Here is a 72,089-nt window from a genome sequence, read left to right as displayed (position 1 = left end):
GTGCAAACCCCTTTAGGAATTTAGGATTTTCTGCCTTTCCAGATGGGTGGGGGTGGGGGTGGGGCAGGAATTGTGGGTTTCTGACTAGATCACAAGGCCATGACTCAGGCCACCTGGGTCCTATTCCTGACTTTGTCACTGACCTTGTGTGTGGACTTGGGCAAGTCACTTGCCCTCTCTCTGTGCCTCTGTTTCTCCTATAACCGCTTCTCTTTCTTATCTATTTAAACTGCAAGATCAGTAGGGCAGGGACGGTCTGTCTGGAGTCCATTACCAGCTCTGCTAATAACATGGTCAAGTCATTTCTCTTCAGCTTGGTGTGACGGTTCAGGGCAACTGCACCTGGATTTACCCTCATGGTCCAGGGCATCCACTCTACGCCTCCAGCTCCCCAGCAGTCACCTCTCTTGGGTGGAGATATGCAGTTTTAAATCAAGAATTGAGGACTTCAGTAACTCAGCCGGAGGTTATGGGTCTACTACAGGAGGGGAAGGAGGAGGTTCTGAGGCCTGCCATGTGCAAGAGATCAGACTAGATGATCATGATGGTCTCTTATGGCCCTAAAATCGGAGTCAAAAGTTGCTAAAGCAAAACAGGTCGTTAGCCATGTTGAGGGCACTTGAAATTTGGATGGAATCTCAGTGCCTCAGGCATGGACAGAGATTTGCCTCTGTATTGGTAATTCATCAGGAAGTACCACATGCAGGCCCCTGGTCCTGGTAACGCTGAGGCCAATGGGAGCTTGGTCTTTGATCTCAGTGGAGTTAGGGCCCATTGTTTGAGACTAAAATGTCTGTGTAGGTAGTGAAATGCTTCCAAGCATGGTAGAGTCTGAGCACTCCACAACCAATGATAAATGTTACCTCCCATCATTCATGTGGGGTAGGGAGATAGAATTATCCCCATGTTAAAGGGAGGGGAACTGAGGCACAGAAGGCTGGCTCCTCAGATGCTGCAAATCCACCAATCTATATGTTCTAGGTATTTACATAGGCCTCATCCCTGTGGTGTCTGTGCGTCTCACAGTCATGAAGAGATTTTAACATCATAACAGCCTATGAGGGTGAGAAGTGCGATTATCCCAGTTTTACCAATGGGGAAACTGAGGCACGAGGCAGATTAAGTGGTTTACGTAAATCACACAAAGAGTTTGACTTCAATTGAGCTATGGCCCATTGACACCAGCAGGGATTGACTCCAATGGAGCTATGGCCACTTTCTACCAGCTGAAGGTCTGGTCCATGATGTTTAAGACTGAGGTTTTCCTCGCCTGCTTGGGGGGGTTGGCGACACAATTAATTTTGGTTAGTAACTTCAACCTCAGTCACCCTCTCAGTGCCCCATGCAGTGTCAGGGTAAAGCCAGGCTCTGCGCGGAGAGTTCTGGGGGCCAGTCGAGCGCCTCCGTCTCTGTGCAGGAATCACCGGGGGTCGGTGTTTTGCCCTGATGGCGGTCACCAGCCCTGTTCTCCCTCTCCCTGTGTGTGTGTTCCTGCTGCATGGAATGAGTGTTTCAGGGTGCGTGTGTCTGTCTGTTGTTGCCACGTTGGGGGAAGCAGGTTTTGTGTGTGTGTGTGATTCCTGCCCCCTGGTAGAAGAATGAATCCTGCTCAGTGTGTATGTGGATTGTGTTAGTGTGTGTGTGTATGTCTTGTTACCCCCTTCTGGAGGCAATAAGATCTGGGGGGGGGGTGAGTGTGTGTACTCTTACTGCCCCTGTTGGCTGGACTTCAATCTGTGGGGGGGGGGGTGTGCACACGTCCAAAATGAATATCAACGTTTGGTGCAGTGTGGCATCTTTTGGCAGGTGGCATGGGTTGCCGATTGACATAGGTTTGTTGCTCCATGGGCATGTGTAAGTTAAGCATAGTCGGGGCTGTGACAGGTAAAGGCCAATGTACTTTGGTGCCGCTAGGTGGGGTCCAGGATGAGCACAGCAGAGTGCGAGCGTGCGTGTGTGTGTGTGTGTGCGTGTGCGTAGGGGATGGAAAGTGCAAGCTGCTTTGTGATGCATTGAGACAGCTCAGCTCTGTCCCAGGACTGGCCTGGCGGGTCGGAATCAGCCGAAATATCAGAGCTCTGAAGATGTCAGGCCTGGAGTAGCAAGGGCCAGGCTCGGCGCATACAAAGAGGGGTGTGTGGGTGGGCGTGAACTTGACTAGCAGAGGGTCAGGACTGAGGACCATTGTCAGCGGTGTGCGTTTGGGGTCGGACAGCAATGACAGAGGGGTTGTAGGTCATGATTGTGATGTATTGGCCAAGCTGGGGAGCAGTTTGGGGACAGGTATAGTAGGGGTAATATCAGTCAGGACTGAGGCATGTCACCAAAGCAGTGAAGGGAGCCAATTCTGGGATAGCAGAGGGATTGTGGTCAGGAGTAATGGGCTTCAGGGAGGGGAGTCGAAAGCTCGGATAGCAGGGGGTGCAGATCAGGAGTGAGGGGCAATGACAGACCTGTCCATGGGTGGGGGAAGCTCAGGGTGCAGCAGATCAGGATTGAAGCGCATGAGTAGAGTTGTGTCAGGGGGAGCCGAGGGCTGGGATAACAAGGGGCTGCAGCCTGGGATTGAGGTGCATCATCAGAGCTGTGTGTGTGTGAGAGAACCCAGAGACAGAACAACGGAGGGGGCTGTGGTTTAGGATTCAGGGCATCGGCAGAGCTGGGGTTCGTAGGCACAACAGCAATGTCTGTCACAACCCAGGCATGTTGGCTGAGCTCTGTCACTGAGGCCTAGAAACCTGGAACTGCCTTTTCCTCACCACACCTGGGCCGGGCTGTCTTCGCTAACCTAGTGGGAATCTGCAGTTTGTTTACATGTCCGTTTCATTGCAGTCATCCCTCCCCCTTACAGTCCCTCACTACCTGCGGATCTGATGGAATTGATGAAGGAAGGGATCAACCTTCACAGGGGCTGGGAATGAATGGCTTGACCCCTTACACTTTAACCATCAGGGGCTACTTGACACAGGAAAAGACCCGTCCCTTCCTTTGTCTATCTTTAATCAATGCCTCTTACTCTCTTTTCTAATCAGCCGCGATGGGACTGCCACTGAGACCTGCATTTCCCGGCAGCTTTTCCATTCTAATGGTCCTCGATGGGACCCATTAAAGTAAGGAGTAACTTTGTTTCTGCCATTGGCCCATAATTCCTTGAGAGGTTTGTTAAATCCTGGGACAGTGCTCAGCTCTCATCTGGGTTTAACATTCCTCAGAGTGCTTGATTAAGGCAAGTGAAGTTTTAATGACCTGTGTGTCCCCCTGTACATGACTGTAGAGTGAGAAGTGTTGCATGTCTAATTGGAGAGATATCTTTTTAGTCGATGTGTTGCTAACCAGGGTGGTTTTAACAAGCACATAATGAAGTAGGTTTTATTTTTTTTTAATTATTTTTGTCTGAGCAAAGCATCAGTGAAATAAACATGGTCCAAATGAAATTGATCAGGGGTCCTGCAAATGGGGCATCTGTCACTGATCTGTGATCAGACCTATAGAAACAGCTTATGGTCAAGCACTTCATGCGCCATGGACAGGCTGTTCCTTGCCACTTCTCTGATCAGTCACCAGGGACCAACAGAGCACTTGTTAAAGTCTATCCCCTTGCCACTGCTGTCCTTAGCAGAACATTAGTCACACTGCAAAGTTTTGTCAGCTCCAATTCCCACCTGCTTAAGCTGTGAAATTAGCTGCACAGAGTGAGAAGGAATATTCCTTAGTTACCAAAAATCCGGATATAACTTTAAATTGAATTTAGTGCCTTTGACTGTGGCATGTCACCATTCAGCAGCCCTTGCCTACCTAAGTCCACTTTCCATGGGGATGGGTCCATTAGTGATAGATTGGATAATAGACAGGAATGTAAAGACCTCTAGGCGGGTGGACAGAGATAATTAGATGAATGAAAAGCATGCAAGGCAGATTCACAGCAGTGTTGACAGACAATTGGCCAGACCAATGGGTAGATAATTGGATGGACAAATAGCAGAAGGAGGAAAAAATGGACAGGCATCTTGAAACACAGGTAGCAAAAACAGACAGTTAGGTGGATGGACAGATAATGATACAGATGGATGGATGGATTGATAGTTAGATAAAGAGATGATTAGGTCGATCAATAGAGATACATGTGCCCATGCTCTCTCCCACTGTCCTTGCCCCCTTCCCAGTCAGGCAGTATGCTGCATAAGGGCCCCAAGATGATCATTTCTATGGGTCAGAAGCCAGAAGTTTGTCCACACTCCATGTCTATTGTCCCTTCATGTGGCTTGTGAGCCTGCCGGTAAGGAGGCCAGTTGGTGTGGTCCACAGGATTGTGGTTTCCATGTGGCTGCTTGTCCAACTAATGACAAGCGAATGACCAGGGCTGTGAAATTCAGTTCTGCATTCTGAAGCTCACCACATTTATTGGGTGTGTTTGAATCTGAGCTTTTTTTGTCTCACTTCCTGAAGTCTGGAAAGCTTCATTCTGGCCCACTGCTGCTATGAATTAGACTGAGACCACCAAGTGATTCACAGAGAGGCCTGGAGAGAGGTCTAAGGCAGTGGCAATACACAGCTGCTGCCAGTGATGCAGGTGACCCCATGGATGTATTAGGCAGAGGTGCATTTAGCATCAGCCAGTTGCAGTGACTGCACTCCGGAACACAATTGTGCCTGGAGATTAGTGGTACAGGGGAGAAATCAGGAAGACATTGGAACATGGGGCTAGATCGTCACAATCATTTTCACCAGCTAACTTCGTTGTCCTCAATGGAGCTACACTCATTTACACCAGCTGAGGATCTGGCTGAACCTCTCTGTTACACAGCAAATACAACTCACCTGCACAGAACAGTCACACGTGAATACTAATCACACATTCCTTTCCCAACACGCACACACTGATAACATGCAGGCACAGGGGGAGAAACAGAGATACACACACATACGGAAATACACAAAAGCATGCGTGCACACACACACACACACACAATCCACATAAGGAGGTGCGCATATAAGGACCCCCACACAGAGCATCACTCTAACACATGCAAAGGGCCTTCTCTTTCAGTTTTTACCTATTTTTACTGAAAATTTCCCAGATTTTCCAAAAACTATTTATTCTACCATTTTTCACCTGAATTTTGTACCTCTCAAGTACATGACAATACTGATTATGTTAAGAAACTCTAGTGCATTACATTAGGTAGATGTTTATGTTAATAATTAATTAGTTTCTCTAAAATGAAGGCAATGTAGTGGAAGGTACACAGACACACACACACAAACATGCATGTGCATATGTGTATGTACTGTTCATTATATATACGACAGCATTAAACTGCTTTTACTTTCTATACTTCTGTATTTGTTTTTTTCTGTTCTCCCAGCCTCCAATATTAACCTCAGTATTTACCCAGAGACTTTAAGGTTAATTTATTTGCATTGATTTTTCACCTTCTTTCTTTCTTTAAATAATAAACACTGATAAATTTCCAGGAAATGTTTTACAAAATGAAAACAAAGGGCCTTGCCCATACACCACCAAATAAAACAATCCTTCCCTGGCTCACACTCCTCACTTCACCTGTCCTTCCACTGAAACATGAGAGGTCATTTGTTTCCCCACCCATACATTCCCATTAATTCCCATATGTAATCTAAGGATTTAATTACTCTAGAAGACTGTCAAGGGCAAACATATGTGCATCAATGAAATTCCTCCTGATTTATGTCAAGCAGTCCCAGTTCACATATTTTCATTGTATACCACCAGAACTTGAGCAGGTGTAAACCAGAATAAATTAATTCACTTCCCTATCCCTCACCCACTGCTGGCTCTACTGCCCGTTATACAGTATAGCCCCCCTTTTCTCATCCACTAGGACTCACTGTCCCCTTCCACTGCTGAGGTGGTGCCTTTACATGAGAACAGCACCCGTGGTACAAGTATCACATGTCACACAGCTGTGTGAAGGTTTAGGGCCCTCAGGCAGGTAAGTGATATGTTTTCCTGGGCAAAGAAGGGCCACTTGCATTCCTCTCTTATTTCAGGGCACAAGGGTTAGAGCGTGCTGTCATCTGCTAGGCAAGGCTTAGGTGTGGGCTCCACTCTGCTTGTTTATAAAGCCATCGATGTGGGCACTTACCTGAACATCCGACACATGAAAATGGCTTGAGATCAGATACCAATCTATAGGTCTGTCTATTAACTAACCCCTTTACTGTGGTGTCTGAGTCTGTTTCCTTTTTACCTGATATGAGGTAGCCTTTATTCTAAAGTCCAAAGAATGGAGTAGACATCAAGACTGGGATTTTCAAAGAGTCCTGGAGCACACCCCTTCATGGTGTGGCACTGCAGTCAACCTGCCTCAGTTTCCCTCCTGGGGTTTCAATGACTCTCCTGGCTTCAGCACAGTTCAGTTACTGAGGTGACTCGGCCCTCTAGCTAAACCTGCTGCCCCATCCCCTCTGACGCAAACAAAGTCCAAAGGAAAACACCAGTCTTCCATCCTAAATCTGTGATGGGCACACAGCAGCCTTTGGCCCATCTCCTCCTGATCTCAGCTTCGAGCCCTCCTGGGTTCTGGTTAATCCTCTCTTCCTCCCCTTAATATGAGGGGCTGCTGCACCCTCTACGAGGGTGGTAGCATGGGAGAACCCACACCCACAAGTTAGGGGCACCAGCTGGACTCTGTTCAGCTTCTGAAAGCTTAAATGACTCAAGGATCCAGGGCGCACTGGCGGTGGATGGCGGGAAGGGAGTGCCTGGCTGAATCTGCAACACTACCCACTGCCATGGGCCCTGGCCCTGGGAAAGCAACTGTCTCCCTCTGTAGCCACAAGATGACCCAGTTCTCCTCCCCAAGGCCTATTCCTATATTTGCTGCCCTCCATCTGGGTCACTTGGGACAGGACGACCACATCCTTCTGTCCTGGGACTGTGCTTCGCTTCCGGCAGGGTTTGCCGCAGTGTCCAACCTCTCTTGGGACAGGACTCCACAGCCCTCCTTCATGGGCCTGTGCCGTGGTTCTCATTGACTTCCCGAGCTCACCCTCCATCAGCGTTCGGGTTCTGCCCCAGGCAGCCTCCCTTCCAGCTTCCCCGCACTCTAAGCTCCCCTTCACTGAGTTCCACATAGTGTTATGTGGTGAGCTTTGTAGTCACCTGGCTAGAACACCTGAGTGCACATTCTCCGATGTGTTGGGGAACAATTAAATACTTCGGCCTTCACTGAAAAAGCAACCCTTAAACTTCAACCGGCAAGGCTTGCTGAACTTTGAGTAAAGAAGTCAAAAACGGCCTTGGAAACCGAGGTTTGGAAAAGATAAGAATATGCTGCCATTAAGCTCATGTTCTTCCCCATAACATTCCTACTCAAAATATAAAGGTTTATGAATAATTTAGGATGATACATGTGTATTGAGTTATGATATCCAAAGATGAAAAATAGCAGAATGGTAAAAATAAGGGGAACGTTTGTTAGTTTGGCCTTGGTGTCATGTTGAGGGAATGTGAATGATTTAGAATAGCATAGCATGGAGAATGAGAAACAAAATTTGAATGTTTGTGTCGAAGTGTATCTGGAAGAAAGGTGATGAATATGTAACGTAAGATTCATGAGGTTGATTTGATGGACAAATTAACATATAAAAAAACAAGTGAACAAGGTCCATTTTGGAGAATGGAGACCAGAGACTGAGGACCATCATGAAGTGGAGAGCTTCCCAGTACCATGAACTTGGTAACTTGGGCCCATACCTGTTCCATCTTATCTTTTTATTCTGTCCAAAAGATATGATCAGAAAAGAAAATGTCTACATAAAGGCAAAAACTGATTAAGCCTAAATTGGTTGGGCTTGTGTCTGTTTCCCACTTTCCTTGTGGAACCCTTATCCTTAAAGGCCACGTCTTGGCCCAATGTGAGTTGGGAGCCTAACTGTTTTACGTTTCGTTGAAATTCCCAGCCCAAAGGGTTGATCTGAAGACCGCTGGTGGGAAAGGACATCCTTGCACTGAAGGGCAAAAAACTGGCTTGGTACTTAAGGCTGGAAGTCAGTCAATGTGGCTCTATTTGCAGCTCTCTCCTTGAACCTCCCTGTGTCTCAATTGCCTCATCCTCAGAATGGGGCTAATAATAATAATAGTTACCTTCACAGGGAGATCTGAAGCTTAAGCTGGAAGTTTGAAAAGAACTTAAGGGAGTTAGATGCCCAAATCTCACTTAGTCAATAAGAGTTAGGTGTCTAAGGGCCAGATTTTTCAAGGTATTTAGACATCCAAAGATGCAAATAGTGGGATTTCCTCACGAATATCTTCAGGGACTCGGACACTCTGATCTGAACACTTAAGCTGCGATAGAGACTGATGCTTCTCTCGCTTCTCAAATTGTAGATCAGGAGTGACTCCACTGAATGCCACAGGGCTGGCTCTCCAATCACAGCGTTGTAAATCAGGAGTAGCTTAAGTGAAGTTTCACCAGCATTAAACCAGTATAAGTGACCGAACGTTCAGGACTGATCACCACGGAGGCTGATATCCATTTTAATTGTCACTCAGCTTCACCAGTCAGATTTTGCTTTGGCCAAAGGCAAACACCAACCCAAGGAATGTGTGGATCCAGGCTCTGATTTAGCTGAACAATCAAAGGTCTGAGAGGCTGGACTAACATTCCAAACCTGGCCTGTAGTGTAGCCGGTAGAAGCGTATCCAGCCCAACTGTATGGACTTGCTGCAATACTGTGCTGCCCAGGACATCTGGGAGACCACTGAGTGTCCCGTGACCTTGAAAACACATGCTCCAACACTAGGATTTTCTGGCTCTAACCCTCAGTGGTTTCCTCCAACCAGTCATAGGTTCAAATTCAGGAAGGGGATTCTTCTGAGAGAGTCACCAGAAATAAACAGATGGAAGTTCCCTTCACATTACTTTAATGGTTATAAACTCAGTGAGAGACACCCAACAGTTCCCAACTCAGCTAGAGGCAGCTGAGTCCCAGGGTATAAAAGGTGACCAGCTCCTGGTGTAACCATTCTGCACCCTCCTCTTGCCTGCAGACTGTAGCCCTCGGCTCCCTTCTTGAGGCTATCGCTGCCCCTGGCCGCAGCAGGGTGTGTCAAAGTCTGGCTCTTGGGCCCTCCAACTCCAAATCAAAGGATTCTGCTATCCAGACCTCCTTCACAGCCAGCTCTCAGGCTGCTGCAGCTGCTCCAATGCAACCTGCAGGTCCCCTCCCGGCTCAGGATATTACTCCTCCTTTCCTGTGCTGGATGGAGTGTGGATGCTTCACTGGGGGTTAGCACAGTGCCCAATAGTGAGCCAGCAGGGTTTGTTCCAGGTGGGATTTTCAAAGAAGTCAAACAGAGTTTGGCTCCCATATGCCACTGTACTTCAGTGGGAGTTGTGCACCTAACTCCCTTAGGCCCCTTTTTAACATCCAACCCTGCACCTCTCTTTACTCAAGTCCAGTCCCTGTGTGGTGCCATTAAACAGTGCAGGGTGGGATCTAGAGAACCAGTGCAGGTGCCTTGAATTGCCAGACTGGATCAGACCCATGGTCCATCGAGTCCGGTATACTGTCTCTGACAGCAGACAGCCCCGGATGTGCATCCTCAATCAGTCTTGTTTATATTGATTACATCCAAGGTGCTCTATTCTCCACTGGGTGAAATTCACCGATCCATTGGGCCAGCACAAGGTCTAGGCATTACTGCAGTCCCACATCGGACCTGTTTAGAGGTTTTATGGGATATAGATGTCAAATTCCCATGAATGGAAAATGGGTGCCCTGAATCTCTTGGGTGACTTCAAAATCCCACCTCTTTAAATGAACTGCCATTCATGCTATTCTCCCACAAATTCATCGATTCCAAGGCCAGAAGGGATCGTCTAGTCTGACCTCCTGCATGACACAGCCCAGAGAACTGCCCCAAAGTAATTCCTCAAGCAGATATTTTAGAAAAACATCCACTCTTGATTTAAAAATTGTCACTGATGGAGAATCCACCACAACCCTTGGTGAGTTGTTCCAGTGGGCCACTAATGTCTTGAACGTGTTCAGATCCTATGGTGAGTTTTCCACTCAAGCTGAAATTCACACCTGTGAAGAGGGGCAACACAAAATGTATGCACCAAGTAAAATGTGGTGTGGTTGAGATGAAGGGAATTAGTCACTCAGCTACCATCAAATTCCATTGGATGTGGAGGGTTCAACTACATGAATCAGTGTTAATAAGTCATCAGAAGCCTAACCGCAGACTTACATTGTAAATACTCTGGAGCAGGGACCATCTCTTTGTTCTGTGTTTGTACAGTGCCTGTCAGAAGAGGGTCTTGGTGTATGACTGGGGCTCCTGGGGTACGTCTACACAGCGTTCAGCAGCAAGACTCAGAGCCTGGATCGAGAGACTCCGGCTCGCAGGCCTCATGCTGTCGTGCTCAAAATAACCGTACAGACGTTCTGGGTGGGGCTGGAGTGCAAGCTCTGAAGCCCAGCCCCATTGCTAGGCATCAGAGCCCGACCTGCAGCTCGAGCCACAACACCTGCCCACCTATTTTCAGTGCAATAGCGCAAGACTGAGACTGTCAACCTGAGCTCGGAGGCTTACTGCCCCGGGCTGTGTAGAGATACCTCTAGGGGATGCAGCAAGCCAAATAATTAGTACAACTAAGTGCAAACCCCTTTAGGAATTTAGGATTTTCTGCCTTTCCAGATGGGTGGGGGTGGGGGTGGGGCAGGAATTGTGGGTTTCTGACTAGATCACAAGGCCATGACTCAGGCCACCTGGGTCCTATTCCTGACTTTGTCACTGACCTTGTGTGTGGACTTGGGCAAGTCACTTGCCCTCTCTCTGTGCCTCTGTTTCTCCTATAACTGCTTCTCTTTCTTATCTATTTAAACTGCAAGATCAGTAGGGCAGGGACGGTCTGTCTGGAGTCCATTACCAGCTCTGCTAATAACATGGTCAAGTCATTTCTCTTCAGCTTGGTGTGACGGTTCAGGGCAACTGCACCTGGATTTACCCTCATGGTCCAGGGCATCCACTCTACGCCTCCAGCTCCCCAGCAGTCACCTCTCTTGGGTGGAGATATGCAGTTTTAAATCAAGAATTGAGGACTTCAGTAACTCAGCCGGAGGTTATGGGTCTACTACAGGAGGGGAAGGAGGAGGTTCTGAGGCCTGCCATGTGCAAGAGATCAGACTAGATGATCATGATGGTCTCTTATGGCCCTAAAATCGGAGTCAAAAGTTGCTAAAGCAAAACAGATCGTCAGCCATGTTGAGGGCACTTGAAATTTGGATGGAATCTCAGTGCCTCAGGCATGGACAGAGATTTGCCTCTGTATTGGTAATTCATCAGGAAGTACCACATGCAGGCCCCTGGTCCTGGTAACGCTGAGGCCAATGGGAGCTTGGTCTTTGATCTCAGTGGAGTTAGGGCCCATTGTTTGGGACTAAAATGTCTGTCTAGGTAGTGAAATGCTTCCAAGCATGGTAGAGTCTGAGCACTCCACAACCAATGATAAATGTAACCTCCCATCATTCATGTGGGGTAGGGAGATAGAATTATCCCCATGTTAAAGGGAGGGGAACTGAGGCACAGAAGGCTGGCTCCTCAGATGATGCAAATCCGCCTGTCTATATGTTCTAGGTATTTACATAGGCCTCATCCCTGTGGTGTCTGTGCATCTCACAGTCATGAAGAGATTTTAACATCATAACAGCCTATGAGGGTGAGAAGTGCAATTATCCCAGTTTTACCAATGGGGAAACTGAGGCACGGGGCAGATTAAGTGGTTTACGTAAATCACACAAGGAGTTTGACTTCAATTGAGCTATGGCCCATTGACACCAGCGGGGATTGACTCCAATGGAGCTATGGCCACTTTCTACCAGCTGAAGGTCTGGTCCATGATGTTTAAGACTGAGGTTTTCCTCGCTTTCTTGGGGGGGTTGGCGACACAATTAATTTTGGTTAGTAACTTCAACCTCAGTCACCCTCTCAGTGCCCCATGCAGTGTCGGGGCAAAGCCAGGCTCTGCGCGGAGAGTTCTGAGGGCCAGTCGAGCGCCTCCGTCTCTGTGCAGGAATCACCGGGGGTCGGTGTTTTGCCCTGATGGCGGTCACCAGCCCTGTTCTCCCTCTCCCTGTGTGTGTGTTCCTGCTGCATGGAATGAGTGTTTCAGGGTGCGTGTGTCTGTCTGTTGTTGCCACGTTGGGGGTAGCAGGTTTTGTGTGTGTGTGTGATTCCTGCCCCCTGGTGGAAGAATGAATCCTGCTCAGTGTGTATGTGGATTGTGTTAGTGTGTGTGTGTATGTCTTGTTACCCCCTTCTGGAGGCAATAAGATCTGGGGGGGGGGTGGGTGAGTGTGTGTACTCTTACTGCCCCTGTTGGCTGGACTTCAATCTGTGGGGGGGGGGTGCACACGTCCAAAATGAATATCAAAGTTTGGTGCAGTGTGGCATCTTTTGGCAGGTGGCATGGGTTGCCGATTGACATAGGTTTGTTGTTCCATGGGCATGTGTAAGTTAAGCATAGTCGGGGCTGTGACAGGTAAAGGCCAATGTACTTTGGTGCCGCTAGGTGGGGTCCAGGACGAGCACAGCAGAGTGTGAGCGTGCGTGTGTGTGTGTGTGTGCGTGTGCGTAGGGGATGGAAAGTGCAAGCTGCTTTGTGATGCATTGAGACAGCTCAGCTCTGTCCCAGGACTGGCCTGGCGGGTCGGAATCAGCCGAAATATCAGAGCTCTGAAGATGTCAGGCCTGAGCTAGCAAGGGCCAGGCTCGGCGCATACAAAGAGGGGTGTGTGGGTGGGCGTGAACTTAACTAGCAGAGGGTCAGGACTGAGGACCATTGTCAGCAGTGTGCGTTTGGTGTCGGACAGCAATGACAGAGGGGTTGTAGGTCATGATTGTGATGTATTGGCCAAGCTGGGGAGCAGTTTGGGGACAGGTATAGTAGGGGTAATGTCAGTCAGGACTGAGGTATGTCACCAAAGCAGTGAAGGGAGCCAATTCTGGGATAGCAGAGGGATTGTGGTCAGGAGTAATGGGCTTCAGGGAGGGGAGCCCAAAGCTCGGATAGCAGGGGGTGCAGATCAGGAGTGAGGGGCAATGACAGACCTGTCCATGGGTGGGGGAAGCTCAGGGTGCAGCAGATCAGGATTGAAGCGCATGAGTAGAGTTGTGTCAGGGGGAGCCGAGGGCTGGGATAACAAGGGGCTGCAGCCTGGGATTGAGGTGTATCATCAGAGCTGTGTGTGTGTGTGAGAACCCAGAGACGGAACAACGGAGGGGGCTGTGGGTTAGGATTCAGGGCATCGGCAGAGCTGGGGTTCGTGGGCAGAACAGCAATGTCTGTCACAACCCAGGCATGTTGGCTGAGCTCTGTCACTGAGGCCTAGAAACCTGGAACTGCCTTTTCCTCACCACACCTGGGCCGGGCTGTCTTCGCTAACCTAGTGGGAATCTGCAGTTTGTTTACATGTCCGTTTCATTGCAGTCATCCCTCCCCCTTACATTCCCTCACTACCTGAGGGTCTGATGGAATTGATGAAGGAAGGGATCAACCTTCACAGGGGCTGGGAATGAATGGCTAGACCCCTTACACTTTAACCATCAGGGGCTACTTGACACAGGAAAAGACCCGTCCCTTCCTTTGTCTATCTTTAATCAATGCCTCTTACTCTCTTTTCTAATCAGCCGCGATGGGACTGCCACTGAGACCTGCATTTCCCGGCAGCTTTTCCATTCTAATGGCCCTCGATGGGACCCATTAAAGTAAGGAGTAACTTTGTTTCTGCCATTGGCCCATAATTCCTTGAGAGGTTTGTTAAATCCTGGGACAGTGCTCAGCTCTCATCTGGGTTTAACATTCCTCAGAGTGCTTGATTAAGGCAAGTGAAGTTTTAATGACCTGTGTGTCCCCCTGTACATGTCTGTAGAGTGAGAAGTGTTGCATGTCTAATTGGAGAGATATCTTTTTAGTCGATGTGTTGCTAACCAGGGTGGTTTTAACAAGCACATAATGAAGTAGGTTTTATTTTTTTTAATTATTTTTGTCTGAGCAAAGCATCAGTGAAATAAACATGGTCCAAATGAAATTGATCAGGGGTCCTGCAAATGGGGCATCTGTCACTGATCTGTGATCAGACCTATAGAAACAGCTTATGGTCAAGCACTTCATGCGCCATGGACAGGCTGTTCCTTGCCACTTCTCTGATCAGTCACCAGGGACCAACAGAGCACTTGTTAAAGTCTATCCCCTTGCCACTGCTGTCCTTAGCAGAACATTAGTCACACTGCAAAGTTTTGTCAGCTCCAATTCCCACCTGCTTAAGCTGTGAAATTAGCTGCACAGAGTGAGAAGGAATATTCCTTAGTTACCAAAAATCCGGATATAACTTTAAATTGAATTTAGTGCCTTTGACTGTAGCATGTCACCATTCAGCAGCCCTTGCCTACCTAAGTCCACTTTCCATGGGGATGGGTCCATTAGTGATAGATTGGATAATAGACAGGAATGTAAAGACCTCTAGCCGGGTGGACAGAGATAATTAGATGAATGAAAAGCGTGCAAGGCAGATTCACAGCAGTGTTGACAGACAATTGGCCAGACCAATGGGTAGATAATTGGATGGACAAATAGCAGAAGGAGGAAAAAATGGACAGACATCTTGAAACACAGGTAGCAAAAACAGACAGTTAGGTGGATGGACAGATAATGATACAGATGGATGGATGGATTGATAGTTAGATAAAGAGATGATTAGGTCGATCAATAGAGATACATGTGCCCATGCTCTCTCCCACTGTCCTTGCCCCCTTCCCAGTCAGGCAGTATGCTGCATAAGGGCCCCAAGATGATCATTTCTATGGGTCAGAAGCCAGAAGTTTGTCCACACTCCATGTCTATTGTCCCTTCATGTGGCTTGTGAGCCTGCCGGTAAGGAGGCCAGTTGGTGTGGTCCACAGGATTGTGGTTTCCATGTGGCTGCTTGTCCAACTAATGACAAGCGAATGACCAGGGCTGTGAAATTCAGTTCTGCATTCTGAAGCTCACCACATTTATTGGGTGTGTTTGAATCTGAGCTTTTTTTGTCTCACTTCCTGAAGTCTGGGAAGCTTCATTCTGGCCCACTGCTGCTATGAATTAGACTGAGACCACCAAGTGATTCACAGAGAGGCCTGGAGAGAGGTCTAAGACAATGGCAATACACAGCTGCTGCCAGTGATGCAGGTGACCCCATGGATGTATTAGGCAGAGGTGCATTTAGCATCAGCCAGTTGCAGTGACTGCACTCCGGAGCACAATTGTGCCTGGAGATTAGTGGTTCAGGGGAGAAATCAGGAAGACATTGGAACATGGGGCTAGATCGTCACAATCATTTTCACCAGCTAACTTGGTTGTCCTCAGTGGAGCTACACTCATTTACACCAGCTGAGGATCTGGCTGAAGCTCTCTGTTACACAGCAAATCACAACTCACCTGCACAGAACAGTCACACGTGAATACTAATCACACATTCCTTTCCAACACGCACACACTGATAACATGCAGGCACAGGGGGAGAAACAGAGATACACACACATACGGAAATACACAAAAGCATGTGTAACCCTTCTGCCCTTCAGAGTTGGCAGCAACAAGGGCCGGGTTCAATATCTAGGGGTTCCATTCCAATAACACAATGCAAACCGGCTCGAGCCCCCACCCAGTGACCTGGGACAAATATATACCACCCCCGCTGGGCGCCTCCAAGAGGCAATACTTCCCCTCTCGCAAGCACATAGTCTGAGTGTAGCAAAAGTCTTTTAATAACAGAGAGAAACAATGTGGCATTATGTTGGGGAAACACCACCAACCGGATTCATAACACAACCCATGAGCAAAAACAACCCCACCCCAGGCAAATTGGGGCATGCCCTTTTCCCTTTGGTTCTTGAGTCCAGCAACCCCAAAAGTCCAATGCCCCAAAAGTCTCTGTCCCTGGTCAGGGCAGCCCCAGAGTTCGAAAGCTTATCGGCGGAGCTTTACCTCCCAACCTGGGTGGAAATGGGACGGGGGTAAGAGGCACCTTACGTGATCTGAAGCTGACCGCCCCATAGCTCCATAGCGGCGCTCCGCTCCGCTCCGCTCCGCTCCACCAGCCGCCCCACGAACTCCTTCGCTCAGCTGCGCTCCGCTCCGCCAGCCGCCCCACGAACTCCTTCGCTCAGCTCCACGGCCCACAAGCAGCTCCTGCCATCCACACACTGCTCCGTGTGGAACTGCTTCACCAGCCGTCCCGCAAACTGCTCCACAATATATCTTCAGGCTCCCCCACTACTTAACACAGCACTCAGTGATTTCAGCTCTTAGGTGAATTCAGCTTGTAGTAGGGGAGCCCCAGTGCTGATGCACTGTCAGCCCAAAGTGAGCTCAGCAGCCTATAACTAGACTTCTAATGAAATCAAAATTAGCTCTGATATTCCACAGTGGAGAGAGGAGGAAGTGCAATCAGCATGTAAGGCCCTCACCAAGGGGCCCATGCCACCAAGTATTAATACTTGTCCCCAGCCTGTCTCCATTCACACAGTTTTGGAACCCATGACCCTTGCCTAGCGAGTTGTCATAAATATAAAGGGAAGGGTAAACCCCTTTGAAATCCCTCCTGGCCAGGGGAAAGCTCCTCTCACCTGTAAAGGGTTAAGAAGCTAAAGGTAACCTCGCTGGCACCTGACCAAAATGACCAATGAGGAGACAAGATACTTTCAAAAGCTGGGAGGAGGGAGAGAAACAAAGGGTCTGTGTCTGTCTGTAGTCGTCTTGGCCAGGGACAGAACAGGAATGGAGTCTTAGAACTTTTAGTAAGTGATCTAGCTAGGTATGTGTTAGATTATGATTTCTTTAAATGGCTGAGAAAAGAATTGTGCTGAATAGAATAACTATTTCTGTCTGTGTATCTTTTTTGTAACTTAAGGTTTTGCCTAGAGGGGTTCTCTATGTTTTTGAATCTAATTACCCTGTAAGATATATACCATCCTGATTTTACAGGGGGGAATTCTTTATTTCTATTTACTTCTATTTTTTATTAAAAGTCTTCTTGTAAAACACTGAATGCTTTTTCATTGTTCTCAGATCCAAGGGTTTGGGTTTGTGGTCACCTATGCAAATTGGTGAGGCTTTTTATCCAACATTTCCCAGGAAAGGGGGGGTGCAAGTGTTGGGAGGATTGTTCATTGTTCTTAAGATCCAAGGGTCTGGGTCTGTAGTCACCTAGGCAAATTGGTGAGGCTTTTTACCAAACCTTGTCCAGGAAGTGGGGTGCAAGGTTTTGGGAAGTATTTTGGGGGGAAGGACGCGTCCAAACAGCTCTTCCCCAGTAACCAGTATTAGTTTGGTGGTGGTAGCGGCCAGTCTAAGGATAACGGGGGTAATATTTTGTACCTTGGGGAAGTTTTGACCTAAGCTGGTAAAGATAAGCTTAGGAGGTTTTTCATGCAGGTCCCCACATCTGTACCCTAGAGTTCAGAGTGGGGGAGGAACCTTGACACGAGTGCTACTTAGATGATGGTGAATCCCTCCATCGTAACAAAAGGCCACGTACAGTTCCAAGCACAGTTCCCATAATCAGGGTAATAACAATTTATTCTTCCTGCCCCAATAACAGAGACACTGGGGATCCCACAGCAGCCAAAGTGACCATTTGGGCAGCTATGGTCTCATTCTAGGTGTGGTGGGTGTGCCTATGCAAATGAGATCGGCCCCTGAAGTTCTTTTCCACAACTTGCCACACCTCACCACCAGATGTCAGGGTGGAGCTCATCCTGACACTGCTTACACATGTGCACACACACACACACACACACACACACACACACACACACACACACACAATCCACATAAGGAGGTGGGCATATAAGGACCCCCACACAGAGCATCACTCTAACACATGCAAAGGGCCTTCTCTTTCAGTTTTTATCAATTTTTACTGAAAATTTCCCAGATTTTCCAAAAACTATTTATTCTACCATTTTTCACCTGAATTTTGAACCTCTCAAGTACATGACAATACTGATTATGTTAAGAAACTCTAGTGCATTACATTAGGTACATGTTTATGTTAATAATTAATTAGTTTCTCTAAAATGAAGGCAATGTAGTGGAAGGTACACAGACACACACACACAAACATGCATGTGCATATGTGTATGTACTGTTCATTATATATACGACAGCATTAAACTGCTTTTACTTTCTATACTTCTGAATTTGGTTTTTTCTGTTCTCCCAGCCTCCAATATTAACCTCAATATATACCCAGAAACTGTAAGGTTAATTTATTTGCATTGATTTTTCACCATCTTTCTTTCTTTCTTTCTTTAAATAATAAACACTGATAAATTTCCAGGAAATGTTTTACAAAATGAAAACAAAGGGCCTTGCTCACACACCACCAAATAAAACAGTCCTTCCCTGGCTCACACGCTTCACTTCACCTGTGCTTCCACTGAAACATGAGAGGTCATTTGTTTCCCCACCCATACATTCCCATTAATTCCCATATGTAATCTAAGGATTTAATTACTCTAGAAGACTGTCAAGGGCAAACATATGTGCATCAATGAAATTCCTCCTGATTTATGTCAAGCAGTCCCAGTTTACATATTTTCATTGTATACCACCAGAACTTGAGCAGGTGTAAACCAGAATAAATTAATTCACTTCCCTATCCCTCACCCACTGCTGGCTCTACTGCCCGTTATACAGTATAGCCCCCCTTTTCTCATCCACTAGGACTCACTGTCCCCTTCCACTGCTGAGGTGGTGCCTTTACATGAGAGCAGCACTCATGGTACAAGTATCACGTATCACACAGCTGTGTGAAGGTTTAGGGCCCTCAGGCAGGTAAGTGATATGTTTTCTTGGGCAAAGAAGGGCCACTTGCATTCCTCTCTTCTTTCAGGGCACAAGGGTTAGAGCGTGCTGTCATCTGCTAGGCAAGGCTTAGGTGTGGGCTCCACTCTGCTTTTTTATAAAGCCATTGATGTGGACACTTACCTGAACATCCCACACATGACAATGGCTTGAGATCAGATCAAGGCTATAGGTCTGTCTATTTAGCTAACCCCTTTACTGTGGTGTCTGAGTCTGTTTCCTTTTTACCTAATATGAGGTAGCCTTTATTCTGAAGTCCAAAAATAGAGTAGACATGAAGACTGGGATTTTCAGGAGTCCTGGAGCACACCCCTTCATGGTGTGGCACTGCAGTCAACCTGCCTCAGTTTCCTTCCTGGGGTTTCAATGACTCTCCTGGCTTCAGCACAGTTCAGTTACTGAGGTGACTCGGCCCTCTAGCTAAACCTGCTGCCCCATCCCCTCTGACGCAATCAAAGTCCAAAGGAACCAATCTTCCATCCTAAATCTGTGGTGGGCACACAGCAGCCTTTGGCCTATCTCTTCCTTAACTCAGCTTCGATCCCTCCTGGGTTCTGGTAATCCCCTCTTCCTCCCCTTAATATCAGGGGCTGCTGCTCCCTCTACAAGTGTGGTGGCATGGGGGAGCCCACACCCACAAGTTAGGGGCACCAGCTGGACTCTGTTCAGCTTCTGAAAGCTTAAATGACTCAAGGATCCATGGCAGACTGGCGGTGCGTGGCGGGAAGGGAATGCCTGGCTGAATCTGCAACACTACCCACTGCCATGGGCCCTGGCCCTGGGAAAGCAACTGTCTCCCTCTGTAGCCACAAGATGACCCAGTTCTCCTCCCCTAGACCTATTCCTATATTTGCTTCCCTCCATCTGGGTCACTTGGGACAGGACGACCACATCCTTCTGTCCTGGGACTGTGCTTTGCTTCCGGCAGGGTTTGCCGCAGTGCCCAGCCTCCCTTGGGACAGGACTCCACAGCCCTCCTTCATGGGCCTGTGCCGTGGTTCTCATTGACTTCCCGAGCTCACCCTCCATCAGCGTTCGGGTTCTGCCCCAGACAGCCTCCCTTCCAGCTTCCTCTCACTCTAAGCTCCCCTTCACTGAGCTCCACACAGTGTAATGTGGTGAGCTTTGAAGTCACCTGGCTAGAACACCTGAGTGTACATCCTCCGATGTATTGGGGAACAATTAAATACTTCGGCCTTCACTGAAAAAGCAACCCTGAAACTTCAACAGGCAAGGCTTGCTGAACTTTGAGCAAAGAAGTCAAAAATGGCCCTGGAAACCCAAGTTTGGAAAAGATAAGAATATGCTGCCATTAAGCTCATGTTGTTCCCCATAACTTTCCTACTCAAAATATAAAGGTTAATGAATCATTCAGGGTGATACAAGTGTATTGAGTTATGATATCCAAAGATGAAAAATAGCTGAATGGTAAAAATAAGGGGAACGTTTGTTTGTTTGACCTTGGTGTCATGTTGAGGGAATGCAAATGATTTAGAATAACATAGAATGGAGAATGAAAAACAACATATGAATGTTTCTGTCGAAGTGTAACTGTAACAAAGGTGATGAATATGTAATGTAAGATTCATGACGTTGATTTGACGGACAAATTAACATATAAATCATCAAGTGAACAAGGTCCATTTTGGAGAATGGAGACCAGAGACTGAGGACCATCATGAAGTGGAGAGCTTCCCGGTACCCTGAACTTGGTAACTTGGGCCCCTACCTGTTCTATCTTATCTTTTTATTCTGTCCAAAAGATATGATCAGAAACTACAAGTGATAATGATTATCTCAGAAAATGTCTACATAAAGGCAAAAACTGATTAAGCCTAAATTGATTGGGCTTGTGTCTGTTTCCCACTTTCCTTGTGGAACCCCTATCCTTAAAGGCCACGTCTTGGCCCGATGTGAGTTGGGAGCCTAATTGTTTTATGTTTCGTTGAAATTCCCAGCCCAAAGGGTTGATCCGAAGACCAGTGTGGGCAAGGGCATCCTTCCACTGAAGGGCAAAAAACTGGCTTGGTACTTAAGGCTGGAAGTCAGTCAATGTGGCTCTATTCGCAGCTCTCTCATTGAACCTGCCTGTGTCTCAATTGCCTCATCCTCAAAATGGGGTTAATAATAGTTACCTTCGCAGGAAGATCTGAAGCTTAGGCTGGAAGTGTCAAAAGAACTTAAGGGATTTAGGTGCCCAAATCTCACTTAGTCAATAGGAGTTAGGTGTCTAAGGGCCAGATTTTTCAAGGTATTTAGACATCCAAAGATGCAAATAGTGGGATTTCCTCACGAATATCTTCAGGGACTCGGACACTCTGATCTGAACACTTAAGCTGTGATAGAGCCTGATGCCTCTCTCACTTCTCAAGTTGTAGATCAGGAGTGACTCCACTGAATGCCCTAGGGCTGGCTCTCCTCTCACAGCACTGTAAATCAGGAGTGACTCCACTGAATGCCCTAGGGCTAGCTCTCCTCTCACAGTGCTGTAGATCAGGAATAGCTTAAGTGAAGTTTCACCAGCATTAAACCAGTATAAGTGACAGAACATTCAGGACTGATCACCACAGAGGCTGATATCCATTTTAATTGTCACTCAGCTTCACCAGTCGGATTTTGCTTTGGCCAAAAGGAAACACCAGCCCAAGGAATGTGTGGATCCAGGCTCTGATTTAGCTGAACAATCAAAGGTCTGAGAGGCTGGACTAACATTCCAAACCTGGCCTGTAGCGTAGTCGGTAGAACCGTATCCAGCCCAACTGTATGGACTTGCTGCAATACTGTCCTGCCCCAGGGCATCTGGGAGACCACTGAGTGTCCCGTGACCTTGAAAACACATGCTCCAACACTAGGATTTTCTGGCTCTAACCCTCAATGGTTTCCTCCAACCAGTCATAGGTTCAAATTCAGGAAGGGGATTCTTCTGAGAGAGTCACCAGAAATAAACAGATGGAAGTTCCCTTCACATTACTTTAATGGTTATAAACTCAGTGAGAGACACCCAACAGTTCCCAACTCAGCTAGAGGCAGCGGAGTCCCAGGGTATAAAAGGTGACCAGCTCCTGGTGTAACCATTCTGCACCCTCCTCTTGCCTGCAGACTGCAGCCCTCGGCTCCTTTGTTGAGGCTATCGCCGCCCCTGGCAGCAGCAGGGTGTGTCAAAGTCTGGCTCTTGGGCCCTCCAACTCCAACTCAAAGGATCCTACTATCCAGACTTCCTTCGCAGCCAGCTCTCAGGCTGCTGCAGCTGCTCCCATGCAACCTGCAGGTCCCCTCCCGGATCAGGATATTACTCCTCCTTTCCTGTGCTGGATGGAGTGTGGATGCTTCACTGGGGGTTAGCAGAGTGCCCAGTACTGAGCCAGCAGGTTTGTTCCAGGTGGGATTTTCAAAGAAGTCGAACGGAGTTTGGCACCCAAATGCCACTGTACTTCAGTGGGAGTTGTGCACCTAACTCCCTTAGGCCCCTTTTTAACATCCAACCCTACACTTCTCTTTACTCAAGTCCAGTCCCTGTGTGGTGCCATTAAACAGTGCAGGGTGGGATCTAGAGAACCAGTGCAGGTGCCTTGAATTACCAGACTGGATCAGACCCATGGTCCATCGAGTCCGGTATCCTGTCTCTGACAGCAGGCAGCCCCAGATGTGCATCCTCAATGAGTCTTGTTTATATTGATTACATCCAAGTTGGTCTATTCCCCACTGGGTGAAATTCACCGATCGATTGGGCCAGCACAAGGTCTAGGCATTACTGCAGTCCCACATCGGACCTGTTTAGAGGTTTTATGGGATATAGATGTCAAATTCCCATGAATGGAAAATGGGTGCCCTGAATCTCTTGGGTGACTTCAAAATCCCACCTCTTTAAATGCACTGCCATTCATGCTATTCTCCCATAAATTCATCAATTCCAAGGCCAGAAGGGATCGTCTAGTCTGACCTCCTGCATGACACAGCCCAGAGAACTGCCCCAAAGTAATTCTTCAAGCAGATCTTTTAGATAAACATCCACTCTTGATTTAAAAATTGTCAGTGATGGAGAATCCACCACAACCCTTGGTGAAAAGAAAAGGAGTACTTGTGGCACCTTAGAGACTAACCAATTTATTTGAGCATGAGCTTTCGTGAGCTACAGCTCACTTCATCGGATGCATACCATGGAAACTGCAGCAGACTTTATATATACACAGAGAATATGAAACAATACCTCCTCCCACCCCACTGTCCTGCTGGTAATAGCTTATTTAAAGTGATCATCAGGTTGGGCCATTTCCAGCACAAATCCAGGTTTTCTCACCCTCCACCCCCCCACACAAATTTACTCTCCTGCTGGTGATAGCCCATCCAAAGTGACAACTCTTTACACAATGTGCATGATAATCAAGTTGGGCCATTTTCTGCACAAATCCAGGTTCTCTCACCCCCTCACCCCCCTCCCAAAAACCACACACACAAACTCACTATCCTGCTGGTAATAGCTCATCCAAAGTGACCATTCTCCCTACAATGTGCATGATAATTAAGGTGGGCCATTTCTAGCACAAATCCAGGTTTTCTCACATCCCCCCCACCCCCATACACACACAAACTCACTCTCCTGCTGGTAATAGCTCATCCAAACTGACCACTCTCCAAGTTTAAATCCAAGTAAAACCAGAACATCTGGGGGGGGGGTAGGAAAAAACAAGAGGAAATAGGCTACCTTGCACAATGACTTAGCCACTCCCAGTCTCTATTTAAGCCTAAATTAATAGTATCCAATTTGCAAATGAATTCCAATTCAGCAGTTTCTCGCTGGAGTCTGGATTTGAAGTTTTTTTGTTTTAAGATAGCGACCTTCATGTCTGTGATTGCGTGACCAGAGAGATTGAAGTGTTCTCCGACTGGTTTATGAATGTTATAATACTTGACATCTGATTTGTGTCCATTTATTCTTTTACCCTTGGTGAGTTGTTCCAGTGGGCTACTAATGTCTTGAACGTGTTCAGATCCTATGGTGAGTTTTCCACTCAAGCTGAAATTCACACCTGTGAAGAGGGGCAACACAAAATGTATGCACCAAGTAAAATGTGGTGTGGTTGAGATGAAGGGAATTAGTCACTTAGCTACCATCAAATTCCATTGGATGTGGAGGGTCCAACTACATGAATCAGTGTTAATAAGTCATCAGAAGCCTAACCGCAGACTTACATTGTAAATACTCTGGAGCAGGGACCATCTCTTTGTTCTGTGTTTGTACAGTGCCTGTCAGAAGAGGGTCTTGGTGTATGACTGGGGCTCCTGGGGTACGTCTACCCAGCGTGCAGCAGCGAGACTCAGAGCCTGGATCGAAAGACTCCGGCTCGCAGGCCTCATGCTGTTGTGCTCAAAATAACCGTACAGACGTTCTGGGTGGGGCTGGAGTGCAAGCTCTGAAGCCCAGCCCCATTGCTAGGCATCAGAGCCCGACCTGCAGCTCAAGCCACAACACCTGCCCACCTATTTTCAGTGCAGTAGCGCAAGACTGAGACTGTCAACCTGAGCTCGGAGGCTTACTGCCCCGGGCTGTGTAGAGATACCTCTAGGGGATGCAGCAAGCCAAATAATTAGTACAACTAAGTACAAACCCCTTTACGAATTTAGGATTTTCTGCCTTTCCAGATGGGTGGGGGTGGGGGTGGGGCAGGAATTGTGGGTTTCTGACTAGATCACAAGGCCATGACTCAGGCCACCTGGGTCCTATTCCTGACTTTGTCAGTGACCCTCTGTGTGGACCTTGGGCAAGTCATTTGCCCTCTCTCTGTGCCTCTGTTTCTCCTACAACCGCTTCTCTTTCTTATCTATTTAAACTGCAAGATCAGTGGGGCAGGGACAGTCTGTCTGGAGTCCATTCCCAGCTCTGCTAATAACATGGTCAAGTCATTTCTCTTCAGCTTGGTGTGACGGTTCAGGGCAACTGCACCTGGATTTACCCTGCTTCAGTCTCTGCTTGCTGTAGACCCTAGACTTGGGCTTCTGACCCTGGTTTGTCCTTGACTTTGCTATTTGCTTGCTGTCTGTTATCTGGCGCCTGACCCCAACTTCCTGATATCCCGACCTGGCTCAGCCCCAACTCTGCTATTTGCCTGCCGCCTGCAACTTGGTGCCTGGCCCTGACTTCCTGGCATTCTGACCCAGCTCACTCCCAACCCCGCTACTTATCGCCTGTCTGCCACTTAGCAGCTGACTGTACACACAGGCTGTCCGTGTACCAGCCCTGACACAGAGGGGTGAATTAAACCTGGGTCTTCCGCATCCCAGGTAAGTGCCCCCAGCATTGGGCTAAAGGTTGCAAGAAGGGCACTGCTGTTTTCTGAAAGGTGCCTCAGTCTCCTCCCCCAAAATTGTCCAAAACTATTTGGCAAATTTGTGTAAAAATTCATGAATAGCTTGGGTTACATGAAAGTGTTTTTTACTGCAAATAAACTATTCATCCAACAAATTGTATCCAGCACTATTTAGGGGTATCTGGGTGAAGTTTAACAGCCTGTCTTATAGAGGAGGAAGTGAGTCTAGATCAGGGGTTCTCAAACTTTTTTTGCTGGGACCCCCTTTGAAAATATTTCAGGCTGTGGTGACCCCACTACCCTATGCCACCCTTCCTCTGCCTTCGGAGCTGGCTGCCCGGCCAGCAGCCGCTGCTCTTGTGACCCCCCTACAATAGATTTATGACCCCCTTGTGGGTTGGGACCCCCAGTTTGAGAAACACTGGACTAGATGATCTAGTTGTCTTTTCTGGCCTTCAACACTATCAAACTATGAAAGTATAACATTTCCCATCACTCCGCATGTATTTAAATGACTTCATTCAATTAACTTCTCTGGGCCTATTCACTTCTCTGGGCCTTTGTTTCCTTCCCGCCTTTGTCTGTCATGTCTATTTCCATTTTCAGTGAGCTTGCCACCATTTGATTTTTAAATCACTTCGGCCGATAATATTGATGCTTATTTTTAAGGGGTTTTTTTTCTTCAGATTTTACTGATTTTATGTGGTCACAGTTGTGGGAAATTATGTGGGGAAGAAAGACATTGGGCAGTGGAGGGGGGATCAGACAATAATTATAGAACAACAGTAGATGTTGAGATTCAAAAAGTTAAAGCTTTATATCAATTAAAACACTTTATATTAAAGCTTTATATCAATTAAAATTGTCAACAACGCGTGTCAAAATATACAAAGTAAATCACCTTACATCGAACTCTGATAAGTTCTCAAGCAGCATTTTTCTTATTTTGCCTGTCTGCAAATGTTGATTATTATCGATGGAAACATTTTTGTCCATTTGTATGTGTCCGGTCTAACTGACGTTTATTGACATTATCAGTACAAATCTAATCTTTTGAGCCTAATCATAATCTCTTTTGGGCATGGGTTGTTTCTCACTATGTGTTTGTACAGCCCCCGGCACAATGGGGCCTTGGTCTTGACTTGAGCATCTGGGTGTTATAGTAATGCAAGATGATGATGATGATGATGCTATAAACATGCCTGTTAATTTTCATTCCAATACCATAACGTTCAAATGAATTATATTCTAAACTTTTCTATTCTAAGATTTGAAGCAGGAGCCCTGGGTTTTATTCCTGGCTCTGCCACTGACAGGTTGTGTGACCTTGGGCAAGTGACTTCCATCCTCTGTGCCTCAGTTTCCCTTCCATCCCTTTGTCTGCTTTCTCTGTTTAGTCTGTAAGCTGTTTAATGCAGGGACTGTCTAACACTGTTTTGCTCCGCCCAGATCTCAGTTTGGGCCTCTGGGTACGAAAATGATTGAAAATCACTCACTAGACGACTATCAACCGCAGAAAGTGGTCATAACAACAACAATAATAATGTGATTTTAATGTATATTATTCATATTCATCATTGTCATTTCACAGAGGATCTGCCTTTCTGAATTTGTTTTTATAAGATCTGCTCTAGTTCAATCACAACTATTGGATTTGAAGCAGGAATTAATTCACAGAAGTCCTACAGCCTGTGTTAAACAGGAGGTTGAACTAGACAATTACAGTGGTCCCTTCTGGCCTTCAAATCTATGAATTATTGTCTCCTTCCATCCATTTCCTATAATGCTGCTTCCTTCTCATTTCTGACCCTGTGCTGCTCTCTAGCGATCATATAAAGTAAACAGAATCTCTTTGACATGAACCGTACTCTCAGTCTCTTCTTTTTACTTTTCTATCATGATCCTTTTCCAAATGCTTCCTGTCTGTCTGTCGGTCACAACGGCATATGGCCCATCTGTCACTGCTATTAGCAAATAGCTCCAATGGCTGGAGATGGGTCGCTAGATGAAGAGGGCTACAGAGAATTCTTATAGACAGGTGGGTCTCGCCCGCTTTCGCCTTCCTCTGCAGCATGGGGCACAGGTCACTTGCTGATTTGAACGAGAGTAAATGATGGATTCTCTGTAACTTGAAGTTTTAAATCAAGAATTGAGGACTTCAGTAACTCAGCCGGAGGTTATGGGTCTACTACAGGAGGGGAAGGAGGAGGTTCTGAGGCCTGCCATGTGCAAGAGATCAGACTAGATGATCATGATGGTCCCTTATGGCCCTAAAATCGGAGTCAAAGGTTGCTAAACCAAAACAGGTCGTTAGCCATGTTGAGGGCACTTGAAATTTGGATGGAATCACAGTGCCTCAGGCATGGACAGAGATTTGCCTCTGTACTGGTAATTCATCAGGAAGTACCACATGCAGGCCCCAGTCCTGGTAACACTGAGGCCAATGGGAGCTTGGTCTTTGATCTCAGTGGGGTTAGGGCCCATTGTTTGGGACTACAATGTCTATGTAGGTAGCGAAATGCTTCCAAGCATGGTAGAGTCTGAGCACTCCACAACCAATGATAAATGTAACCTCCCATGATTCATGTGGGGTAGGGAGATAGAATTATCCCCATGTTAAAGGGAGGGGAACTGAGGCACAGAAGGCTGGCTCCTCAGATGCTGCAAATCCACCAATCTATATGTTCTAGGTATTTACATAGGCCTCATCCCTGTGGTGTCTGTGCGTCTCACAGTCATGAAGAGATTTTAACATCATAACAGCCTATGAGGGTGAGAAGTGCGATTATCCCAGTTTTACCAATGGGGAAACTGAGGCACGGGGCAGATTAAGTGATTTACGTAAATCACACAAGGAGTTTGACTTCAATTGAGCTATGGCCCATTGCCACCAGCGGGGATTGACTCCAATGGAGCTATGGCCACTTTCTACCAGCTGAAGGTCTGGTCCATGATGTTTAAGACTGAGGTTTTCCTCGCCTGCTTGGGGGGGTTGGCGACACAATTAATTTTGGTTAGTAACTTCAACCTCAGTCACCCTCTCAGTGCCACATGCCGTGTCCGGGGCAAAGCCAGTCTCTGCGCGGAGAGTTCTGCGGGCCAGTCGAGCGCCTCCGTCTCTGTGCAGGAATCACTGGGGGTCGGTGTTTTGCCCTGATGGCGGTCACCAGCCCTGTTCTCCCTCTCCCTGTGTGTGTGTTCCTGCTGCATGGAATGAGTGTTTCAGGGTGCATGTGTCTCTGTCTGTTGTTGACACGTTGGGGGAAGCAGGTTTTGTGTGTGTGTGTGATTCCTGCCCCCTGGTGGAAAAATGAGTCCTGCTCAGTGTGTATGTGGATTGTGTTAGTGTGTGTGTGTATGTCTTGTTACCCCCTTCTGGAGGCAATAAGATCTGGGGGGGGGGTGGGTGAGTGTGTGTACTCTTACTGCCCCTGTTGGCTGGACTTCAATCTTTTGGGGGGGGGGGGTGTACACACGTCCAAAATGAATATCAAAGATTGGTGCAGTGTGGCATCTTTTGGCAGGTGGCATGGGTTGCCGATTGACATAGGTTTGTTGTTCCATGGGCATGTGTAAGTTAAGCATAGTCGGGGCTGTGACAGGTAAAGGCCAATGTACTTTGGTGCCGCTAGGTGGGGTCCAGGACGAGCACAGCACAGTGCGAGAGTGCGTGTGTGTGTGTGTGTGCGTAGGGGATGGAAAGTGCAAGCTGCTTTGTGATGCATTGAGACAGCTCAGCTCTGTCCCAGGACTGGCCTGGCGGGTCGGAATCAGCCGAAATATCAGAGCTCTGAAGATGTCAGGCCTGGGCTAGCAAGGGCCAGGATCAGCGCATTCAAACAGGGGTGTGTGGTGGGCGTGAACTTGACTAGCAGAGGGTCAGGACTGAGGACCATTGTCAGCGGTGTGCGTTTGGGGTCGGACAGCAATGACAGAGGGGTTGTAGGTCATGATTGTGATGTATTGGCCAAGCTGGGGAGCAGTTTTGGGACAGGAATAGTAGGGGTAATGTCAGTCAGGACTGAGGTATGTCACCAAAGCAGTGAAGGGAGCCAATTCTGGGATAGCAGAGGGATTGTGGGTCAGGAGTAATGGGCTTCAGGGAGGGGAGTCGAAAGCTCGGATAGCAGGGGGTGCAGATCAGGAGTGAGGGGCAATGACAGACCTGTCCATGGGTGGGGGAAGCTCAGGGTGCAGCAGATCAGGATTGAAGCGCATGAGTAGAGTTGTGTCAGGGGGAGCCCAGGGCTGGGATAACAAGGGGCTGCAGCCTGGGATTGAGGTGCATCATCAGAGCTGTGTGTGTGTGAGAGAACCCAGAGACGGAACAACGGAGGGGGCTGTGGGTTAGGATTCAGGGCATCGGCAGAGCTGGGGTTCGTAGGCACAACAGCAATGCCTGTCACAACCCAGGCATGTTGGCTGAGCTCTGTCACTGAGGCCTAGAAACCTGGAACTGCCTTTTCCTCACCACACCTGGGCCGGGCTGTCTTCGCTAACCTAGTGGGAATCTGCAGTTTGTTTACATGTCCGTTTCATTGCAGTCATCCCTCCCCCTTACATTCCCTCACTACCTGAGGGTCTGATGGAATTGATGAAGGAAGGGATCAACCTTCACAGGGGCTGGGAATGAATGGCTAGACCCCTTACACTTTAACCATCAGGGGCTACTTGACACAGGAAAAGACCCGTCCCTTCCTTTGTCTAACTTTAATCAATGCGTCTGACTCTCTTTTCTAATCAGCCGCAATGGGACTGCCACTGAGACCTGCATTTCCCGGCAGTTTTTCCATTCCAATGGCCCTCGATGGGACCCATTAAAATAATGAGTAACTTTGTTCCTGCCTTTGGCCCACAATTGCTTGAGAGGTTTGTTAAATCTCTGGACCGTGCCCAGCTGACAGATAATGATACAGATGGATGGATGGATGGATGGATAGTTAGATAAAGAGATGATTAGGTAGATCAATAGAGATACATGTGCACATGCTCTCTCCCACTATCCTTGCCCCCTTCCCAATGAGGCAGTATGCTGCATAAGGGCCCCAAGATGATCATTTTTATGGGTCAGAAGCCAGAAGTTTGTTCACACTCCATGTCTATTGTCCCTTCATGTGGCTTGTGAGCCTGCTGGTAAAGAGGCCTGTTGGTGCGATCCACAGGATTGTGGTTTTCATGTGGCTGCTTGTCCAACTAATGACAAGCGAATGACCAGGGCTGTGAAATTCAGTTCTGGATTCTGAAGCTCACCACATTTATTGGGTGTTTTTGGATCTGAGCTTTTTTTGTCTCACTTCCTGAAATCCAGGAATCTTCATTCAGGCCCACTGCTGCTATGAATTAGACTGAGACCACCAAGTGATTCACAGAGAGGCCTGGAGATAGGTTTAAGGCAGTGGCAATACACAGCTGCTGCCAGTGATGCAGATGACCCCATGGATGTATTAGGCAGAGGTGCATTTAGCATCAGCCAGTTGCAGTGACTGCAAAGCACTATGGTGACTTCTTCTTCTGTGGCATCTCCATTCCTGGAGGCTTGCAACAATGGTCGTCCATTCTGTATGAGCCTCTGCTAATCATTCTGTGGATGAATAGTCCTTTTGATCCACCCAGGAAACCACAGCATCTGTCCAAGATCATCTTTTTCTGCCCCTTCTTCTTTTGTCATCAGCTTTCCCTTCCAGTGCCCGTAAACATGCATCCCCCTCTCAACCTCTGAAAATGTGCCCTGCAAATCAAAGCTGTTTTTTCATATGATCTCTGACTAGTATTTGCTGAGTTCCAATCATCTCCAGTTCTGTTTAGTTGGTTCCAAGGTCTACCCATGATATTTTCAGAATTCCATGTGTAACCCTTCTGCCTGTCAGAGTTGGCAGCAACAAGGGCCGGGTTCAGTATCTAGGGGTTCTGTTTCAATAACACAATGCACAAGCGTCTCAAGCCCCCATCCAGTGACTGGGACAATTACATTCCGCCCCCCTGGGTGCCTTGAAGAGGCAATACTTTTCCTCTCGCAAGCACAGAGTCTGAGTGTAGCAAAAGCCTGTTAATAAAGGAGGGAAACAATGTGGCATTATGTTGGGAAAACACCACAAACAGGTTTCATAACACAAACCATGAGCAAAAGGCCCATGCCAAAGTAAATTTGGCAGTGTCCTTTTCCCCTCAGAATCTTAAGTCCAGCAACCCAAAAATCGCCCCTTCCACAGTTTCTGTCCTTGGTCAGTGCAGCCCCCCGAGTTCAGAAGTTAATTTGCAGAGTTTATCTCCCAGCGTAGGTGGAAGTTGGGAGAGTTACGGGGGGAAGCATCTTACATGCTCCACTGTTCAGGTCAACGGCTAATTGCCATGCCTCTTTGTGGGGTTCTGCTGCAATCTTCACCACCTGCTGCACCTCTCTGACAGCCACCCTGCTAGCCATGCCTCTCTACTAACTGCTCTGCTCCACCAGCTGCCCTGCTAGCTGCTCACCAATATGTCTTCTGCCCCCCTCCCCAACTTAACACAGCTCTCAGTGATTTCAGCTGTTAGTAGGGAAGGGCCCACTGCTAGCACACTCAGAGCCACTAGCCCAAAGTAGGTCTAATGCTTAGACTTAGGAATTAGTAATGTGAGCTCTATAGCATGTAACAAGATTTCTAATAGAATCAAAATTAGCTCTGCTATTATACTCAGGAGAAAGAAAAGATCAAAGTAGTGTTCAAGGTCTTCAGAAGATCACCACACTACTAAATGCATATACTTCTCCCCCAACTCCCTCATTTCATTGGGCTTCTGAACCCATGTCCCTTGCCTAGCAACTGCTACTTAGATGAGGGTGAGTCCCTCCATCATAAAATGCCAAGTACAGTTCTACTGTCCTTGATTCACATAACCAGGATAACAACCCTTTATTACTCCTGCCCCAATAACGAAGAGAACGGGGATTCCACAGGAACCAAAGTGACCATTTGGACAAGCAGTCCCATCATGCTAGGTGGGCTGAGTGGGCCCATGCAAACGAGATCAGCCCCTCAAGTCCTTTTCCACAGCTCACCACCAGATGTCAGGGTAGAGCTCAGTCTGACTCTGCTTACACGTTTCACAGCCATAATTTAACACAGATCAAATGTGAGATTTTTAAGTCATAATTTAGTTCCTGCACTATAGGTGAAATTCACCCCTCTACAGCACAGGACCTAAGGACCAATTATGAGCTATTTTGGCTGGCATTGTCAAAAGACCTTTAAGGGAGTTCATAGATTCCAAGCCAGAAGGGACCACTGTGATCATCTGCTCTGACCTCCTGTATAACACAGGCCAGAGAACTTCCCCCAAATAAGTACTAGATCAGATCTTTTAGAAGAACATCCAATCTTGATTTAAAAATTGTCAGGGATGAAGAATCCACCACGACCCTCAGTAAATTGTTCCAATGGTTAATTAGCCTCACGGTTAAAAATGTATGCCTTATTTCCAGTCTGAGTTTGTCTCGCTTCAGCTTCCCGCCATTGGATCATGTTAGACCTTTCTCTGCTACTAGGGAAGAATCACTGCTTCCCAGTGTATGCCTAAGGCTATGTCTACACTACAGAGATTACAGTGGCACAGCTGTACCGCTGCAGCTGCACCCCTGTATGACCTCTCGTGTAGCCGCTCTGTGATGATGGGAGAGAGCTCTCCTGTCAGCATAACTAAACCACCCCCAATGGGCGGTGGTAGCTATGTTGGCAGGAGAAGCTCTCCCACTGACATAGCACTGTGCACACTGCCACTTACGACGGCGTAACTTATGTCGCTCGGGGGGTGGAATATTCACAACCCTGAGCGACATAAGTTTTGCTGACATAAGTGGTAGTGTAGACATAGCCTAATTCTTTGTTCCTAGATGTATACATTTACATTTAGCTGCATTAAAACCCGTATTGTTTGTTTGCACCCAATTTACCAAGTGATCCTGATCTCTCTGGATCAGGGACCTGTCCTCTTCAATATTTACCACTCCCCCAATTTTTGTGTCATCTGCAAACTTTATCAGTGATGATTTTATGTTTTCTTCCAGGTCATTAATAAATATGTTACATAGCGTAGAGCCAAGAACTGATCCCTGAGGGATCCCACTGGAAACACACGCATCCAGTGATGATTTAGGTGTTAAAATTCCATTGAAAATCAATGGGAACTGGGTACCTAACTGCCTTAGGCTAGAATTCTGAAAGGTGACCAAAGGAGTTAGACATGCAACTCCTATAAGAATGCAATGAGATTTTGGCACCTAATTCCCCTAGTGTCCTATGCAAAATCCCAGCCTTCAAGGACTTAAAATATAAATGTACCTTATCCATCAGCATAGGAGTTAGCAACTCTGCTGTGAGGAACACAGTATGGCCCAATACTATTGTAAATGGTGTCAGTTCAGTAAGGTTTCACCATCCTATCTGGGTATCTCTCATTGAATCAGATCCCTGCCATTGCAAGTGCCTTGGGCATTGGTGTAAACCTTGGTCCCTCCTATTCTCCCATAGTTGAGTCTCCTGGGGGCTGTAATACTTCGGTCTAATTCCGGTTCTTGGGTTTAGTGTGTTGAGTGGTGTTGGTGGCCTGTGATATACAGGAGGTCAGATTAGATAACCTGGTGGTCCCTTCTGGTCTTAAACTCAATGACTCTTCAATTCTATCCCCACTTAACTCTAACAATGAAGACCAAGGAGTTGGCTTTGCTGCCTCACACTTTTCCCAGGGTCTCCCTCACTTCCCTGTTCCTCAGACTGTAGATGATGGGGTTCAGGAATGGGGCCACCACTTTGTACAGCATGTACACCAGCTTGTTGAGGCCGAAGGTGCCGATGGCCCTGGGCCGGGCTTACATGAAGATGGTGGTGGCGTAGAACATGGAGACCACAACCCGGTGTGAAGCACAGGTGGAGAAAGTTTTATGCTTCCCAGATGTGGATGGGATCCTGGCCACCGTGGAAAAGATGCAGATGTAGGAGGTTCCTGTCACTAGCAGGGATATCACAAGGGTGTCACAGGGATTTCACAAGGACAGACAGCGTCTTGATGGTGGAGATGTCTGTGCACGACAGCTTCAGGAGGGGTGAGAGGTCACAAAAGAAGTGCTGGATGGTGTTAGCATTGCAGAACTTCAGGCTGGAGATCATCATGATGGACAGGAATGAAGCCAGGAAGTCACTCTGCCAGGAGCCCAGGCTCAGCACAGTGCAGGCTCTGTGATTCATGAGGGCTGGGTAGCGCAGCAGATGGCTAAATAGCGATCGTAAGCCATTGTGGCCAGGAGAAAACACTCAGAGGAAGCCAGAGATAAGAAGAAATACAGCTGAGCCATGGAGCCCCCCAGAAAGATGGCCTTTTCCCACAATAAGAGGTTGGAGAGCAGTTTGGGAACAGCCACTGAGACATAGAATATTTCCAAGAGGGAGAGACTGCTCAGGAAGAAATATATGGGGGTGTGAAGCTGATAGTTCAACTTGATAGTCACAATCAGGACCAGGTTTTCCATCAGGGTCAGCACATAGATGGTTATGAAGAGCGCAAAGAGTAGCACCTGGTGCTCCGGAAGCCCTGGGAAGCCCAAGATGATGAATTCAGTGTGTGAGGAGTGGTTTCCCTTTCTCATCTCCACAGTCTGCTTTCCTCACTGCCAAAACAATAATTGGGAAAGATGACTGAGTGGAGCTAAGTAGGGATATGGGGAAAAATAATTTAACCTCCCCCCTCAAAAAACCCATACACACTCTAAATCCTCTATCCTATACTCATTCATCTACAGCCAGAGACCATCATTCAGTGGCTACTCAGTGTTTATTCGCTTTGTTCATTCATTCATTTCTAACTCCATGTTTACTCATCCATACTTTATGTCCTTGCTCAATGTTAGGGTTAGTTAGGGGATTAGTTAGGGGGATGATCAGCTTGATGGAAAAAAAAAAGGAAGGGAAAGGGGGCATGGAAGGGAAGGAGGAATGAGCAGGTCAGGACAGGGGGAAAAATGTTAAAGGGGCCAGGTGTGAAGTGAAACTGAGACTATGTCTACACCTCACACCACTGGCGACAGCGGATACGGCATGTGTAGCTACATGCTGCAGTGCAATGCAAGTGGTTTCCATGCTGCAGTGTGTAGCTGCACGGGCCAGTGAAAGCTCTGGCAGGGGAAAGGCGGTGGGGAAAAGCTTCAACAGTGGGGAGCTACTGGAGCCTTTCCTGGCTACATCCCCCCTGCCAGAGCCTTTCCCCACTGCTGGAGTCTTTTCCTGGGGCGGGGAAAGGCTCTGGCACTGGGGAGGCAGCAGTACGCTACACAGCTGAAAATAACAGTGTAGACAGCACTGCTTGGGCGAGTGGAGAGATGTGTAGGGTCTGTACTTGAACACATACAAACAGGCTTCAAGTGTTTCTTATCTCACCTAAGCCACGCCTCGCCGTCTACACTGCTATTTACACCTGTGCTAGGGGGCTGCCTGCATATGTACTCCACATGCCACCAAAAGAAGCATGCAGTGTGGACACACTTTGAGGTGAGGAGGCTGGGGGACGGGGACCGTTGGAGCGAACAGCCAATCAGCAAAGGCACAGAAAGCCCAGTCAAAGCTGTAGAAAGCTGATTTGGGGTTTACCCAGTCCTCATTCATTATTTACTTTCTTATTAGTCATTATTTACTTAGTGCTCATTCATGCTGGGATTTTCAAAGGAGACTATGGGATTTAGGTTCTCAAGTCCCATTGAAAACCAGGATCCTAATTCCCTTAAGCCCCTTTGAACATCCTAGCCTTACTGGGCAATATTGTTACTTGGGCCATATTCACACTGAAGTCCATGGGCTATCTCCTCAGATTCTTACTCAATTCTTACCCAAACTCCCAGTCAAGTCTCCGCTAGTGTCTATGATCTGCATTTCGGGTGGATGCAGAAAAAGGTTCAATTGTCTGGTCTGTCACTTCTATATTTCTCATGAGCCCCCTACTGATTCTCATCCCATTGTCACTGGCCTAAATCACAAGCAACTGCACTGAAAACAATAGGCATGTTTCTCCTCTCAGTGTGAATGAGGGGTAACTATGCTGAAAGGAATGGAGCTATGTTATAAAAGACATGCTTTAATCCAGCCTCCAGGAGAAATTCCGAGGCCTGTATGTATTGTATTTTTGTGTTTTTATGGGGAGTCAGCCTGGATGGTTGTGGTGGTTCCTACCGGCCTTGGAGCCTGTGAAAATGTGAATCTATGAATCCACCTGTTCATCCCCTTCCTTAATGGCTTTGTGGACTCGGTGTTTCCAAGCCCACACTGCATTGTAAACCTGGGTTTACAATTGCTGGACCCAGGTCTTAAAGACATACTAACATGTCCACACTGCACTCCGCAGACCTTCTGACTCGGGTTTGTGGCTTGAGCTGTGTCCATACAGCAAAATGATAGCGGTTGGACTCAAGTCACAGTAGGACTCGGGCTCTGACCCATGCCCCTAGTAGGGTCCTTGCACCTGGGTCCCATCTGAATTATGCCGGTGGGTTGGGATTGGATTTAATGGCGCCAACATCTTGAGAGCTGTTTTCTTGAGATTTTTGCCTCAAACGATGAATTATTGTAAGATCATCATTCATGCGATTTGGGCCTCTTCTGAACTAAAAATAGGTCCCTTCTAGTCTTGAATTTAACTCAGAATGAAAACCTTAGGGATATTTGTGTTGCATATATAGCAGATCTAGGGACCTGATTTTGGCTCATCTCTCATCAGTATTGCTAGGACACACTCATCTATCTGTTAGCAGTGGTCTAAGTGTTATCTGGAGATGTTTATTTATCTTTGTTAACATTTAACTTTACAGTATTGTCTGCATTAGAGGACTATTCATTTTCTTTGAAGATGTTAAATATTAACCTACCAAGAACTGCCAGCACCATGCTATTGTAAGCATGGGTAAGTTCCCCGCTCTTGTGGGGAACTTTCCTGGCTTCTGCACTACCCCGGTGAAGTGAGCTAGTGAAAGGATCTGAGTCCTCGCTCCCACTTCCTTTACCCAGTGTCCTCCCTGCACTTGAGGACTCCCCTTCCACTCTCCTGTCTGGCAGAGTCCTCGTAACCCCAACAAGGCTGGGCCCAGGATTCCTGGGGGGCTCGACCCCCAACCCTGCTGTGGTCACCTAGGACAGGAGTTAGGGTGTCCCCACTCCGGGGTACTCTGTCTGCACTGGACACTTCTCTGACCCACTGACCATTACATACAATGTAAAGCAAATACAAGTTATTTAATAAACAATTAATTTTAAAAAGAATAAGGAAAAATGGGAAAGGTTAACGGAAACACATTAACCGGCTCTCTGGCAGGGAACATCACAAAGAGTGTCTCTGGAACGTCAGGGCAGTTCAAAGTCTGTTCCTTGTATGTCCCAAGCCTTCTTCTCAGGCCCTGGCTGTGCTGCAGGGATGCTGTGGGTTGGACACTTGCTCTAGTGGTGGCCTCACGCTCTCAGGCTCTAAGTGGTAGAACCCTTCTTCCCAGATGAAGTGAGCTGTATGCTCAAATAAATTGGTTAGTCTCTAAGGTGCCACAAGTACTCCTTTTCTTCTTCCCAGTGTTGCCCCCGCCTTGTCGCGGTTACAATCCAGGCCTGGCCTGTAGAGCCTCTTGGCTGAGGCATCTCCCTGTGCTGGGCCCGCTGCCCAGGGTCCCCCTCACTCTCCCCAGCTGCTCACCGCACCCAGCTCCAGACTGCTCCAGCCACAGCTCCACCACTTGGTCTCAGTGCTGCTGCTCTGCCTCCAGCTCCCTGGGCTGCTTCTTTGGCCCCTCTGCCTCTGGTTGCTGCAGCTCTGCTCCCAGGACAGGGTCTGCTCACTCTGGGCTGCTTTTCTGGTCCCTCTGGATCTGGCACAGCTCTGCTCCCCAGCTCAGCTTGGGCCCCTGCTTTCTCCTTCGCTTGGCCCCACTCTGTCTGACCCAGGCAATTCCAGCTCACCCGGAGGAGGATGGGACCTCCCTGACCTCCTGACTCCCTGATTAGCCTGCTCACCCTGTCATTCAGGCTGACCTGGAACATTGGCCTCTCCCCATTGCTCCTGGGGGCTGTCAGTCTCAGGGTCCTGATTCCCCATCGACCCTTCCCCCTTTTTAGTACTGGAGCTAGCCAACTAAAACACCCACACTGAATGTTAGTAAGGGGGCAACAGTCCCCTTACACTATCTTTCAGTACTTCCATGGAACTTGAGCACACAAAAGAGATAGCCTGCAAGGCATCTCCTGCCAGAGGAGGTACTCCCCAGGAGCACAAAAGGAGGTTTTGATATGCATAGTCAGAGACCTGAGGCAACCACGGCTGGCACACTCAAAAAGGGACAGCTGCAGAATCTCCTTGTTCAAGTGCATGGTGATGTCTGAGCGCAGCTCATCTGGAAAGTCTTTTAAAAGCTGTCCAAAAAGGAAAAAGGAGATTGATGTTAAGTGTAAAATAATGTATTTTACTTTTTTGCATAAATGATCTGAGTTACTAGCAATGTACACAGTGCCTTTATGCTTAGGTTTTCTCTTATGCATTTATGTTTAAAGTAAAATACACATTATGGAGGGCCAAATCTTGCAGTCCTTAGTTCTTACTGAGTCCTTACACCCATTGATTTCAGGGATACTTTATAATATATTAAGGGGTTTTTTTTTGGTAATTAAAAATACATTTGTATTACAAGTTTATCTTGTGCACAGAATGCACGCACAATTCTTGCAGCTTTTTGATAGAAGAAAATAGGCTATTTTGTATAGCTTATATGTTCTTTGTGGCAACAATGCCTGGCACAATGACCCCAACTAGAAATAAAACAACTAATAATTCATGCCAGCCCTATATGGCATGAACAGAAACAAGTGATGTTAATTATGTTGAGCTGCAATAGAGTCCTCTTAAAATGTTCATATCATGTATTGTGTGAATGGGAGATAGGCATTTTAAATAGGAAGCTGCAAATCATAGCTGCAAAGGAAGGGAAAGGTCTATCAATGTATTTCCATTTAAACTGTGTTTGCTGTTCTAATCATGGAGTTTTACCCTGAATATCACACCCACCCCACCCCGCCCAAGGAACCCTAACTGCAAACAGTGTTACTGTGGTCCAGATCCTGAATTCCTTAATTAACCCTTATTCAGGACTATATTGCCCACTTCTGTGGTAAAACCCATGGTAGTGGTTATGGGGGACCAAACCTCCATAAGGTTCGCCCTTGCAGAGTTCCCTCTATGGTGTTACGTTGGACGTTAGGGGGAAACGGGGATAGTGATGAGGTGGAATGAGGTGCAAAACCCTGATGAAGGCAAACGGTGGATACTTCTTCCTAGTTTTTCCTCAGTCCTAATTCAGGCAAGCTCCCATTGTAATTTTGAGCCTGGTTCTGATGTCACTTATATCAGTTTCTCAACAGATCTAGTGTAGCAGAGGAAAATTAATAAGTACATGTTTCTGCTCATAGATGCTTTTTTCATATGGGGTGTGTCAAGGTTCCCTCCCCACTCTGAACTCTAGCATACAGATGTGGGGACCCTCATGAAAGACCCCCTAAGCTTATTTCTACCAGCTTAGGTTAAAACTTCCCCAAGGCACAAATTCTTTGCCCTTGGAGGGTACGCTGCCACCACCAAGTGATTTAACAAAGAATCAGGGAAACGACCACTTGGAGTTCCTATTCCCCCAAAATATCCCCCCAAGCCCTTACACCCCCTTTCCTGGGAAGGCTTGAGAATAATATCCCAACCAATTGGTTACAAAGTGATCACAGACCCAAACCCCTGCGTCTTAGGACAATCGAGAAATCAGTCAGGTTCTTAAAAGAAGGATTTTATTTTTTTAAAAAAGGTAAAAATCACCTCTGTAAAATCAGGATGGAAAATAACTTTACAGGGTAACAAAAGATTCAGAAACACAGAGAATTTCCCTCTGGGCCAAACTTTAAAGTTACAAAAAGAAAACCAGGAATACATCTTCCTCTCAGCACAGAGAAAATCACAAGCCAAAACAAAAATAAGCTAACGCATTCCCTTGCTAGTACTTACTAATTCTAATGGAGTTGGATTGCTTGCTTCCTTGATCTGTGTCTGGCAAGCACACAAAACAGACAGACCAAAACCTTTCCCCGCCACCCCCAGATTTGAAAGTATCTTGTCCCCTTATTGGTCCTTTTGGTCAGGTGCCAGCCAAGTTACCTGAGCTTCTTAACCCTTTACAGGTAAAAGGATTTTGTGGCTCTGGCCAGGAGGGATTTTGTAGTACTGTATACAGGAAGGTTGTTACCCTTCCCTTTATATTTATGACAGGATGGCATAAAAATTGATGAAATGTTCTCCTGTCCACCACCAAGGCATCGCAAGATTTTTTTTCTTTTTTGGGGGGCGGGGGTAGGGAGGGAGAGATTTAGAAAAAGTGCTTAAGTAACTTTTTGAAAGTTAATAGGAAGAAGCAACTGGCATCTGTTCCTCTGAAAATCTCCCAGTATGTACCTAAGTCACTTAGTACTGGTGAAAATCCCACCCCTTGTGTTTTGAAGAAAATTTCAAAAGGAATGTTCTGAAACCAAAATCTTCACATTTATTGAGTTTTATAAGGATACATGTTATAATGAATGCCCAACGGAATGGTTTGTTCAAACAAGCATTGGGCCAAAGAAAGTCATCATATCCTATGGAGTAAAATAATAAACAATTCAGTTAAGTCATATATAAAGAAACCACCAGAATTCTCTCTCTAACTTTCACATTCATATTACTCTTCTTAAGTAATTAGTCAACATTCAAAAATATGTAAGTAGTAATAAGTATATTTTTAGATTCAGATAGTGCATTTCAGCCTAAAGGATACAATCATGTTTCACAACCTCTGTACAGACAACATCCATGAAATGCAGATACCTATGTACAAAAGGTTGAAAACAGTGAAGAGAGGGTAAGGATGGAGGAAGTAGTAATTTTGGTCAAGGACTGGGAAGAAATCCCTACTCTTAGGAAAAGTACCATGAATACTTTAACATTTGGTGCAGGACAGAAACACCTCTGTTTCAGGGCATCATAAAAAAAAAACCCTGCTGAATGGTACTTCAGTGCTTCCAAATTATGGTGGGCTTAGGTGATCCTGCTGAAATTTGAATTTGTATTTTCAAGGAGTCTGATATTCCAAAACAGATGGTTCAAGAACCTACATATCCCCTCTGGGATAACAAACTCAGCTTTATTCCTTATGCACATTCTTTCTGATGTGTGACTTCACATAACATTTCAGAATAAAACCATCTTAACAAAAAAACTCAATTAGAACAAATCTAAGAAGCCAATGGAAGCCACTCTTTGATTATTACCTCATTGGAATCTATCCCATTATTGACAGACCGGGTGGTTTGGAAATATTCAAGCATCCTCTGCTTTAACTGCTGTGGCAGGTGATGGACCCGTTTAAAGTCCTTTAGATCCTTGGTTCTTTTGTGATAAAGGGACCATCTGGAGTATATCCTCTGAATTATAGCAGTCACATTTCCAAACACCAAGGCATGCATCAGAGCTGGGGAGAACAGAAATTATGTACAACGGGATGCAGTGACTTTGCAGATTATCATTAAAATACAATATAGAAAATATTAGGACAATTTTCACAGAATCCAAGCTTTCACTTATAAATATAAATGTAAATGATGCTTGGGAATCATTCAAAAAACACTTTACTAGATACCCCAAGATCCACAATCCCACAACTGAGGAAAAATGTTGTGCTGGTTTAAAAATGACCTTGTTTAGAGGGTAAATGAAGGCAGCTATAAAACAAACTAAGAAATAATGTATAAAAAATGAAGAAAGGGGAAGTTGATAGTAATCAATATAAATCAGAAGTTAGGAACTGTAGAAAACTGATAAGGAAAGCAAAGGGACACAAGTAGAACTTGATGGCCAGCAGAGTTAAGGACAATAGGGAGTTTTTAAAGTATATTAAGAACAAAAAGAATCCTGACAATGGTATTGGTCCATTAATAGATGGAAATGACAGAATTATCAATGATCATGCAAAAAAGGTGGAAGTGTTCAATAAATATTTCTGTTCTGAATCTCAGGAAAAACAGGTGAGATAGTCTCATCATATGGTGATGATACACTTTCCATTCCACTAGTATCTCTGGAGGATGTTAAACAGAATTTACTAAAGTTAGACATTTTTAAACCAGTCAGGTACAGACAACTTGAATCCAAGAGTTGTAAAGGACCCGGCTGAGGAGCTCACTGAACTGTTAATGTTGATTTTCAGTATGTATTGGAATACTGGGGATGTTCCAGAAGACTGGAAGAAAGCTAATGTTCCTAAATACCTTTGAAGAGCTGGGCCTCAATGGGATTTTCAGAAGTGCCTAAGCAGGTTAGCCACATAACATCCAATGGGATTTAGGCACCTCATCTATTAAGGTGCTTTGGAAAGACCCACTAGGTGCCTGTCTGCATCTTTATGTGCCTAAACACCTTTGGGAATCTGGCTTACAAGATCAAAGTGTGAGTGGGCACCTCATGGTCTGGCTGCTACTGCTCCTGCAGGGGACGTCTGGTACATGAGGTGGGAATGACGGATACTTTGTGCTTTATTTTATTTTCCTCTGTTTCAATACAGCAAAACACTTTCTAGCTCCATTGAGTGAGGGAAACAAATCTTTCAAAAAAGGAAATGATTCTTTTTGTAATTTATTTTCAGAAAGTAAATGTAAAGCATCTTTAAGAATGAAATGCAGTGTCTACTAGATTTCAGCTCAGGGCAAAAAAATGAGAAATGGGCACCTGTCGTTCCTGAAATCCCAGGTCAAACTGGGTCAGATCCCCAGCAGCTGTCACCTAGCATTGCTCAACTAAAATCAACACAGATTGGCTTATTTACTCAATGTGAGGATCTAGTCCATGTGGTTTGACCAGGGTTGTGATTCCCTCTGCTCCTCTGAAATTCAGGCACACGCTGTGTACACATGGGGCAAGATCCTGAGCCTATCCCAGTGTAAATCCAGAATAACCGCCCCTGAAGTCAATGGAGTTATACCTGTGTAAAGCCAGTGTAAGTGAGTGGATGATCAGGCCAAGAGAATCTGGTTTTTGGCCCACTGGAGTCAATGGGCCTGCTTCTACCTCTCATTCACCCCAGTGTAAATATGGAGTAACTCCACTGCTGTCAGTGCAGCTGATTCCTCTCTCACTCATGACAGCTTAATCTTCCCTTGTTTGTGCCTCAGGTCCACCATCTGCAAAATGGGGATAATGACCCTGACCTTCATGGTGAAGTGCTTTGAGACCTTCTTGTGATGTTGCACTCCATATGTTTATGGAAATATGCTTATGAATGTGAATATAATGTAACTGGAATATGCTTTATGCAAAAGGTCTCTTGTAAGGTATCATTACAAAGCATATAATCTACTGAGTGTGTTCATCCAATTTGTATGAATGTGTAATTCTTGTGACTGAAGCTAGAAATATAAAGTATTACTCTGAATTCCTATTGTAACTATGCAAAGTGTGGGCCATTAATGGTGGTTTAGAATCTTGATGGCTCCCATTAACCAGGACAATTGGTTGTAAATGGCTCTGTTTAATTGTAAGCCTTCCTGTATTCATATGAATCAGTCCGGAAAGAATGAAGGCTTGCGGTCTCACAGGACATGTGACCACGTCACCTGGTACGGGAATCCATCTTAAACCTGGTTCTTTTCCATTTAGAAGGGGGGGATTAATACTTAATAAAATCACTTTTGTTTATTAATTAACCCAGAGTAAGTGATTAATACCTGTGGAGGGAGGGCAAACAGCTGTGCATATCTCTCTATCAGTGCTATAGAGGGCAGAAAATTTATCAGTTTACCCTGTATAAGCTTTATACAGAGTAAAACAGATTTATTTGGGGTTTGGATCCCACTGGGAGCTGGGCATCTGGGTGCTGGAGACAGGAGTACCTGCTGAGTGGTTTTCAGTGAAAGCCTGCAGCTCTGGGGATGTGGTTCAGACCCTGAGTCTCTGTTTCAGCAGGCTTGCTTGTCTGACTCAACAAGAGAGGGTTCTGGAGTCCCAAGCTGACAGGGATATAAGAACACAAGAACATGAGAACGGCCATACTGGGTCAGACCAAAGGTCCATCCAGCCCAGTATCCTATCTGCCGACACTGGCCATTGTCAGGTGCCCTAGAGGGAGTGAACCTAACAGGTAATGACCAAGTGATCTCTCTCCTGCCACCCATCTCCACCCTCTGACAAACAGAGGCTAGGGATACCATTCCTTACCCATCCTGGCTAATAGCCTTTAATGGACTTAACCTCCATGAATTTATCCAGTTCTCTTTTAAACCCTGTTATAGTCCTAGCCTTCACAACCTCCTCAGGCAAGGAGTTCCACAGATTGACTGTGTGCTGAGTGAAGAAGAACTTCCTTTTATTTGTTTTAAACCTGCTGCCCATTAATTTCATTTGGTGGCCCCTAGTTCTTATAGTATGGGAACAAGTAAATCACTTTTCTTTATTCACTATCTCCACACCGCTCATGATTTTATATACCTCTATTATATCCCCCCTTAGTCTCCTCTTTTCCAATCTGAAAAATCCTAGCCTCTTTAATCTCTCCTCATATGGGACCTGTTCCAACCCCCTAATCATTTTAGTTGCCCTTTTCTGAACCTTTTCTAATGCCAGTATATCTTTTTTGAGATGAGGGGACCACATCTGTATGCAGTATTCAAGATGTGGGCATAGCATGGATTTATATAAGGGCAATAAGATATTCTCCGTCTTATTCTCTATCCCTTTTTTAATGATTCCTAACATCCCGTTTGCTTTTATGATTGCCGCTGCACACTGTGTGGATGTCTTCAGAGAACTATCCACGATGACTCCAAGATCTTTCTCCTGATTAGTTGTAGCTAAATTAGCCCCCATCATATTGTATGTGTAGTTGGGTTATTTTTTTCCAATGTGCATTACTTTACATTTATCCACATTAAATTTCATTTTCCATTTTGTTGCCCAATCACTTAGTTTTGTGAGATCTTTTTGAAGTTCTTCACAGTCTGCTTTGGTCTTAATTGTCTTGAGCAGTTTAGTATCATCTGCAAATTTTGCCACCTCACTGTTTACCCCTTTCCCCAGATCATTTATGAATAAGTTGAATAGGATTGGTCCTAGGAATGACCCTTGGGGAACACCACTAGTTACCCCTCTCCATTCTGAAAATTTACCATTTATTTCTACCCTTTATTCCCTGTCTTTTAACTAGTTCTCAATCCATGCAAAGGTCTTCCCTCTTATCCCATGACAACTTAATTTACATAAGAGCCTTTGGTGAGGGACCTTGTCAAAGGCTTTCTGGAAATCTAAGTACACTATATCCACTGGATCCCCCTTGTCCACATGTTTGTTGGCCCCCTCAAAGAACTCTAATAGATTAGTAAGACATGATCTCCCTTTTCAGAAACCATGTTGACTTTCGCTCAACAATTTATGTTAATCTGTGTGTCTGATAATTTTATTCTTTTATATTGTTTCAACTAATTTGCCCGGTACTGATGTTAGACTTACCTGCATGTAATTGCCAGGATCACCTCTAGAGTCCTTCTTAAATATTGGCGTTACATTAGCTATCTTTCAGTCCTTGGGTACAGTAGCTGATTTAAAGGACAGGTTATAGTTAATAGTTCTGCAATTTCACATTTGAGTTGTTTCAAAACTCTTGGGTGAATGCCATCTGGTCCCGGTGACTTGTTACTGTTAAGTTTCTCCATTCCAAAACCTCCTCTAGTTACACTTCAATCTGTGACAATTCCTCAGATTTGTCACCTACAAAAGACGGCTCACATTTGGGAATCTCCCTAACATCATCAGCCGTGAAGACTGAAGCAAAGAATTCATTTAGTTTCTCTGCGATGACTTTAGTGTCTTTAAGTGCTCCTTTTGTATCTTGATCGTTCAGGGGCCCCACTAGTTGTTTAGCAGGCTTTCTGCTTCTGATGTACTTAAAAAACATTTTGTTATTACCTTTTGAGCTTTTGGCTAGCTGTTCTTCAAACTCTTTTTTGGCTTTTCTTACTACATTTTTACATTTAATTTGGCAGTGTTTATGCTCCTTTCTATTTATCTCACTAAGATTTGACTTCCAATTTTTAAAAGATGCCTTTTAAATCTCTCACTGCTTCTTTTACATGGTTGTTAAGCCACGGTGGCTCTTTTTTAGTTCTTTTACTGTGTTTTTTAATTTGGGGTATACATTTAAGTTGAGCCTCTATTATGGTGTCTTTGAAAAGTGTCCATGCAGCTTGCAGGAATTATACTCTAATCACTGTACCTTTTAATTTCTGTTTAACTAACTTCCTCGTTTTTGCATAGGTCCTCTTTCTGAAATTAAACACCACAGTGTTGGGCTGTTGAGGAGTTCTTCCCACCACAGGAGTGTTAAATATTATTATATTATGGTCACTATTTCCAAGCGGTCCTGTTATAGTTACCTCTTGGACCAGATCCTGTGCTCCACTCAGGACTGGATCGAGAGTTGCCTCTTCTTGTGGGTTCCTGAACCAGCTGCTCCAAGAAGCAGTCATTTAAAGTATTGAGAAATTTTGTCTCTGCATTTGGTCCTGAGGTGACATGTATCCAGGCAATATGGGGATAATTGAAATCCCCCACTATTATTGAGTTCTTTATTTTTATAGCCTCTTTAAGCTCCCTTAGCATTTCATCGTCACAATCACTGTCCTGGTCAGGTGGTCGAAAATAGATCCCTACTGTTCTATTCTTATTAGATCATGGAATTACTCTCCATAGAGATTCTATGGAACATGTGGATTCATTTCAGATTTTTATTTTATTGATTCTACATTTTCTTTCACATATAGTGCCACTCCCCTCCCCCCCCCACGACGTGTTCTGTCCTTCCGATATATTTGTACCCCGGAATGATTGTGTCCCATTGATTGTCCTCACTACACCAGGTTTTTGTGATGCCTATTATATCAATATCCTCCTTTAACACGAGGCACTCTAGTTCACCCATCTTATTATTTAGACTTCTAGCATTTGTGTACAAGCACTTTAAAAACTTGTCACTGTTTATTTGTCTGCCCTTTTCTGATGTGTCAGATTCTTTATGTGAATGTTTCTCAGCTGATCTGGCCCATACTTTATCCTCTTCCATCCTCTCTTCCTGACTAAAACCTGGAGAATCTCTATCAATAGACTCTCCTCTAAGAGAATTCTCTGTCTGATCCACATGCCCCTCTGCAGCAATCGGCTTTCCCCCACCTCCTAATTTAAAAACTGCTCTGCAAACTTTTTAATGTGAAGTGCCAGCCGTCTGGATCCACTTTGGTTTAGGTGGAGCCCATCCTTCTTGTATAGGCTCCCCCTAGCCCAAAAGTTTCCCCAGTTCCTGATAAATCTAAACCCCTCCTCTTTACACCATCGTCTCATCCACACATTGAGACTCTGAAGCACTGCCTGCCCACCTGACCCTGCGCATGGAACTGGAAGCATTTCTGAGAATGCCACCATAGAAGTCCTGGACTTCAGTCTCTTTCCTAGCAGCCTAATTTGGCCCCCAGGATGTCTCTCCTACCCTTCCGTATGTCATTGGTACCTACATGTACCATGACCACCAGCTCCTCCCCAGCGCTACACATAAGTCTATTTAGATGCCTCAAGAGATCCGCAACCTTCGCACCAGGCAGGCAAGTCACCATAGGGTTCTCCCGGTCATCACAAACCCAGCTATCTATATTTCTAATGATCAAATCTCCCATTACTAACACCTGCCTTTTCCTAATGACTGGAGTTCCCTCCTCCGGAGAGGTAACCTCAGTGTGAGAAGATACCCCAATGTCATCTGGAAGGAGGGTCCCAACTCTGGGAAGGTTTCCTTATGCTTCCGTTGAGTTTTCTCCTTCTCTGGGCCTTTCATCCTCCTTAACAGCGCAGGGGCTGTCTGACCAGAGGTGGGACAAATCTACAGTGTCCCGGAAGGCCTCATCAACATACCTCTCTGCCTCCCTTAGCTCCTCCAGTTCCGCCACCCTGGCCTCCAAAGCCCGTGCACGGTCTCTGAGGGCCAGGAGCTCCTTGCACCGAATACACACATATGCCACCTGCCCACAGGGCAGGTAATCATACATGCTACACCGAGTGCAATAGACAGCATAGCCCCCACTCTGCTGCTGGGCTTCTGCCTGCATTGTTTCCTACAACTACCTAGGTTAATGATAGGGTTTTTGTTCAAATCAAGAAGTTTTGATTGTAGTTTAGTTTAAAGGTTTTAAAGAATGGGAAGTGTACCTCACCCCCTTTCCACTCCCCTTCCAAACTCCCTCTCAAAACTCCCTGTTACCAAAGCAAAGCAAACTCATGATTTTGCTTATGTTCCAGATTCTGTTGATTAGACTCTGCAAACTTGGAGAAGATTTGGATGTGATTGGGAATCTGTGACAATACTTTATCCCATCTGTCAACACCTCGACGTTTTACATGTTTGACATCTCTCTAACTCCATTACAACATTGTGACAAGGCTCTACGGCCCAGGTTCTCAACGGTATTTAGACACTGAAATCAGGCTAGGACTTTGAAAGGAGTTTGAGGGAATTAGGCACCAAACTCTTCTTCAATTTTGATAGGATTTGTGGTCCTAACTTTCGTAGACTCCTTTAAAAATCACAATCTAAACAACAGTAAAGTATAAACACGGATCCAATGTTCGTAAACCTCACATTTTCAACACGGTGTACGTAGACTTGGAAGGATTAGATATTTGTTAGTAAATGTTGGTAAAATGTCTATCTCACCGTACACAAGCAAACTGATGACAAAATAGTCTCATTGATAATACCAGAAATTTACAGATAGGCAAAGTAAGAAAAATACTGCTTAACAATTTATTTCAGTCCAAATCCAGTGATTTAGATTCTGGTATTAGGCTTGTAACAAATGGACTCACTAATGATCAGTATAAACAGGTAGGATTTATTGATTAAAGGACATTTAATTTGCACATTTTGACATGTGATGTTGGCAATTTGTGTTTGAATGGTTTATAAAGCTTCCGTATTGAATCTCAATGTCTACTGCCACTAAGTGATTCTGTTCTCCCCACCCCCATAATTTCCCACAACTGTGTAAATCCGGAGTAACTCCCCTGAAGTCAATGGAGTTATACCAGTGTAAAGCCAGTGTAAGTGGGTGGATGATCAGCCCAAGAGATTCTGTTTTTTGTCAGCTCCACTGATATTTAGGGAGATTTTTCCTCTGAAATAACAGCAGGGAAAGAAGAATATAAAATAGGTGAGTGATGCCAGCATGAATCTGGTGGTAGGGAGGTGGCAGATACATATCTGGAGTCACACATGCTGAAAACTAGAGTAACACAGAGGTAAATCAGAGATGCAGGCCCAGATCCTCAAAGTTATTTAGGCTTCTAGCTCCCATTGATTTAAATGGGAGTTAGGGTCCTAGATACCTTTGAGGATCTGGGCCATTCTTCTTAAATATTTTTTATAAGTTATGGCAAGTTAAAAACAATGGAGCTATGCTCTATTTACTTAAGTTATAACAAATGAAATTCAATAGTTTGTCAGCAGAGTTCAGAATCTGTGTCAAAATGCAGTGATTTAAGAGGGCTAACTCTGGATTTACACTGGGATAACTGAGATCAGACTCCACCCCTGATTCTGTGGACTTCAGAGAGGAGACTGTGGATTTACCCTGCAGTAACTGAGATCAGAATCCATACTTAATTCCATTGTCTTCATTGGGATAACTGAGATTAGAAAAAGAAAAGGAGTACTTGTGGCACCTTAGAGACTAACAAATTTATTTGAGCACGAAAGCTTATGCTCAAATAAATTTGTTAGTCTCTAAGGTGCCACAAGTATTCCTTTTCTTTTTGTGAATACAGACTAACACGGCTGTTACTCTGAAACCTGAGATCAGAAACTGGCCACAAACACTGATTAGAATGAATTACAGTGGGTGCCCTTGAAAACATAGCAGCGCTGACTTACATAAATAGATAAGGTTACCTAGGTAATTTTAATATGCCTCAATTGCCTTATATTTAGGGCTTTTCTACTTAGTATAAACAGGTCCCATTCACTCAAATGGCAGCCAAACATGCTCTAAGATGGTATTGTCATTTGCTCTAAATGCCTACCAGATTCCTTGAAAGAATCATCTTTGACTTTGATCCAATGAAAGCAGGATGAAAAATACCCCCTTGAAGACCTATAACATGATGGTTGGATGGCATCAAGAACAGGCATTCTTCCTTGTAATGTACCAGATTTGGTTCAGGACAGAACAACATGGAGGCACAAAATGTATTCAGTGGCCTCTATGCTGACCACACAACATGAGAATTAACTAAGTACTTGAAAGTGTATTAAGCTAAAGTGCACAAAGACACTGTTAGTACACGGAAAGGAAGTCTACACGCGGAGTTAGTGCAGAGTTGCTAATGCACTGTAAATTTACACCTAGCTTGCTGCCCACTAACTTCTTCCATGGACAAGCCCTTTTTATAGGGAATTCCACAAATAACAGCATAACCCTCTTTATTTTTCTAAGGCAATTGACAATACTTGTGGGAGGTGATTGAGCTGGTCAAAACTCTGAATTTCCATTTTGTGGGAAAAGTTGATGTTTTGAAAGTTGTTTTCATTCCGAATCAGAACAGAAACAAGTATATTCGAAATTCCATTTGAAATGGAAATTGCAAAACAAGCCTATTTCAAACAATTTGTTTTTGAAAAACAAAATCAAATCTCCACTTCAAAATGAAATTTTTGTTTTGCAGTTTACTTTATTATTCCTGTTCATATTCCTTTTATTATTTTACCATTATGTCATGACAAGTCAGTAGTATGCGCAATATGGCATGCCTTATTATGTTGAGTCTTCATAATATGACAATAAAAGAGTCAAAATATTCTTTTCTTGTTTCTTTTTTCTCGTCCCCTTTTCCTTTTCACAAACAAACAAAACACATTTTTGATGGCAGCTGCTACTTAGGAGAGATCAGAACAGTTTGCCACCTCCACATTTTCAAGAAGAAAATATGATACAGTGTGTAAACAGGAAACTGCCTCATTAGAACACAAACAGGAGCCCTTTGGGTCTAGAAAGAAGGTATTTCAATCTGTACTGAGTAGTAGCTGCCATTAGTTTTTGTAAAGTAAAATAATAGAAAAATGCAATACAATACAATAATAGACTATTTCAACTAATATTATGTTGTGAAATATTGTGAAACATAATATAAAAATGAAAAAGAAAATAAATTTTGAAACAAAATTATCTGCTCTAAAGCTTGGATTTAAAAAATAGCCTAAGAGATGAGGCACCAAAATCCCCTCAGAAGTGGGTGCCTAACTACCTTGGGATCCTTTGAAAGACTCTGTTTACATATTTCCCTCTGGCCTATTCCACAGTACACTGATCACGAGCAGCTATGGTTCGGTGTCTAGGGCACTGAATGGAGAGTTTGGGTCAGTCCATGACTTCGGTTACACTGATCTAATTCCGCTGCATTTAATAGCTGGACACCACAGTGAATGAGATTACAAGATCTTCAGTCTTTTGGTTCTTGTCACAGCACTGCCAGGTATTTGCTCTGGGTTAGGATTCTGCGCCTCACCTTCCCCCTCTGAGGATATTGACACAACCTATTTGAGAATCCCACTTGAACAGTGCTAGGCATTATTATTTAAAAAAAAAATAGAGAGAGATATCAGTGTCTGCGGGCCTAATCTCCCTCCCTCTTGCTTTCTCTAGTCTAAATCAGGAATAGCTACCCTTACATCAAGGGGCCAGTTTCCCAGCTGGTGCAGCTTGGCCATACTTCCACTGAAGTCAATGGGACCAGATCCCCTGCTGGTGTGAATTTTCATAGCTCCATTGGATTCAATGGGCCATTTCCCCATCTGCTGTAAACGAGCATAGCTCCACTAAGGTCAATGGGATAAAATGCCCAGCTGGTGTAAACTAACAGAGCTATATCAGTCTACAGCAGCTGAATATCTGGCACAAACAGCATTTCCTGACTAAGAACTATTCAGTGGGCTGACCCTGCCAGCTGTTACTCATGAAAGTACTTCTTACCCCAGAGATCCCAATGTTATCAATGAAACCACTGATGTCCGCAGACCTACTCACATGAGTAAGGATTTTCAGGGTTTGGCCCCTTTGAGTGTTTGCAGGACTCAGCCCCTAACTTGGGTGGTTAAAAGAAGGACAATAACGGCCCTGATAATTCACTCACACCAGTTTTTTGCACTGATCTATCTCCAGTGACTTTAGTGCAGCCACCCATCAGTTGCCTCAGTGAAAATGATGGGAGAATTTGGGTTGATATATTTAGTGATGACTAAAACTCCAGATCTGATCCTTACACTCTGCCTGGCTGTGAGAAAGGGAGTTAAACATCTAGCTCCCACTGACCGATTGACTCTGGGGGATTTAGACACTAACTCCCTTCATCCCCTCTCAGAATCTCAGTCACAATGTTCCTGAGCAGATTGCTGTGGTTGAGATTTTAAAAGATCACCAGTTTCCACTAACTGAAGTGGGCACCCAAATCCATTAGGCTGGGATTCACAAAGGAGTGCAAGGGAATCAGGTGCCCAACTCCCATTGAATTCAGTGGGAATTGGGCACCTAACTTCCTTAGGCCCTTCTGGAAATCACACCCTGTGGTAGCCTTGACAATCACAATCTGTGTGCTTTGGATGTGCTGAATCAGGATGGCCAGATAAAATACACGTTTGACTTAAACCTTATATTCATCCAGAGGACATATAGAGTGTGGGCAGCATCCTAGATATGTTCTAGGAATTATTTTGGAGAAGTTCTGTAGCCTTTGTTATACAGGGGTCAGATTAGATTAGCACAATGGTCCTTTCTGGCATTAGAATCTATTAATCTAAGCACTGCATTCTTTCCCAGATCTTTATCTGGGGGCAGGCTGGGGGGGGGGGGTGGGGGTTAGTGGGTTACAGATTGTGGTAATAAGCCATGAATCCAGTGTCTTTATTAAGTCTGTGATTTTTAGTTTCTAGCAAAGTTATGAATTTAAGGTCCCAAACTCATCTTTTGAAGGTGTCATTCAGGTTTCCTTTGAGGACAAGGACTGTGAGGTCAGATATGGAGTGACTGTTTTGTGAAAAGTGTTCACCTGTGGGTGATAGGGTGTTTTTGTCATGCAGCTGCTGGACCAGTAGGTGTAGAGCATCCTCGATCTTCATCTACCAGAGCTTTGGTCTATCATGTGAAAGGTAAATATTCCCAGCTGGGAATAGAATTGTGGTGCAATGGTTCAATGTTGTTTACACTGTGCAGACATCAGGCTGCTGCTAGAAAAATTATATTGAAAGAAATATTTTTTTAAAAAATCAGTAAAAAAAAATGAAAATAAGAAAAAATGAGTGAAATGAAGATAACTTCAGATTCCCCCCGCCCCCCGAAAATAGTTGTTGGTTTTTTTTTTACCAGATCTTATGTAAAATTGTCAAAAGCACATAAGAAACCTAGGATCCTACGTCTCATTGAAAGTCAATAGGACTTACACTTTGTCTAGACAGGGGAAATTGACTGGCATAACTATTCTAGACTAGTTTAGCTATTGTGGAATAACTCCCCCATGTGGATACTGTATTCAGAATAAAAGTTATTTTAGTCTCGATAAATCACTGTGCTTTGTAAGCAGAGTAATTATTCTGAAATAAAGTAATTTTTATTCTGGAGTACAGCATTCACCTGGGGAGTGATTCTGGAAGAGCTGTTGCAGACAGCTTATTCCACAATAGCTATGCTGGTTGATTTAAGTCCCATTTAGGCAAGGACTTCAATTCCTAAGTGCCTGAGTAACGTTTGAAAATAGGACTAAGTCTCCTAAAGAACTTGTTGTCTCGATTGTGATATGAATCATCTAGGTATAAGTCTCAAAACCTTGCATCTGGCAGCATTTCAGAGATTTTCCTTTTTATATTAAGCTGTGTTGTCCCTGCCTTTTGCACAGAAAGGTTTGCTATTTTTTGCATGTTGAATTGGTTTTCCTAGGCCTGGTCTACACTACAACTTTATGTCAAATTTAGCAGCATTAAATCAAATTAACCCTGCACCCATCCGCACAACAAAGCCATTTTTTTCGACATAAAGGGCTCTTAAAATTGATTTCTATACTCCTCCCTGACGAGGAGATTAGCGCTGAAATCGACATCGTCGTTTTGAATTAGGGTTAGTGTGGATGCAATTCGACGGTATTGGCCTCCGGGAGCTATCCCACAGTGCACCATTGTGACCACTCTGGACAGCACTCTGAACTCAGATCCACTGGCCAGGTGTACAGGAAAAGCTCCGGGAACTTTTGAATCTCATTTCCTGTTTTGCCAGGCAAGCTCATCAGCACAGGTGACCATACAGTCCCAGAACTGAAAAAGAGCTCCAGCATGGACCGAACGGGAGGTACTGAATCTGATCGCTGTATGGGGAAAGGAATCCATGCTATCAGAACTACGTTCCAAAAGACAAAATGCCAAAACATTTCAAAAAATCTCCGAGGCCATGAAGGATAGAGGCTACAGCACGGACGCAACACAGTGCTGCGTGAAACTTAAGAAGCTCAGACAAGTGTACCAGAAAACCAAAGAATCAAACGGACACTCCGGGACAGAACCCCAGACAAGCTGCTTCTACGTTGAGCTGCATCCAATTCTAGGGGGGGCCGCCACCACCACCCCACCCTTGTCCATGGACTCCGATGATGGGGTGCTCTCCGCCATGGCTGAGGATTTTGCGGATGGGGAAGATGAGGAGGAGGACGAGCTTGAGGAGAGCATACAGTACACCGTTCTCCCTGACAGCCAGGATCTTTTTATCACCCTGACTGAAATACCCTCCCAACCCAACCAAGCCGGAGAAGGGAACTCTGGTGAGTGTACCTTTTTAAATATAATACATGTTTTAAAAGCAAGTGTTTTTTAATGATTAATTTGCCCTAAGGACTTGGGATGCATTCATGGCCAATACAGCTACTGGAAAAGTCTGTTAACATGTCTGGGGATGGAGGGGAAATCCTCCAGGGACATCTCCATGAAGGTCTCCTGGAGGTACTCTAAAAGCCTTTGCAGAAGGTTTCTAGGGAGAGCAGCCTTATTCCGTCCTCCGTGGTAGGACACTTTACCATGCCATGCTAGTAGCAAGTAATCTGGTATCATTGCATGACAAAGCCTGGCAGCGTATGGTCCCAGTGTTTGCTGGCATTCAAGCAACATCCGTCCTTTATCTCTCTGAGTTATCCTCGGGAGAGTGATATCATTCATGGTAACCTGGTTGAAATATGGGAATTTAATTAAGGGGACATTGAGAGGTGGTCGTTTCTACTGGGCTGTTTGCCCGTGGCTGAAAAGAAATCCTCCTCACAGTTAGCCACGCGGTGGGGGGGGTGGACATTGGCGCTGAGCTGTTCACTTTTGGTTAGCAGGGATCTTCCCTGATACCAGCCATGCGGTGGGGTGAGGGGTAAAGCGACCATCCCAGAGAAGTGGATGCGGGGGGTTAGTTTGGTTTCTGCTGCTGCACGTTAACACGAAAACCACAGCACTAAATGGCCAACTCAATGGTCTTTGCTTGGTATGGCAAAGAAGGGCACTTCTGTTATGAATGTTGCAGAAGCCGAAAGACTATGGCTTACCATGGCCGCCTGCAAGCCGCATTCTGTTGCCCGGAACTGCGTGTGTGATCTGTAACACCAAAGCTGCAGACACTCAATATAAGATGCAAAAAGTGACCTTGTACCAAAATTGCATGTCCTATGTAGTGTGAATAGTGTTGTTCACCATGAAAGAGTATAGCCATTGTTCTGTAAAATGTATCTTCACTCCCTTTTTTTACCTCCCGCAGCTGAAAATATTTCAAACCTCCCTCCTCCGTCCCAAAGGCTATCTCAGATAAGGCAGCAAAAAAACCACACACATGATGAAATGTTCTCTAAGCACATGCAGTCGTCCAGCACTGACAGAGCTCAGCAGAATGTGTGGAGGGACACAGTAGCAAAGCACAGGAAAGTGGCCAATGAACGTGAGGACAGGAGGGACGATCAAGATGAGAGGTGGCAGCAGGAAGATCAGAGGAGGCAGGATGCAATGCTGGGGCTACTGGGGGATCAAATGGACATGCTCCGGCGTCTGGTGGAGGTTCAGGAATGGCAGCAGGATCACAGACTGCCACTGTAGCCCCTGTTTAACTGCCCTCCCTCCTCCCCAAGTTCCATAGCCTCCTCACCCAGATGCCCAAGAATGCGGGGTGGGAGGCTCCGGGCGCCCAACCACTCCACCCCAGTGGACAGCCCAAGCAACAGAAGGCTGCCATTCAACAAGTTTTGAAGAGGCCTTTTTCTACCCTCCTGCCACACCCCATCTGGGCTACCTTGTGAGTTATCTCCCTATTTTTATAATCAATTAATAAAGAATACATGTTTTTTAAATGATAGTGACTTTATTTCCTTGGCAAGCAAGCTGTGATCGAAGGCGGGAGGGCAGGTGGCTTACAGGGAATTAAAGTCAACCAAGGGGGCAGGTTTTCATCAAGGAGAAACAAACAGAAGTGTCACATGGTACCCTGGCCAGTCATGAAACTGGTTTTCAAAGCTTCTCTGATGCGCAGCACTTCCTGCTGTGCTCTTCTAATCGCTCTGGTGTCTGGCTGCGTGTATTCGGCAGCCAGTAGATTTGCATCAACCTCCCACCCCACCATAAACGTCTCTCCCTTACTCTCACAGAGATTGTGGAGCACACAGCAAGCAGCAATAACAATGGGAATATTGCTTTCGCTGAAGTATGAATGAGTCAGTAAACTGTGCCAGCGACCCTTTAAATGTCCAAATGCACACTCTACCACCATTCTTCACTAGCTCAGCACATTGTTGAACAGCTCCTTACTACTGTTCAGAATGCCTGTGTATGGCTTCATGAGCCAGGGCATTAAGGGGTAGGCTGGGTCCCTGAGGATAACTATAGGTATTTCAACATCCCCAACAGTTATTTTCTGGTCTGGGAAGTAAATCCCTTCCTGCAGCCGTTTAAACTGCAGGGGGCGGGCAGTAGGGTGTCTGTTTGTTTGCATCAGGGAAGCCTGGCTGTTTAAAATAGCCAGAGCTTCGCGAACCAGCTGAGCGGCGGCGAACCAGCTGAGCAGCAGGGGACAGCAGAGCAGCTCACAGCAGGAGTTTGCCTGGGACTGGTAAGTATCCGAGTGTGTGTTTGTTTGCTTGCTGAGGAAGTATCTGAGCATGTGTTTGCTGGGAGGGCAGTGTGAGAGCCTGAGTGAGTGTCTGATTGGCTGCTAGCCTGAAGGGGGCGGGCAGTAGGGTGTCTGTTTGTTTGCGTCAGGGAAGCCTGGCTGTTTAAAATAGCCAGAGCTTCGCGGCGGCGAACCAGCTGAGCAGTGGGGGACAGCAGAGCAGCTCACAACAGGAGTTTGCCTGGGAGTTCGCCTGGAGTGAGCCCAGTGAGGCTTACGTCTTGCAAACTGCTCTGAGGAAAGCTCATAGTAGGAAGGTGATATGGAAGGGAGGGGGGTTCAGCTGTTGTGACCTGCACTGGATGTGCCATGTTTGTCTTTCTTCCACAGGACAGAAGCGACTTTGTCTGTACAAAGTGCAAGCTGGTCTCCATATTGGAAGAGAAGATTGAAGGTCTGGAGCAACAGATAACAACCCTGCGTTGCATACGAGAAACTGAGGATTTTCTGGACAAAACTCAGGATAGGCTTCTAGGGGCACAAAGCTCTAAAGATATAGAGCAAGTTGCACAGAGAAGCCAAGAGGCCAGTGAAGAAGCTTGGCAACATGTGACCTCCAGAAGAGGTAAGCGGAATGTCCGGGTTCCAGTAACACAGACACAGGTAACTAACCGCTTTCATGTTCTCTCCACAGGTATCGTTGCGGAGAGTGGACCAGATGATATGTCTGGGGCGAGAAAGCAGAAGGAGACTCCACTGGTTGGAAGGCATGAGATGCTATGTCCTGAGGTTGGGTGTTCCACGACCACCACTCCCAAGAGGAGAAGGCGGGTGGTGGTGGTCGGGGACTCTCTCCTCCGGGGGACTGAGTCATCTATCTGCCGCCCTGACCGGGAAAACCGAGAAGTCTGTTGCTTGCCAGGGGCTAAGATTCGCGATGTGACGGAGAGACTGCCGAGACTCATCAAGCCCTCGGATCGCTACCCCTTCCTGCTTCTCCACGTGGGCACCAATGATACTGCCAAGAATGACCTTGAGCGGATCACTGCGGACTACGTGGCTCTGGGAAGAAGGATAAAGGAGTTGGAGGCGCAAGTGGTGTTCTCGTCCATCCTCCCCGTGGAAGGAAAAGGCCTAGGTAGGGACCGTCGAATCGTGGAAGTCAACGAATGGCTACGCAGGTGGTGTCGGAGAGAAGGCTTTGGATTCTTTGACCATGGGATGGTGTTCCATGAAGGAGGAGTGCTGGGCAGAGACGGGCTCCATCTTACGAAGAGAGGGAAGAGCATCTTTGCCAGCAGGCTGGCTAACCTAGTGAGGAGGGCTTTAAACTAGGTTCACCGGGGGAAGGAGACCAAAGCCCTGAGGTAAGTGGGAAAGCGGGATACCGGGAGGAAGCACAGGCAGGAATGTCTGTGAGGGGAGGGCTCCTGCCTCATACTGGGAATGAGGGGCGATCAACAGGTTATCTCAAGTGCTTATATACAAATGCACAAAGCCTTGGAAACAAGCAGGGAGAACTGGAGGTCCTGGTGATGTCAAGGAACTATGACGTGATCGGAATAACAGAGACTTGGTGGGATAACTCGCATGACTGGAGTACTGTCATGGATGGTTATAAACTGTTCAGGAAGGACAGGCAGGGCAGAAAAGGTGGGGGAGTAGCACTGTATGTAAGGGAGCAGTATGACTGCTCAGAGCTCCGGTACGAAACTGCAGAAAAACCTGAGTGTCTCTGGATTAAGTTTAGAAGTGTGTGCAACAAGAGTGACGTAGTGGTGGGAGTCTGCTATAGACCACCGGACCAGGGGGATGAGGTAGATGAGGCTCTCTTCCGGCAGCTCACGGAAGCTACTAGATCGCATGCCCTGATTCTCATGGGTGACTTTAATTTTCCTGATATCTGCTGGGAGAGCAATACAGCGGTGCATAGACAATCCAGGAAGTTTTTGGAAAGCGTAGGGGACAATTTCCTGGCGCAAGTGCTAGAGGAGCCAACTAGGGGGGCGCTTTTCTTGACCTGCTGCTCACAAACCAGGTAGAATTAGTGGGGGAAGCAAAAGTGGATGGGAATCTGGGAGGCAGTGACCATGAGTTGGTTGAGTTCAGGATCCTGATGCAGGGAAGAAAGGTAAGCAGCAGGATACGGACCCTGGACTTCAGGAAAGCAGACTTCGACTCCCTCAGGGAACGGATGGCCAGGATCCCCTGGGGGACTAACTTGAAGGGGAAAGGAGTCCAGGAGAGCTGGCTGTATTTCAAGGAATCCCTGTTGAGGTTACAGGGACAAACCATCCCAATGAGTCAAAAGAATAGTAAATATGGCAGACGACCAGCTTGGCTTAATGGTGAAATCCTAGCGGATCTTAAACATAAAAAAGAAGCTTACAAGAAGTGGAAGGTTGGACATATGACCAGGGAAGAGTATAAAAATATTGCTCGGGCATGTAGGAATGATATCAGGAGGGCCAAATTGCACCTGGAGCTGCAGCTAGCCAGAGATGTTAAGAGTAACAAGAAGGGTTTCTTCAGGTATGTTGGCAACAAGAAGAAAGCCAAGGAAAGTGTGGACCCCTTACTGAATGAGGGAGGCAACCTAGTGACAGAGGATGTGGAAAAAGCTAATGTACTCAATGCTTTTTTTGCCTCTGTTTTCACTAACAAGGTCAGCTCCCAGACTGCTGCGCTGGGCATCACAAAATGGGGAAGAGATGGCCAGCCCTCTGTGGAGATAGAGGTGGTTAGGGACTATTTAGAAAAGCTGGACGTGCACAAGTCCATGGGGCCGGACGAGTTGCATCCGAGAGTGCTGAAGAAATTGGCGGCTGTGATTGCAGAGCCATTGGCCATTATCTTTGAAAACTCGTGGCGAACTGGGGAAGTCCCGGATGACTGGAAAAAGGCTAATGTAGTGCCAATCTTTAAAAAAGGGAAGAAGGAGGATCCTGGGAACTACAGGCCAGTCAGCCTCACCTCAGTCCCTGGAAAAATCATGGAGCAGGTCCTCAAAGAATCAATAATGAAGAACTTACATGAGAGGAAAGTGATCAGGAACAGCCAGCATGGATTCACCAAGGGAAGGTCATGCCTGACTAATCTAATCGCCTTTTATGATGAGATTACTGGTTCTGTGGATGAAGGGAAAGCAGTGGATGTATTGTTTCTTGACTTTAGCAAAGCTTTTGACACGGTCTCCCACAGTATTCTTGTCAGCAAGTTAAGGAAGTATGGGCTGGATGAATGCACTATAAGGTGTGTAGAAAGCTGGCTAGATTGTCGGGCTCAACGGGTAGTGATCAATGGCTCCATGTCTAGTTGGCAGCCGGTATCAAGTGGAGTGCCCCAAGGGTCGGTCCTGGGGCCGGTTTTGTTCAATATCTTCATAAATGATCTGGAGGATGGTGTGGATTGCACTCTCAGCAAATTTGCGGATGATACTAAACTGGGAGGAGTGGTAGATACGCTGGAGGGGAGGGATAGGATACAGAAGGACCTAGACAAATTGGAGGATTGGGCCAAAAGAAATCTGATGAGGTTCAATAAGGATAAGTGCAGGGTCCTGCACTTAGGACGGAAGAACCCAATGCACCGCTACAGACTAGGGACTGAATGGCTAGGCAGCAGTTCTGCGGAAAAGGACCTAGGGGTGACAGTGGACGAGAAGCTGGATATGAGTCAGCAGTGTGCCCTTGTTGCCAAGAAGGCCAATGGCATTTTGGGATGTATAAGTAGGGGCATAGCGAGCAGATCGAGGGACGTGATCATTCCCCTCTATTCGACATTGGTGAGGCCTCATCTGGAGTACTGTGTCCAGTTTTGGGCCCCACGCTACAAGAAGGATGTGGATAAATTGGAGAGAGTCCAGCGAAGGGCAACAAAAATGATTAGGGGTCTGGAACACATGACTTATGAGGAGAGGCTGAGGGAGCTGGGATTGTTTAGCCTGCAGAAGAGAAGAATGAGGGGGGATTTGATAGCTGCTTTCAACTACCTGAAAGGGGGTTCCAAAGAGGATGGCTCTAGACTGTTCTCAATGGTAGCAGATGACAGAACGAGGAGTAATGGTCTCAAGTTGCAGTGGGGGAGGTTTAGATTGGATATTAGGAAAAACTTTTTCACTAAGAGGGTGGTGAAACACTGGAATGCGTTACCTAGGGAGGTGGTAGAATCTTCTTCCTTAGAGGTTTTTAAGGTCAGGCTTGACAAAGCCCTGGCTGGGATGATTTAACTGGGAATTGGTCCTGCTTCGAGCAGGGGGTTGGACTAGATGACCTTCTGGGGTCCCTTCCAACCCTGATATTCTATGATTCTATGATTCTATGAAACAGACCACAGTTCCTGAAGATGCGAGCATCATGAACCTTTCCCGGCCATCCCATGTTAATGTTGGTGAAACTTCCCTTGTGATCCACCAGTGCTTGCAGCACCATTGAAAAGTGCCCCTTGCGGTTTATGTACTGGCTGCCCTGGTGGTCCAATCCCAAGATAGGGATATGCGTTCTGTCTATAGCCCTACCACAATTAGGGAATCCCATTGCAGCAAAGCCATCCACTATGACCTGCACATTTCCCAGAGTCACTACCTTTGATAGCAGCAGCTCAATGATTGTGCTGGCTACTTGCATCACAGGAACCCCCACAGTAGATTTGCCCTCTCCAAATGGATTACCAACTGACTGGTAGCTGACTGGCATTGCAAGCTTCCACAGGGCTATTGCCACTCGCTTCTCAACTGTGAGGGCTGCTCTCATCTTGGTATTCTTGCGCTTCAGGCCAAAGCAAGTCACAAAGTTCCATGAAAGTGTCCTTACATGTAGAAAAGTTTCAGAGCCACTGGGAATCATCCCAGACCTGCAGCACTATGTGGTCCCACTAGTCTGTGCTTGTTTCCCAGGCCCAGAATCGGCGTTCCATGGCATGAGCCTGCCCCATTAACCCCAAATTGCCGGGGACCGCAGTTTTAGAGAAATCTGTGTCCATGTCCTCATCACTCTCGTCACTGCGCTGCCGTCGCCTCCTTGCCTGTTTTTCAGGTTCTGGATCTGCATATACTGCATCATAATGTGCAAGGTGTTTACAAAGGTCATAACTGCTGCAGTGAGCTGAACGGGCTCCATGCTTGCCATGCTGTGGCATCTGCTTGGGCAATCTAGGGAAAAGGGCGTGAAATGATTGTCTGCCATTGCTTTCACGGAGGGAGGGTTGACTGACGACATTTACCCATAACCACCCATGACAAATTTTTGGCCCCATCAGGCATTGGGAGCTCAGCCCAGAATTCCACTGGGCAGCGGGGACTGCGGGAACTGTGGGATAGCTACTCACAGTGCACCACTTGGAATGTCGACGCTTGCTATGGTAATGTGGGCACACACTGCCAAATTAATGTACTTAGTGTGGACGCATGCGCTCGACTTTATACAATCTGTTCCCAAAAATCAACTTCTGTAAAATCGGAGTAATTTCATAGTATAGACATACCCTTAACTAACATAAGTTCCCATTGAATGTGATGGGAGTTTTCAGTGGCTATGGACTTGAAAATTATCCCCTAAGATTTCTACAAATAATTAAAAACATGTTTACTGTTTACTATCAGGAGCATCCATTCACATGAATTCCACATCTTCAGCTGGTGCAAATTGGCGTAATTCTATTGAAGTTTTTTGTAGTTATTGAAGGTTTTTTGGTTGTTTTTTTTAACTTTGCCTACCTATAAATTTCAATTACTGTAGATGAAAATATTTTTCATCGATCTGTATGCATACTGTGACATCGACATTTACCAACATAAACCAATATTTACATTTTCCGATAAAAATTTAATTATTCAAAGCTGACCTATATGTCATAAGAGTTTGCAGAATTAGTAGAGCTGCTTGAAAAATGGAATTTGCATCCTGTAGGAAATTCGGATACTTTAACATTTGCTTTCATCCCAAATTGGGGCAAATTATTGAAATATTAAAAATTATTGTCAAACAAAAACATTTGTATTTTAAAATGAAAAAAAATGATATTTTTGATCAAAATGAAGTGTTTCTTCATCATTTAAAAATATTTTTTTTAAATGTGAAGTCAAAATGAAAAAAAAAATAAAATGTCAAAATGAAACGAAAAGTGTATTTTGAAATTGACATTTTGACTTAAAATGACATTTTAAGTTGAAATGTCAATTTAAAGCTATGTTTTTCATGAAAATAAAAAAAAATATTGAAATTGTCATTTTCCTTTCAATTTCATTTAAACTACATTTTAAGATGGGAAAATTTTTGTTCATACAGTTCTGACCATGTCTAAGAATTACTCACTATTGTATACACTCATATACAGATATTAACAATGCTGGTTTACATTTATCATGTCTATCATCACCTTTTTCACTTAAAAAAGAAAAGAGTCAGTGTGGACCAGAGGATGTATGATATGAGATAAGAATTTTTATTAAGTATCAAGGAGTTCATTTAAAATAAAAATGTTTCTCAGGTTTGGTCAATATGAAACATAACCAGGTTTCCTTACTTTGTACACTTGACATCATAATGGGTGAAAAAAGGGAAAACATCAAATGTGTCTTTACAAATCAGTTTAACCTAATACGGGTCCGCAAAGCCTGAAATGCTTTAATCTTAATTATACGTTTTTGGCATGGTGACACTAAAGGGCAAAGTTAAATTTTCTACTGGAGGAAAACCTCTTATTTATGCAGAATAATGGGGGGAACACCAATAATTAGTACTGGTCAAAAATATTCCATCAAAACATTTTTTCTTCAGAAAACTGGGTTTTCAACAAAATGAAAATTATACAGGAAAGTGTCTGCTCCTCTAAACAACCCCCCCCCCCCCAAAATCCCGAGCCATTATTTTTCATTTGAAAAGCAAACACTATCAGTTTTTGGTCAAAATATTTCAATTTTTAGCAGCTTTCAGCAGAAAATATTCAGGTTTTGACTGAAAAAAATTGGGTTTCAGCTAAAAATCTTCAGTTTTTCAATGACAGTTCAAAAATGTTGCAGAGAAAAAAAGATCTGACCAACTTTACTCAAAATTCATAAAAGTAAAACAGGCAACTTTATGCTTTCTCCAGTGCTGTCCCACAAATTTACTTCAATATCCACCTTCAATTCCCTCCTCAAGACACTGCTTCATAATGATAACTACAAAAACCGTGACAATGGTTAGGCTGTTGGTATGCAGAGACCAATGCCTATCAGCTGAACATGAGCTTCCAGTGTGACGCTCTGGCCAAAAGGGCTAATGCAATCCTGAGATTCATAAACAGGCGAATCTCCAGTAGGCCGAGAGAGGTTATTTTACCTCTGTATTTAGCGCTGGTGTGACCACTGCTGGAATACTGTGTCCAGTGCTGGTGTCCACAGTTCAAGAAGGATGTTGATAAATTGGAGAGGGTTCAGAGAAGAGCCACAAGAATGATTAAAGGATTAGAGAACATGTGTTATAGTGAAAGACTCAAGGCGTTCAACCTATTTCCCTAACAAAGAAAGACAGAAGGGGTGACTTGATTACAGTCTATAAATACCTACACAGGGAACAAATATTTGATAATGGGCTCTTCAGTTTAGCAGAGAAAGGTCTAACATGGTCCAATGGCTGGACGTTGAAGCTAGACAAATTCACACTGGAAATAAGGTGTGATTTTTTTACAATGAGAGTAATTAACCATTGGAACCATTTACCAAGGATTATGGTGGATTCTTCGTCACTGACCATTTTTAAATCAAGATTGGATGTTTTTCTAACAGATATGCTCTAGGAAATATTTAGAAGTTCTCTGGCCTGTGTTATACAGTAGGTCAGACTACATGATCACAATGGTCCTTTCTGGCCTTGGAATCCAAGAATACAATCTCACTGTTTCCTTGTACTCCCCTGTTCGTCTGTCTCCATCTGTTGTCTCTAGTCTGATACTTAGGCCTGGTCTACAGTACGCGGTTATTTCGGAATTAGCTGAGTTACCTAGAAATAAAACTCATTCTGTCCACATGACCAAACCAGTTTTTTTGATTTAAAGGGCTCTTTAATCTGATTCCTGTACTCCACCTTGGCAAGTGGAGTAGCGCTAAAATCGAGATCGCAGTTCCGGTACAGGTACTGTGGTACAGTTACAGGTACTGTGGATGCAATTTGATGATATTGGCCTCTGGGAGCTATCCCAGAATGCTCCCTTGTGACCAATCTGGACTACACTCTGAACTCTGATGCACTAGTCAGGTAGGCAGTAAAAGCCCCGTGAACTTTTGAATTTCCTGTCTGGTCAGCATCAGCACAGGTGACCATCAGCACAATCCACCATCACAGGCGATCATGCAGAGTCCACCATCACAAGAGACCATGCAGTCCAGTATTCGCAGATGAGTTCCAGCATGGTCCGAATGGGAGGTACTGGATCTCATTGCATGCTGGGGAGACAAATCTGTTATGACAGAACAATGTTCCAAAGAAAGAAACGCAAATACGTATGCTGAAGTCTCCAGGGCCATGATGGAAAGAGGCTACTCCAGGGACACAGAGCAGTGTCGTACAAAAATCAAGGAGCTCAGGCAAGCATACCAAAAAGCCAGGGAGGTGAACGTGTGCTCTGGGTCACAGCCCCATACATGCCGCTTCTACCGTGAGCTGCATGCAATTATGGGGGGTGATGCCACCACTACCCCACCACTGTCTGTGGACACCTGCAAGAGGGGAGTAGCATGGAGCAAGGAGGATGAGTTTGTGGAGGACGAAGAGGAGGAGGAGGAGGAGGAGAAGGAGGACAGTGCGCAGGCGGCAAGTGTGGAATCTGTTTTCCCCACTAGCCAAGAACTATTCTTAATGCTGGAGCCAACAGCCTCCCCCCACTCCCAAGTGGGCTCCTGGACCGTGACCCTTGAGACAGCACTTCTGGTGAGTGAGAGCTTGATCGGAGCCACGCGGTGGGGGGTGGGGGGAAACCCAGCTGCCCTGGGCTGTTCGTGTTTAGTTTAAAGGGCATATCCCTGATCAAAGCCTCATCGGAGCCCCACAGTGTGTGGGTGTGTGAGGAGGGGGAGGGTGTTGTGTGAAGCGATCATCCCAGAGAGCCCACAGGCCCTCCTTTTATATGGCAAACCCACCAGGCATTGCTTACTAAGGGAAAGGGGACCCGGCAGTTTGAAAGCATTGAAATGAATATGGAAGAAGCAGAACCCCGCATGTCCCTAGGGCTTACCATGGCTGCCTGCAGCTGAATTCTGTTGCTTGGCCGCATGTGATGGCTTACTCACACCAAAGTGGCAGGCACTTCAGTATAAGAGGCAAAATGAGACCTTGTACAGAAAGAACATGTGCTGTGTACTATGAATTGCCTGTTTCACGGAGAAACAGTGTCCCCATTTGTTCTCTAAAATGTATCTTTTAAAATACTACCCTCCCTTTTTCTCCTCCCGCAGCAGGTGCAAATGTTTCAACACGGCCCCTATCTACTCTGTCCCAGAGGCTGGTCCAGATTAGAAGGCAGAAAAAACGAACTTGGGACGACATGTTTACCAAGCTCATGCAGTCCTCCAGCACTGATAGGGCCCAGTTGAATGCATGGAGGCAAACGATTGCAGAGTTTCTTAAAGCGCTACATGAATACGAAGAGAAGAGGGACATGCGCAATGAGAGCAGGCAGGATGCTACTGTCAAGCTCACGGGGGAGCAAACTGACCTACTCCTCTGTATGGTGGATCTAATCCGGGAAAGGCAGCAAGACCACAGACTGCTGTGGCAACCCCTGAATAACCGCCCTCACTCCTCCCCAAGTTCCATAGCCTCCTCACCCAGACGCTCAAGAACACGGGGAGGGGGAGGCTATAGGGACCCACACAGTCAACCCCAGAGGATTGCACAAGCAGCAGAAAACTGGCATATCCTAAATTTTGATTTGGTTTCTGGACTTGTCCTTCCCTCCTCCTCCACCCCCCAACCCAATACCCCCCCTCCCCATCTAGCTTCTGATTTCTCTCAATGTTTTGTACAACAAATAATAAAGAACAGTTTTTAAACAATTGTGACTTTATTTCCTTTCATATACATAGAGGGCTGGTAACTTTAAGAGAAACAAACACAACTGTCACACCGTACCCTGGCCAGTCATGAAACTGGCTTTCAAAGCTTCTCTGATGTGCAGCACGCCCTGCTGTGCTCTTCTGATTGCCCTGTTGTCTGGCTGTGAGAAACTGGTTGCCAGGCAAGTTGCCTCAACCTCCCACCCTGCCATAAATGTCTCCCCCTTACTCTCACAGATATTGTGGAGCACACAACAAGCAGCAATTACAATTGGAACATTGGTTGTGCTGAAATCTAACTGAGCCAGTAAACTGCACCAGCGCACTTTCAAACATCCAAACGCACATTCTACCACCATTCTGCACTTGCTCAGCCTATAGTTGAATGCTCCTTACTACTGTCCAGGCTGCCTGTGTATGGCTTCATGAACCATGGCATTAAGGGGTAGGCTGGGTCCCCGAGGATAACTATAGGCATTTCAACATCCCCAACAGTAATTTTCTGGTCTGGGAAGTAAGTCCCTTTCTGCAGCTGTTCAAACAGACCAGAGTTCCTGAAGATGCGAGGGTCATGCACCTTTCCTAGCCATCCCACATTGATGTCGGTGAAATGTCCCTTGTGATCCACTAGTGCTTGCAGCATCATTGAAAAGTACCCCTTGCGGTTTATGTACTGGCCACCCAGGTGTTCTGGTGCCAAGATAGTGATATGTGTTCCGTCTATCGCCCCACCGCAGTTAGGGAACCCCAGCGCATTAAAGCCATCCACAATGGTCTGCACATTTCCCAAAGTCATTACCCTTGATAGCAGCTGGTCAATGATTGTGTTTGCTACTTGCAGCACAGCAGCCCCCACAGTAGATTTGCCCACTCCAAACTGATTCCCAACTGACCGGTAGCTGTCGGGCATTGCAAGCTTCCACAGGGCTATTGCCACTCGCTTCTCAACTGTGAGGGCTGCTCTCATTTTGGTGTCTTTGCACTTCAGGGCCGGAGACAGCAAGTCACAATGTTCTATGGAAGTGGCCCTATGCATATGAAAGTTTCTCAGCCACTGGGAATCATCCCATACCTGCAACACTATGCGGTGCCACCAGTCTGTTCTTGTTTCCCGGGCCCAGAATCAGTGTTCCACAGCATGAACCTGGCCCAACACCACCATGATCTCCCAGTCGCCACATGCCGTACTTCTAGAAATGTCTGTATCCATGTCCTCATCACTATAGTAATCACGCTGTTGTCGCTTCCTTGCCTGGTTTTGCAGGTACTGTGCATACTGCTGGATAATGTGTGAGGTATTTACAATGGTCAAAACTGCAGTGGAGATCTGATCAGGCTCCATGGCTATGGCACCTGCACGGGTAATCCTGGAAAAAGGGCGCGAAACATAGGAGAGCAGAGTGGCAGTGGAAGCTGTGGTGTTTGGTTCATGGTAGCTGAAAAAAAGTGGAAAATGGTTGTTTTCTGTAGCTTTCACAGAGGTGGGAGCCCGGGACAGATAACATGGAGAAGCTTGGAAGCCTGGCAATAGTGGGAGAGCAGAGTTGGCAGTGGAAGCTGTCCTGCTCAGTTCACGATGGCCGAGCAGAGTTGGCAATGGAAGTGTTCGATGAGGAAGAGAAAGAGTAGATAGTAGAGATTACATAGGAAGATGAGAGGAAATGAGAGGTGGATGCATAGTAGCAGGAGAGCAGCGGTGCACCATCTGCTGAAAGCAGTATGGCATCTGCATGCCAAAAAGACGCAAAATGATTTTCTGCTGTAGCTTTCACGAAGGGAGGAGCGACTGACAACACACACCCAGAAACACCCACGAGAATGTTTTTGTCCCATCATGCACTGGGAGCTTAACCCAGAATTCCAATGCGCGGCAGACACACTCTGCCGAATTCACATGCTTTAGTGGGGTCACAGAAGATCGAATGTATAAAATAGCTTCCAAAAATTCCAATAGAATAATTTTGAAATAATTTCGTACTGTAGACATACCCCTAGACTGTAAAATCCTTGGGGCAGAAACTGCCCTTTTCTTCTGTGTTTACACAGCACCTAGTACAATTGGGTCCTCCTCCAATACTGATGCTTTTATGTGTTATGGTAATACAAATAAATAATTATTATTATTAATAAAGCCCTGTTATGAGAGCTAACAATGTTCTTCTAGGTTTCGTTTTCTCTCTTTGAAGACATGCCTGGCGTAGAGCGGGAAACTCAAATGACCATTACAGCGTTCATCCTCCTGGGATTTGGGGACCTTCCTGAGCTGAAGATCCCTGTATTCATGGTGTTCCTGGCTACCTACATAGTAACACTCACCAGGAATATCCTGATCTTTGCGACAGTATCATATAACCACAACCTGCACAACCCCATGTACTTTTTCCTGGGCAACCTGTCTGTCCTGGAAGTCTGCTACACTACCAGTGTCACCCCCAAGGTGCTGAAAACCCTTCTGGTTGTTCAAGAAGAGGTTTCCTTCTCTGCTTGCCTCCTGCAGTTCTACGTCTTCGGCTCTCTGGAGGTTGCCAAGTGCTTCCTGCTTGCTGCCATGTCCTATGACCGCTACTTGGCCATATGCAAACCACTGCATTACACCTCCACCATGAGCTTCCAGCTTTGCTTTCAGTTGGCAGTGGAGTCGTGGGTCATCGGGTTCCTCTCACTGATGGTCACCATGCTCATGGTTTCTATGCTTCCAATGAAATCGACCATTTCTTCTGTGACCTGACGCCCATCATTAAACTCTCCTGTGGGGACACCTACATGGTCAGGATACCGGCTTTCTTCATAGCCTCCCTTGTGTTCTTCTCTCCCTTCCTTCTAACCCTACTTTCCGACGACAAAATCATCTCCACCATCCTGAAGATTCCTTCCACCACAGGGAAGCAGAAAGCCTTCTCCACCTGCCTCTCCCACCTCATTATGGTGTCTGTGTTCTATGGCACACTGATGGTGGTTGATGTGGCTCCCACAGCCAACCAGTGGACAAACTTAAAAAAGGCCTTATCCGTGCTGTACACAGTGGTGACCCCACTGATCAACCCCATCATATACAGCCTGAGGAAAATGGAGGTCAAAGAGGCATTGAGAAAGCTTTTCAGTAAACATCTATGCTATGTGCATGACTGGGGGCTCTGGCCTATCTTGATTGCTAAATCCTTTCTCACCTTATACATGCAAGTAGTCTCATTGAAGTCAATAGCCCAAAGTCCAAGCTTTGTCAAAGCTGTTAAAGGGATTTGGATGCCCTATGCATATACAACTTAATACCAAATGAAGGATGTGCCAGTAGCTAGGACACTAGCTTGGAACTTGGGGAAACTACTTTTAGTTCCCTCTTGTGGTAAATGTTTCCTGTGTGAGCTTGGCTAAATTCTCAGTTTGCAAGGCCAGAAGGGACCACTGTGATCATCTAGTCCAATCTCCTGTATAACACAGGCCATAGAATAATCCCTGATATAATTCCTATCACAGATCTTTTAGAAAAAATAATCCAGGCTTGATTTAAAAATGGTCAGTGATGGAGAATCCACTACAACCCTTGTGAAATTGTTCAGAGGGGGCAGAGAGATATGTTGTGTTTACACATGGATTGGCACCCAGGAGGCAAATTATGTATTTAGCAGCAGAGGGGAGATGCAGATTTTTTTATGCCCTGCCCCTTGTGGGCAGTGCCCATAGTGACTGGACACGGGGAACACTTCATCCAAATATTGCCAGCAGTGCCTCAACCATGTGCCCTCATGCAGCCCCACTGACCTCAGCTAGGTTCCATATAAATGCTGTTGTACACCTAAACTAAGCAATTTGTAGAAGGGCCTTAGTTTCCTATTTGCTGCAACCAGTAGCCTTACTTTCCTGCACCCCAATATTTGTTATTACATTCAGCAGCCACTGATAAACACATATGCAAAAATGACCAGCAATGACATTAATGTTGTGCTCATTATGTTTCAGATTTAACACCCCAAAGTGATGAGATAAGTCCACTGAGTTTGATGTTTCTGCAAAAATGACATTTCTGGTATGTAATTTGAAATAATGAGATCTCAGAGTTGACACCACATTAAGATGAATGAGGGATGAGCACACCAGTCTTATAGGTATTGGTCTTGATTGTGCCTGGCCTTCCCTCTTGTGCATTGTCCCTTTGCAATGTAATGCAATGTAAAACTCTAGCAAATCAGAACTAGGGATTGCCATTTTCTGTTTCTCTGTATATCATCTAGCACAATGGGGAACCATTGTGGTTGGCTTCTAGGAGCTATGATAATATCAATGTTAATTCATGGATTTTAAGGCCAGAAGGGACCATTACAATCATCTCAACTCTACCTCCTGTGTAACACAAACCAGAGAGAGCCACCCAGTCATTCCTACATCAATCCCATATACTGTGGTTGAGCTAGAGTTTATCTTTTAGAAAGAGATGTCCAATCATGATTTAAAGGTTTCTAACCAACAGTGGAGTGAAGTTCTGGAACAGCCTTCCATGGAGAGCAATGGGGACAAAAAAACTAACTGGTTTCAAGACTGAGCTTGATAAGTTTATGGAGGGGATGGTATGCTGAGACTGCCTACAATGGCATGTAGCCAATCTGCGACT

At 45.7% G+C, this 72,089-nt stretch overlaps 3 pseudogenes; 2 read left to right on the top strand and 1 right to left on the bottom strand.

The window, feature by feature from the left end:
- Positions 1 to 33,908: 33,908 nt before the first annotated feature.
- Positions 33,909 to 34,820, bottom strand: LOC140897477 (olfactory receptor 226-like; annotated as a pseudogene).
- Positions 34,821 to 49,518: 14,698 nt separating this feature from the next.
- Positions 49,519 to 56,597, top strand: LOC140898177 (uncharacterized; annotated as a pseudogene).
- Positions 56,598 to 69,671: 13,074 nt separating this feature from the next.
- LOC140898176 (olfactory receptor 6B1-like) lies at positions 69,672 to 71,499 on the top strand (annotated as a pseudogene).
- Positions 71,500 to 72,089: the final 590 nt, after the last annotated feature.

This window comes from Lepidochelys kempii, chromosome 14 (genome assembly GCF_965140285.1).
Source record: "Lepidochelys kempii isolate rLepKem1 chromosome 14, rLepKem1.hap1, whole genome shotgun sequence".
Taxonomy (NCBI): Eukaryota; Metazoa; Chordata; order Testudines; family Cheloniidae; genus Lepidochelys; species Lepidochelys kempii.
This window is presented reverse-complemented; position numbering and strand designations above follow the sequence as displayed.